The following is a 72,089-nucleotide window of genomic DNA, read 5'->3' on the forward strand; positions in this document are numbered from 1 at the left end:
TTACTCAGAAAATATATCATTGGAAAGATATTTCAATCTAGTTTCTGATGAAATAAATTTCATACGAATCAAGGTTTCCAACAAGGAGTTACCATAGATTTAGTAACCCAATATCAAAAAACAAATCTCAATTTTACAGAATTCACAGGGTCGGTTTCAACAGAAAACTAGGCAGGCAAACTTACTCTGAACTCCTAAAATAAGCTATCAAAAGAAAGGTTTATGAGTCTATATTCTGATCAAATAAGTTTTGTCTAAATCAGATATCAATACATGAAGTTATAACCATAACAAGGTAGAAAGGTCAGAATCTCAAAAGTTACACAGATTCGAATCGTTACGTCTAAACAGGAGATATATCAAATGCAAGGTTAGAACAATTCAAAGTTCCTCATATTCAAAGCAAATGTAGAGATAAAATTACAATAAGGAAAGATCAGGACACTTGCAATAGAAAGGATCGAAACACTTGTAATAGAAAAGATAACACTTGCAGGAGAAAAGATCGGGACATTTGCAGTAGAAAAGATCAAAATATTTGCAATAGAAAGGATCGAAACACTTGCAATAAGAAAATATAGAACAATTACAGGAGAAACGATTGGGAAACTTGCCTTTTGAAGGTTTTGATCCAAAGATTCGAAGAAGGTGTACACTCGAATCCTTTTTCTACTTTTCCTCCGTCCCCTCCTTGTTTCGTTTTGTGCACTCATTTTCTTTCTTTCTTCATAACTACACCACGTGTCGAACATCGAGGTATAGTCACCTGCTCTCTCTTACTCTCATTCCTTCTTTTTCTTTCCCAAACGCAACTGCCACAGCCACCGTCGCTGCCGCTATCACAGTCGCAGCCCCTTCCACCGCACTACCTTCCTTCCTCCCTTCTCTCGTTCCTACTTTTTCTTTCCCAAACATAGCTGCCGCAGACGCAGCCGCCACCACCGCAGTCGTAATCAAGGCCATAACCCCCTTTTTTTTTCCCTTTCCTTTCTTTCTCTTTCCCAAAAGCAGCTACTGCAGCCACCACCGCTGCCGCAGCCAACGTCGCAGTCGCAGCCGCGGTCGCAGCCACGGCCGCAGCCACCATAGCCGCAGCCTCTTCTTCCTCCCCTGCTCTGTTTCCTCTCCTTCCATCCAGCTGCAGTTGCCACCGCCGTTTTGAATCTCGTATTTTGATGATGAAACTACTTGATATATGTTTATGATTTGATCTGCATTTTGAGTGACGCAGGATGCTTCGATCAGGATAAGATAATTAAAGCAGGAAAATCATGTTGTGCCGGAGGAACATGTCAGAAGATTGGACGTCGGGCCGGTGGATCGGTCGACGTATCGACAGAAGGCTTCGGGCCGTGAACTCGGGCATCGGGCCAAGAAGAGCAGGTATTGTGCCAAGGATATCGGAGTTGCGGAGTCAACTGGCCGATTGGGCAATAGGCTGCAGGAAAGGACGATGCGCCGAAGAATCGGACGAAGCGTCGAGGGACCAATGACATGCCGGACCAATGACATCTCGATCAAAGTTTTCTTTTACATATGCAGGATTAACTATGATGGAAGTAAGACATGCAGTAGGAGTTGCGCCGGAATCAAGATAACGATCACGTTGGGAGTTTGAGAGTTCGACGGAAGTTCAGACGGTCGTCGGAGGTTCTGCGAGAACAAATCCGAGAAGTCCATTAGCTTACCAAAGAAGCTCGTCGGAACTTGCCAAGTGGATCGTCGCAAGTCCAGGAGTTTGCCGGAAGTCCGCAGGAGCATCACCAAGGGTTCATCGGATGATCGACGGAAGTTCGTCGGAAACTCGCCGGAAGAAGCGATTGATGCACCGGAGCAAGCTGCAGAAATTATCTTAGGATTTATCGTAGTTAGCACAATGATTAAGTTGGAAATGGGAGGTGATTCCATTAGTTAATCTTGGGGCAATTGGGCCCCTGAAAAACCCAAATTGGGCCGAATGGATCAACCCATTTGGACCCTGATTGCTGTGGGAAGTGCAACCGCCCAAGCGAGGAGGTAGCACCGTCTAGGCTAAGTCTCCGAGCGAGACTGGGCGGTGCAACCACCCCAGCCAGGAGGTAGCACCGCCTGGGCTCAGTCTCCGAGCGAGACTGGGCGGTGCAACCGCCCCTGACAAGAGGTGGCACCGCCTGAGCTCAGTCTTCGAGCTCTGCCAGGCGGTGCAATCGCCCCTGACAGGAGGTGGCACCGCCCAGAGGCTCAGTCTTCGAGCTCTGCCAAGCGGTGCAACTGCTCCAGTCAGGAGGTGCAACCGCCTGATCCCGGAATTCCGGGAATTGACAACTTTGAGCTCCAAATTTGAACTGGGTTGGGGCCTATAAATACCCCACCCATTCAGCACTGAAAGAGCACAGACATACACCGAAATCTTGATCTTTTTCTGTGATTCTTAGAGCTCAAAATTGTTGTAAAGGCCAAAAGTTCTTCTCCCTCTTTTCTTCCAAGTTCTGAGTTGTAACGAGAGGAGAGAAAATTATGTAAGGGTTGTCTCCTAAGCCCGTCAAAATGAGTGAAACTGTAAAAGGGTGGTTGGCCTTCGCCTATTGAAGGAAGGCCTCTAGTTGACGTCGGTGACCTCGTCGGTGTCGGAAGCCAAAAGTGGAGTAGGTCAAGATTGACCGAACCACTCTAAATCTCGGTTTGCATTTACTTTGAGCATATTATCTTTACTGCAAACCTCCTCTGAAGCTTACTGCCTTCTGCGCTTTTATGATCGGGTTTCAATCCTTTCACTTTCCGAATCAGCATTTAGACGTAAATCTGCTTTTTCGTACGATCATCATATTTCAATTTGCGTTTACGTTTTGATCTTTACCATAACTGCAAACTGCCTTTATACTCTTGCTTAAACTGCATCTTGCCTAATCAAGTGATTTACGAATCAGCATTTAGACGTAAATCAGTTTCTTCGTACGAACGTTGGATTTCAGTTTGCGCTTATATTCTAGTTTTCATCATAGCTGCAAACTGCCTGCATAGATTGACTTTAATCTTGCTTAGAATCGACTTTCACACAGAAATTGTTTTTATCGTTCGAACACAGTTTCGTTTTAATCGCAGAAAGTTTTCCTTTGCACTAATTCACCCCCCCCCTCTTAGTGCTCTCGATCCTAACAATTGGTATCAGAGCCCGGTATTTCTCATTTCGGATTTACACCCGAGAGAAATGGCTCTTCATGGCTTTCAAGAGGGTTTATCGGTTTTTCGTCCACCGTTGTTTAACGGATTGGACTACACTTATTGGAAAACTCGAATGAAACCTTGCTTAATGTTGCAATGAAAATATTAAAGTTTTGATACTATTATTTGACGATTTTATGCATGAGATTTTAAAGTTATACATGATGATTTTTGTGATTGATGGTTTTATGATGAAATTCATTTTACGATCCTAAACGTTGATGCATGTTTTCATTTGACATAAATGAAAAGGCATGCTAACATGAAATCGATCACTTAAGATGAAACACTTAAAAAAGGGGAGAAATATATGAATTGATTTGATGCTATAAACACTATGCTATGATTATCCCATGCTTGCATCATCAAGAGATATATGAATTGATATGATTGCTATATTTGCAATGCTTATATGAATTGATGCTATGATTGCCAAATTTGCATTATGCCATGTTTGCATCATGCATTAAGATATCAAGAATTTGTATCGTAATTTTACGTATTGATATCTTACCATGTGATGAAATGCTACAATTGATGAACACTTGAAATGTAATCCTCTATCTTATTGATTTTTCAATAAATCTATGCTTGTCATATATGAATTTATTGAATGTAATTTTGAGGATGATTTCAGATTTGACAAATGCTTGATTCGTATTTATGACATAAGATACACTTTAAATATGAATCATGCTTCAATCATTTTCTATCTCTAGAGTTCTCGATTTTGATGAAATATAAGTGATAAATTCATTTATGATATCTTGTAAATCACTTGAATTATGAATGAGTTTTTTATGATGTGTTAAAAGAATCACTTAAAAAGAAAATGCTTTTCCCATCTTATCGAGATTAATGATTTCATGATATTGTGTGAATCTCGAAATTGATTTTGATGAAATATTAATAACGTTATTCATGTTATGAATCTTAAAAATGATAATATGCTTCATGTGATAATATGAATACATGAAACACTTATGATATGATTTTTATATAATTCCGTGTATTCATAAAATATTTATCTCATCATCCAATAACTCTTCTTGATATTCCTTATGAGATGAAATGAAATAATGCATGAAATACAAATAAGGAGTTAATGATCATGCATAATAGGATGTAATGAATTCTGACATTTAGATACCATCGTTTGAATATCTATTATCATGTTGCCAAAATGATATATCATGAATACTTGAATATCATGTTTGATATTCTCATGATGATGATTGATTTTTCGGTATCATGCATAAAAAAAAAAGGAAATGTAATGTTAATGAATTTGTGCATTGAAACTATAATGATGCATAAATAAGAATGATTACTTACCTTTGTCATGATTTAGAAATTGATGTAAAGGGTTTTTCCCTTCTTTTTGACAATGACAAAGGGGGAGATAGATTGCTAGCACAATTCAAGAAAAAGGCAAAAAATTACAAAAGAGAAGAAATTGCTATCTTGAACATCACCGATAATTGCTAGCTTGAAATGTCAAGAAAATGCAAAAACTTGTTTATTTTCTTGCACATCTAAAGAGAATATGCAAATGTAACACTTGCCAAATTGTTTGCTTGCCTCATGTAAAACATTATCTCTTGCTAGTTTGGCATTTTGCTAGCTTGCACTTTCAAAGAAAGCAAAAATGACACTTCTCAAAAGAGAAGAAAGAGCTTGTTATCTTGAACATCACAAGCTTGCCAAACAAAAATTACAAAAGTGCTATCTTGCCTATCTCAAGAAGCAAAACTTGCATATCATAAAAATTTGCTAGCTTGCAACTTGCATATTTCAAGAAGCAAGAGTTGCCTTCTTGAACATCTCTAAATTGCTAGCTTGCAAGTTCTAAAATATTGTAACATTGCTAGCTTGCATGTTCTAAAAGTGCTATCTTGTATGCTGTAAAACTTGCATATCTAAAACTTGATAGCTTGAATATTCTAAGCATGATGTAACATTTGCTAAATTTTCTGGCTTCAAAACTGCATGATGATAAAACTTGATATTATGTTTTTCATGCAATGAGTTGAACCAAAATCACAAACACTTGATTGTGGTACTTCTCCATTTTGTTGATGACAAAGGGGGAGAAGTATGTTGATGACATGACATGTTATGCATAAGTTTATGGATAAGTTCATGATGACGTGTTGCAAGTATTCATGATGAATATTGCAATGACTTGAATTCAAGATTCTATCAATATGGCATATTGATAGGGGGAGTTTGTTTAAACTCCGGGAGTTAAGGTTAACTCCGTCATCAAGTAGTTGTCATCATCAAAAAGGGGGAGATTATTGAATCTCGTATTTTGATGATGAAACTACTTGATATATGTTTATGATTTGATCTGTGTTTTGAGTGACGCAGGATGCTTCGATCAGGATGAGACAATTAAAGCAGGAAAATCATGTTGTGCCGGAGGAAAATGTCAGAAGATTGGACGTCGGGCCGGTGGATCGGTCGACGTATCGACAGAAGGCTTCGGGCCATGGACTCGGGCATCGGGCCAAGAAGAGCAGGTATTGTGCCAAGGATATCGGAGTTGCGGAGTCAACTGGTCGATTGGGCAATAGGCTGCAAGAAAGGACGATGCGCCGAAGAATCGGACGAAGCGTCGAGGGACCAATGACATGCCGGACAACTTGGTTAATTGCTTAAGATTAATTGTCTCGATCAAAGTTTTGATTTACATATGCAGGATTAACTACGATGGAAGTAAGACATGCAGTAGGAGTTGTGCCGGAATCAAGATAACGATCACGTTGGGAGTTCGAGAGTTCGACGGAAGTTCGGACGGTCGTCGGAGGTTCTGCGAGAACAAATTCGAGAAGTCCATTAGCTTGCCAAAGAAGCTCGTCGGAACTCGCCAAGTGGATCGTCACAAGTCCAGGAGTTTGCCGGAAGTCCGCAGGAGCATCACCGAGGGTTCATCGGATGATCGATGGAAGTTCGCCGGAAACTCGTCGGAAGAAGCGATTGACGCACCGGAGCAAGCTGCAGAAATTGTCTTAGGATTTATCGTAGTTAGCACAATGATTAAGTTGGAAATAGGAGGTGATCCCATTAGCTTAATCTTGGGGCAATTGGGCCCCTGAAAAACCCAAATTGGGCCGAATGGATCAACCCATTCGAACCCTGATTACTGTGGGAGGTGCAACCGCCCAAGCCAGGAGGTAGCACCGCCTAGGCTAAGTCTCCGAGCGAGACTAGGCGGTGCAACCGCCCCTGACAAGAGGTGGCACCGCTTGAGCTCAGTCTTCGAGCTCTGCCAGGCGGTGCAACCGCCTCAGTCAGGAGGTGCAACCGCCTGAGCTCAGTCTTCGAGCTCTGGCAGGAGGTGCAACCGCCCCTGACAGGAGGTGGCACCGCCTAGAGGCTCAGTCTTCGAGCTTTGCTAGGCGGTGCAACTGCTCCAGTCAGGAGGTGCAACCGCCTGATCCCGGAATTCTGGGAATTGACAGCTTTGAGCTTCAAATTTGAACTGGGTTGGGGCCTATAAATACCCCACCCATTCAGCACTGAAAGAGCACAGACATACACCGAAATCTTGATCTTTTTTCTGTGATTCTTAGAGCTCAAAATTGTTGTAAAGGCCAAAAGTTCTTCTCCCTCTTTTCTTCCAAGTTCTGAGTTGTAAAGAGAGGAGAGAAAATTCTGTAAGGGTTGTCTCCTAAGCCCGTCAAAAGGAGTGAAATTGTAAAAGGATGGTTGGCCTTCGCCTATTGAAGGAAGGCCTCTAGTTGACGTCGGTGACCTCGTCGGTGGAGGAAGCCAAAAGTGGAGTAGGTCAAGATTGACCGAACCACTCTAAATCTCGGTTTGCATTTACTTTGAGCATATTATCTTTACTGCAAACCTCCTCTGAAGCTTACTGCCTTCTACGCTTTTACGATCGGGTTTCAATCCTTTCACTTTCCGAATCAGCGTTTAGACGTAAATCTGCTTTTTCGTACGATCATCATATTTCAGTTTGCGTTTACATTTTGATCTTTACCATAACTGCAAACTGCCTTTATACTCTTGCTTAAATTGCATCTTGCCTAATCAAGTGATTTACGAATCAGCATTTAGACGTAAATCAGTTTCTTCGTACGAACGTCGGATTTCAGTTTGCGCTTATATTCTGGTTTTCATCATAGCTGCAAACTGCCTGCATAGATTGACTTTAATCTTGCTTAGAATCGACTTTCACACAAAAATTGTTTTTATCATTCGAACGCAGTTTCGTTTTAATCGCAGAAAGTTTTCCGCTGCACTAATTCACCCCCCCCCCCCTCTTAGTGCTCTCGGTCCTAACACACCGCAGCTGCCTCCCCTTCTCCTCTTCCTCTCTTCTTCCCTTTTCCTTTCTCTTCTTCTTCCTTTCCTTCTTTTCTTTCCCAGCTGCACTGCTGCAGTCGCAGCCTCAGCCATGGTCGTAGCCTCTTCTTCCTCCCCTGCTCATCTTCCTCTCCTTCTTCTCTTCCAGCTGCAGCTGCCATCGCCGCAGCTGCAGCCCCTTCTTCCCCTTCTCTTCTTCCTCTCCTTCCTTTCTTCTTCTTCTCTTCTTCCTCTCCTTCACTTCCAGCCGCAGCTGCCACTGCCACCGCCGCAGCCGCAGCTCCTCCTTTCCCTTCTCTTCTTCTCCTCTTCTTCTTCCCTCCTCCTCCCTGGCGTCACACACACCCTCTCCTTTGTTTCCTCTGCATGAAACAGAGGTATCACAACCTCTTCTTCTTCTCTTCCTCTTCTTCTTCTTCTTCTCTTCGAATGCCCCACACCTCTCCTCTGTTTCCACCTGCAGGAAACAGAGATGCTGCAGTCCTAGCTGCTACCACCTCTCGCTCCTCTCCCACTTCCCTCTCTTTTTCTTCTTCTTCTATTCTTCTCTTCTCCCTCTTCTTCCTCCTCTCTTCTTTTCCCTCTTCTTCTTCTTTTCTTCTTCTCCTCTTCTTCCTTTCTCCTCCCCAACGCCCCACAGCTCCTCGCTGCAGCCCTTGCCGCAACCACCTCCTCTTTTCTTCTTCTTCTTCTTTTGCTTCTCTTCTTCCTCTTCTTCCTCTCTTCTTTTCCCTCTTCTTCTTCTTTTCTTCTCCCTCTACTTCTCTTCTTCTTCTCCCCACGCCCCACAGCTCCTTTCTCTGTTTCGGGAACAGAGAACGTGGGAGGCGGTGGGATAAAACTGAAATTTTTTGTTTTCTTTATTTTTTCTTTTTGCAACTTAACAGTTTAGTCCTTGAGATTTTTATATTTACATATAGGTCCTCCGATTTATAAATAAATCTTTATTAATAATTTTTAAAAGTGAGGGATATTACACTAACAAATTTGATAATTGGGCCCGAGCTTGGACTGGTTTGATCCAAGTTTGGAGCCCAGCCAGTGAGCTAGAATAGTCCAGGCAGTGGCACCACTGGACTGGATGGTGGCACCGCCAGTACACTGCCGGACTGGGCGGTGGCACAGCCCAGAACCCAAGATGTCCAATAGTGGCATCGCTAGTACACTGCTAGACTGGGCGATGGCACCGCCCAGAACCCAAGAGGTCTGGCGGTGGCACCGCTAATACACTGTCAATGTTAGAACTGATAGGTGGTGGCACCGCCACTGACAGGCGGTGGCATCGCCAACACCTGGAAACCCAAAAGCAATTCAAATTTGGAGCCTAAATTTGAATCCTCTTGGGACCTATAAATACCCCTCAAATCTCAGCAAAGATAACACCTTTTTGAGAAGTTAGAGATTGAGAAAAAGCTTTAGCAAAGTCTTGTTTTCAATAGCTTAAGTGTTCATCTCTCTCTTTCTCTTTGAAAAATCTATAAGAGTGTGAACCACTTGTAAAAAAGTTGTAAGAGGGGTATTTGGTCCTTCCCCTTCAAAGTGATTTGCTAGTGGAAGTTGGGAGCCTCATTGAAGAAGGCTTCGTAAGTGGATATAATGTTAGGATCAAGAGCACTAAGAGAGGGGGGGGGGGGGGTGAATTAGTGCAGTGGAAAACTTTCAACGATTAAAACTGCGTTCGTTCGATAAGAACGATTTCGGTAGAAAAGCCGATTCGTAAATCACTTTAACTTGTGATCAAGCAAGATACAGTTAAAGCGAATCTATAAAGGCAGTTTGCAGTTATGATGGAAATCAGAATGTAAACACAAACTGAAATATGATGTTCGTACGATAAAACTGATTTACATCTAAACACTGATTCGGAAAATACTGAACTTTGAAACACGATCGTAAAAGCGCAGAAGGCAGTAAGCTATTGAGGAGGTTTGCAGTAAAGATAATATACTCAAAGTAAATGCAAACCAGAGAGCACCGCGATTTTAGAGTGGTTCGGTCAATCTTGACCTACATCCACTTCTGGCTTCCTCCACCGACGAGGTCACCGACATCCACTAGAGGCCTTCCTTCAATAGGCGAAGGCCAACCACCCTTTTACAGTTTCACTCCTTTTGACGGGCTTAGGAGACAACCCTTACAGAAATTTCTCTCCTCTCTTGAAAGATCAGAACTTGGAAGAAAAGAGGGAGGAGAACTTCTAACTCATACAACACTTTTGAGATCTAAAAATCACAGAGTAAGATCAGGATTTCGGTGGTTTTTGGTACTCTGTCATTGCTGAAAGGGTGGGGTATTTATAGGCCCCAACCTAGTTTGAATTTCGAGCTCAAAACTATCAATTCCCGGAATTCCGGGGTCTGGCGGTTGCACCGCCTGATAGAGCTAGAAGATTGAGCCTATAGGCGGTGCCACCTCCTGTCAGGGGCGGTTGCACCTCCTGCCAGAGCTCGGAGACCGAGCTCAGGTGGTTCCACCGCTTGATTGGGGCGGTTGCACCGCCCAGCCAGAGCTCAAAGACTGAGCCCTGGGTGGTGCCACCGCCGACCCAAGCGGTGCCACCTCTGGCCAAGAAATCTTGGTTCGAATGGGTTGATCCATTCGGCCCAATTTGGGTCTGTCAAGGGCCCAATTGCCCCAAGATTAAGTTAATGGGATCACCTCCCATTTCTAACTTAATTATCGTGCTAACTACGAATTTCTTAAGACATTTACTATAGCTTTCTTCCGGTGCGTCAATCGCTTCTTCTGGCGAGCTTCCGGCGAACATCCAACGAACCTCCGGCAATGCTCCAACGGACTTCCGGCAAACTCCTGGACTTGCGACGATCCACTTGGCGAGTTCCGACAAGCTTCTTTTGGCAAGCTCCTGGACTTCTCGGATTTATTCCCGTAGAACCTCCGACGACAGTCTGGACTTCCGTCGAGCTCTTGAACTCCCAACGTGATCATAGTCTTGACTCCGGCACAATTTCTGTTGCATGTCTTACTTTCATCGTAGTTAATCCTACACACTTATCTCAACATATTGTCACAGACTTAGCTGGTTTTGCCTAAGTCGTGCGGCACCCTTGCGTGTCCGTCCGCAAAGGTCAGCCTCCCATTGTCCCTTAGGACCAACAAAAGATAGAACGGGTTAGAGAGAACGCCTCAATCGAGATCCACAAGCAAACATCTCCGAAAAACACTTCATAAACAATGCAAATTACAAACAGACTTTACAAGCTCTGAATAGTGGCACAACAAAGGGTAAAATGATCCATTACAGACCGAAAATCTCTCGCACGTGTCCACATGACACAACCTTTATTTACAAGCCTAAAGAGGCCACCAACCCAACTAAAATGGGACTATTAAGCCTTCGGCCGCCCCTCTACATGCTTTACAAGGCATGAACATGCCAAAAGACACGGACATACATGAGCATTATATCAAACACCTTGTTTAAAAGTTTGTCCGAGACATTCTCCCCCACTTATTCCTTCGACGTCCTCGTTGAAGCCTTTGTCGACACTGCAACTCCTCGCCTTTGCTGAGTCTTCAATTTTCTGCTCCAGCTACAATGCGCCTCTTGGCTCCTAGCTGCTCTCCGCTGCTGTTTTTGAGTAGTCGAACCTTCGATCCGCCATGTTGCTTCAACTCACCAATGACTAACTCTGGTGTGGGGTTGGCTGAGTTGTGTTGATCCTTGTTGATTCCTACGGATCCCCCAGATGAAGGAAAAGACCATCCTTACTGCGCTAGTCTCTCAAATTCCTCATGCTGCTTGAACTGGGTGGATGCTTGTTGGAGCTTTAATGAGCATCGTCTCGCAAACTTCTGAAGTTTTGGGTCCTTCCTCCACAAAATTTGCTCATTGACTCTTCTTTCACTTAGTTGTCACATCCAAGTAGGTTCGCATCACTTCCTCTTTCGATTGGCATTTCGTTGGGAAATGAAGCGGACAATCTACTCTCAGTAGCACTGATCACCGTTGGTAAGGATTTGACAACTATTGTCTTCCATTATCTTCGAAGGGTCTTTGAACTTGTGCAGAGCTCCTCTGCTGGATAGATAAGAGAATTGGGGTACTCGGTTTCGCCCATTCTCTTAAGGGTTGATAAGGCAAAGGTTACTTGACTTCGCCTGCCTCCTCGAGGTTGTACTCCATGTATCGAGCTGGTTACTAGCCTTCGCCTGCTCTTTGCTCACACTTCTGAAGCACTTGAAGTGTTTGCACTCCTTGCGTTGAGTTAGCTACTGTGATTCACCTTCTCAATGCCATTGAACTTCTGGAATGCAGGAAGTTTTCACCCCAACTTGGAGTAGTTCTCTCATAGGTTTGGTCGCTTCTGGGATTGTACCGTCTTCTCCATCAACCCTGCCGCCTACTCCCCTGAGTAGCGAAGGTACAGCACCGCGTACTGCCTGCTTCGTTCCTTGGTTATGCACTCTTGCATGACCCGAAGTCCTTCACTTTTGGCTATCTTGATGAGAAGCACATTGACACCGGTCTTACGAAGTTCCTCGGCCTCTGCCCTTCAGCCTTGTCTCGGTACTTGGAGATTGCCTCTGCATGCTCCACCTCCTCGGCCCCTTTCACGACCAAGCGCTCTCCCTCCATGAGAGCAAGGGATCAATGACTTTCACGGAAGTCCCGCCTCTGCGATACCATGGCGTTGCCATGCCTATGGCACTACTATCCGTCGCCTCGCATCTACATCCCTTTTCTTCACAATCAGTAGATATGCCTCCGTAACACTCCTCTGAGTCCACCTCCATTATAACTGATTGCTTGATTTTGGGTAGCTAAGTCCCTCTGGACTCGTCATTGCTTCCTCGCCCCTTTCGACCCCCTACTTCAACACCTCTGTGTTCTCCAAGCAGTATGTTTGGTCGATGGAAAGACAGACTGCAACTCCCATGCATGGCCTCTGCCATCACGTTGTAGGGTTTGCACCGATTCTGTTCTCCTTAGCTTCCTTAGTAGCAACGTTCGTTTACTCGGCCTTGTCCTCTGACTTGCCGGGCTCCCTTAAGCGAATATGAGCTCTGGAGCAGTCCAACTCTCCAGCTGCTTTGATCATACCTCTGCATGATCAAGTTCCTCCCATGGAACTTACTGGTACTTGCATTCGAACTTTTCCCTTGGTGGAACATAGCCCCCATATGCTGATGACCAAGGTTTTCATCCAATGCAAAATTCGATGCATGCACGGAAGACCCACCTCTGCGGTACCATGGCCTTCACTCCTTGAATCCATAGCCCTTCTTGCCATCGTATTGTTCACCGAAGTGGAGCTTCCAATAGCTCCCGATCATACCTCCGTATGATCTAGTCCCTCACAGGACTATGTCGTGTGTATCGCATTGCCACGAACTGTTCCACCACGATCCGCTGCACCATGTCGCCTCCTGGTGATATCTCCATTGCATTCTGATCCTTGTGGAATAAACTCGAATTATGAACCCTCCATGTGTGGCCTCTGCCAATACATCGCAGGGTCTCCACCTTCGATTTTGTTCGCTTCTTTGGCAATCGAACTTCATCCACCCACTCTTGGGTCACACATAGATGAAGCACCGCTCTAGGACAGTCCGTCGCCTAGTAGCTCCCGAAGTCCACCGACTTCACTGTAATTTGTGCACCATTGTCTGGATCCTGGGCCTCTGCCCCTACCAGCACAATCTCTACTACGCACCACTTCCTTCATGGCAACTTGAATGGCAACACTGTGGCATATTCTTCAAGAGTACCCACTTTTGCGTCCTCTTGCCCCATGCTAAGGCCTTCTGAACCCAACTTCGCCTCCGCAAATTGAGTCGCCTTAGTTCCTCCATCAAATGCTCCTCCGAGATAAGGTGCATGTGCCCAGAAGCTCCCTTCATCTTTGGCACCATGCAAGATGAGTCCGCTTCGTTAGAATGAAGGACCCATGGAACAACATGATCCTACTCTTGCCTCTGCAAGAGTTCATGTCCTTGACCTCTGTCTAAGGAAAGCACTATGCCTCTGCTCCATGTTCCAACTTCTATGCTGGCTCCCTTCACGCGGCTTGAGTACTTCGCCAAGTTACACCCAAGTTGCTCCGCTCCTCGTTTTTGCATTGAGTCGATGGTGGTCCTCGCGCCCACCATTCCACGGGTCAGCCCTACCTTGAGTCCGATCTCCACATCGACTCCAAGTGTGCCTTCATTTATGTTGCTTTGGGTCGCTCCCCCACTTGATCTCGCAATGCATCCACCAATGCATTCTCTCAAGCGAGATCATACGACGACTCCTCACTGCTTGCTCAGTCCATCGAGCTTCGTGGAGTTGTTGTTTGTTGAGGTACTTCTCCTCGACATGTGTGGTCCGTCGCACATGATTCTCCCTCTAGAGAGTCGGGACTTATCCCTCCTGGATAACTGTCCCATTGGAGCAACATCTCTCTTCGTTTCAGAGACCACCATCCCCTTGGACTACTCCGATTTGCTGAACAAACTGTGCATTGATCTGCCTCCTACAAACGCACTTGCTAGATTACGACTCCACGTCAATACAGTCCCCCGCTGCACCACTCAAGGCCTAGCAACATGCTGAACTCATTGCACACTTCAGTCTCCTACGGACGTATCCTTCACATGCCGAAGAGAAAGTTTCAATGCTCCATGGCGCCGAGTTTCGGTCGCCTTGGGATGGCCACAAACATTCCATCATCTGCATACAAGCCCATGCATGAGTACCAAATTCTTCGAGTTAGCAATTCCCCTCACCTTTGTGAGCTTTGCATAACTCTTTTGGTCGTTGAGCAACTCATTCCACCTTGGATGGTCTCATCCTTTTCCAAGCGCCTCGCTTGTCTTGAGCACCATCAAGTATAGTTATCAACGTTGAGCCGTAGCTCAAACTCAGCCATCCCAACCTTTGTGCGCTCCAAATTCTTCCAAGCTTGCCTGTTCTCGTGGTGACTCTTGCGCAAAGGGTTGGCCATTCCTCTGAATGCCAATGTTAGATGTCCGCTCCTCCGAGCGACTCCTTTTTCCTACATCTCCATGCCCGTTTTCCCCCAAACGGTCGCGCGTGTGCTGACTGCCCTCAACGCAGCCCCGCTAGGTCCCCCACGTTTGCATGCTAAGTGTTTCTATGAGTGCTTGTCCCACTCTGATACCATCTGTCACGGACTTAGCTGGTTTTGCCTAAGTCGTGCGGCACCCTTGCGTGTCCGTCCGCAAAGGTCAGCCTCCTCGAAGCCTCCCATTGTCCCTTAGGACCAACAAAAGAGAGAACGGGTTAGAGAGAACGCCTCAATCAGGATCCACAAGCAAACATCTCTAAAAAACACTTCATAGACAATGCAAATTACAAACAGACTTTATAAGCTCTGAATAGTGGCACAACAAAGGGTAAAATGGTCCATTATAGATCGAAAATCTCTCGCACGTATCCACATGACACAACCTTTATTTACAAGCCTAAAGAGGCCACCAACCCAACTAAAATGGGACTATTAAGCCTTCGGCCGCCCCTCTACATGCTGTACAAGGCATGAACATGCCAAAAGACACGGACATACATGAGCATTACATCAAACACCTTGTTTAAAAGTTTGTTCGTGACAATATGGATTAGATAACAAATGACAATTGACGTCATCATCAAAATCCGAGATTCAACAATCTTCCCCTTTTTGATGATGACAATCAATTGATAACGAAGTTAACCTTAACTCCCCCTATCTATGTGCCATAATTGAGATAAGTCATTCTTGAATTCAAAGCCTTTGAATTCAAGAGACATATTGATAAGTTAAAATCATTTAACCTTATCAATACTCTCATCATGATTCTCATCATGATGTATCTCTCTGAAAATGATGTCAAAGCTTGACGTTCATTTTCAAATTTCAAAAGTGAATGATGGTAATGATAGCAATTCATCATATGGTAAGATATCAACATGTAAAATTTTGAAGTAAGATTTTGATATCTTAACATGATGCACACATTTCAAGTGTCTTAGCAATCATAGCATTTCATCACATGGTAAGATATCAACACGTAAAATTACGATGCAAGTTCTTGATATCTTAACATGATGCAAATATGGCAATCATAGCAAACATGGCATAATGCAAATATAGCAATCATAGTTATCATCAATTCATATATTTTCGATGATGCAGTCATAGCATAATCATAGCATCAATACTCATATATCTGCTTCTTTCAACATAATATGGCATTTATAGTATCAATTCATATATTTCTCCCCCTTTGTCATCAACAAAAAGGAGAACGATATAAACAACTTTTAAATATATGTGCGATGCCATAAGTAGGTTCATGTCATTTATAGGATATAAACATCTCAAAAAAAACATAACATAGAGATTATTTACATAGAGTGAAAACTTCTTCCTTTTTATTTGTTATTATCTTTTTTGCATGAAGGAGGAAAGCCATTTGTGTAGTTCAAATTGATAGGATATTAAGGCATGATTTACAAAGATCAGGATATTTATGTGAATCAAATCCTTGCACAAAAAAATATCTTCCTTTTATAAGAAGGAATCATCAAATTTATTTCTCAAATGGAATATTTTTCACATGATAAGTCTAAAAGACATGCATTTGCTAGATGATGTGAATCAAAGTCCGAAAGAGAATAATGTATTCATGAAATCCGATTGGAACTGAAAATTTAATTTAACACTTTCATGCAATCGGACAAGACTATACAATCATGAAGACATGCTCATTGTTATGAAAATTTTTGTATTAATTTTCAACATGTTATTTTAGGCATGTAATGGTAATTAAGTGATTTGATCATTCAATCAATAAAGTCCAAATAATTTTAACAAGTTTATGCATTCGGACACATCAACATCATGGCAATACATCAACATCATGGTAATATTATGTCACATTAACATCATGGAAATGACACATCAATTTTATTGCTATATTACTTTCACATTTATCATGGAAACCAAGACACAAGGTTTTCAAAGTTGGCATTATAGAAACATTTAATTTCAACATGAAATCCGACAATGAGTAACGTGATTGAGCAACGTAACCCTGCATATTCTCACCAATTAATACATCAAGTAACTATATCAAAGATTAGTAGTCATCAAGGCATTGTGATCAAGGTGAGTAATATAAAGAGTTTACAATAACGTAATTGTTACAACAAGAGGTTATTGTGTCCACATATACAAGCTTATTCAGGAGGTGGAAAATTAAAGTGCCTAAATAAAGAGTCAAATTGTCGATAAATTTGCTGCAGTTCAGATAGGATTTAATCTTGTTGGTGTTCAAGCCGATCTTGTCTTTGTTCAAATCGGTCCATCCAAATCCCAATGTCTTCGATAGATGATGCATGAGCTTGCTCAAATGGATGTGTTTCCTCAAAGGGATAGATCGGAGGAGATTGAGTGCCCCTAAAGACTGGTGTTTCGGGTTCTGGTTCTGGTTGAGGGGGATTGCTCAAATGGATGTGTTCTAGGCATTCTAACCCAATTATCGTTTCTATAAACAATATCTCAATCGATGAAGTAGATTTTTGTTTATTATGCTAAACCTATCTACTTTCATCACTTCTTCGTCGGGTGGGATTGGAATATCATAGGCTTTAAGTATTCTAGTGATTATACCACCATATGGAAGCATCATGTCTCTCTTAGATAGTTCTATCATGTTTTGTTGGATAAGGTATCCAAAACAGATGTTATGTCCTTTCATGATCCAATACATGATTCCTAATTCCATTTGATTTACTTCATCATGATGGTATTGTTTAGGGAGAATGATGCTAGTTAGGATATGATGAAGTACTTTAGTGTTTAGTGATAGTAGATGTTCACATCTTTTAGGAACTATCACTAAGTTGGGATTACCAAAAATTGTTCCTAAGGCTTCAACATATGTTGTCCCAACTGTTTCATTATCCCACGATCCTCTAAAATAAAGTCCTATATTTTTTATAGGAATGCCTATCATGTCGCAAATGAATTTATCCGTAATGGAGATGTGTTGTCCTAAGAGATAGGTGGACATTCTTTCTTCTTCATCTACCTGTAGATTGTTGTAAAACAGTCTAACAAGTTTTGGATAGATGGGTTTACTAATTTGTAAAATAGGGAGTAGATCTAGGTTTGCAAACCATTGGATTGTCTCTAAGTCTCTTAGTTCATCTAAATCTACATGTTTTTCCTTATTGACACTTCTAAATTCGAAAGAGGAAAATTTTTCAGCATGATATTTTAAATCGAAAAGGGTAAGATCAAAGTCTTCCACTAATCTCCTCTTCCCTTTGTCCCTTGAGGATCTTCTAGAGCCCATAACTACTGTTATTTAAGAGGATAGTAATGAGCAAGAGTAAATGAATCAAAAACAGAATTTAGAGGCTTCTTAGAGAATACCTTAAGTGAGATCTTCAAGAGAAGGAGAGATTATTGATCTTTTGCTTCGAAATGAGGAGTATTTGGGATGCTAAGAGGGGAGAAATGGAGGTGGAGAAGCTTTGGAAGAGTAAAGAGGGGAAGGGAGTGAGTTGGGGTCGGTTCCACCGCCGGCCCTAGCTCGGTTTAAAAGGGGCAAGATTGTGGGCGGTTGCACCGCTGGCTGGGGCGGTGCAACCGCTTGCAACCCGTGACAGCCGGCGGTGCTACCGCCAGCTGGGGCGGTGCCACCGCCTACAGGCAGGGAGCACTCGTTTTGACTGTTGTGTGGTCTGTTTTGAATGTTTTTGACTTGAGATGAATTTTTATTTATGGAGCAGTCAACTTTACTTACGTAATTACATAAGAATTTTCATTTTAAGATGAGAAATTTTACACGATCAAGATAGATCTAGTGACGCACATACTCTACTTCAAATGTCGTATTCATGTTTATGACAGTTTATCCAAGTTGGTAAGCTTTGCAAGTCCATGACAAACTTTGCTTACAAGACGTAAGTTCATGATATAGTTGGATTTGAAAGTAACAACCAAGTCAATTTGATGGGTTCGGAAATCCAGAGGATATGTGAAGGTAGAATCATCGGTTTCCAATTCTGAGGGATCAAATAGGATTGTATTGCTCTTGTAATTTTAATTTTCTAATCCTCTTTTTGTTATTTAGGCTAGGGAGCATCGCGTGTTCTTTTTGGATCTCGGGTTATGAATATCGAGAATCCAAAGAGCAGGATATTATTTCTTGCTCCCAGCTTCGGATGGTTTACGTTTCTACAAGACAGGATAATTTTTAGGTACCCATTTACTTTTGGGTGCCTCAAAAACTGATCTACATTGTTTGTCATGTAGCATAGAGTTTATCATGGTTCCTTTAGGAACCCAAATTAATTTGTTCGGACTAATTTTCTTGAATGGATAATAATGCGTTTTGTGTCCATGTTTGCAACAAAAGTTGCATTTGCTTTGGTGTCAAACATGTAGGATGGGGCTTTTATGAAGGTGGTTGGATTTTGGTGAGGATTTCTCACAAATCCGATTCCACTTCTTTTGGGAACGTGACCCTTGTTTGTAAGGATCATGTTCAAAGACTTGCTACCAACCTCGAATTTCTTCAAGTTGTCCTTAAGTAGCAAGTTTTCCTTTTGGATAGTTTCTAGATCATGGCATTTTATACAAGAACCTAAACTATCATGATATTCAGTTTTTAACTTATTGAAATTACAAGTAAGACTATCATGCTCCTTTTTTAGCAATTTATATTTTCTACTAATAATCTTGCATTCATTAAATAAGTCATGGAAGGCATTTAATAACTCATCAAATGATAAATCTGCATCAATTAAATTTGTTACCTTCTCTCCGATGGCCATTAAGGCGTAATGAGCAACTTGCTCGGTGTTGGACTCCTCTTCTTCGAACGCGCTCGAGTCATCCCATGTTGCTTTGAGCGCCTTCTTCTTTGATGTTCTCTTCTTGGTTTGGGGACAATCACTTTTGTAGTGTCCCGGTTTTTTGCACTCGTAGCAAATAACTTGGTCCTTTTTGGGTTCAAGTTTATTTTTTGTGTCATTTTTAAACTTGTCTCTTAATGAATTTTTTGAATTTCCTTGTTAGAAGTGCCAAGTCATCGTCACAGTCCTCATCACTTGAGTTTTCTCTCAAGTGGTCATCTAAAGTTCTAAGTGTCATATCCTTCATGTTCTTTGGAAGGATATCTTCTTGCTCTTCATGAGCCTTGCATGTCATTTCATAGGTCATTAATGACCCGATTAGTTCTTCAAGAGGGAAGTTGCTTAAATCTTTAGCCTCTTGAATAGTAGTGACTTTAGGGTCCCAACTCTTAGGAAGGGATCTTAGAATCTTATTTACGAGCTCAAAATCCGAAAAACTTTTGCCGAGTCCTTTTAAACCATTGACGACATCCGTGAAACGGGTGTACATGTCGCCAATAGTCTCGCTCGGTTTCATTCGGAAAAGTTCAAAAGAGTGTATCAAAAGATTGATTTTTGACTCTTTCACTCTACTTGTTTCTTCATGAGTCACTTCGAGTGTATGTCAAATATCAAACGCGGTTTCACAAACCGAAACACGATTAAACTCATTTTTATCAAGCGCACAAAATAAGGCATTCATAGCCTTTGCATTGACAGAGAAAGTCTTCTTCTCCAATTCATTCCAATCGATCATTGGAAGAGAAGACTTCCAAAATCCATTTTCGACAAGATTCCAAAGTTCAAAATCCATTGAAATAAGGAAGATCCTCATTCGGGTCTTCCAATAGGTATAGTCTGTCCCATTGAACATGGGTGGACGTGTAATAGAATGGCCCTCTTGGTTTCCGGCATATACCATCTCTCTTGGGTTTTAATCTGTTTGAGAGTTAACCCCACTCTGATACCAATTGTTAGGATCAAGAGCACTAAGAAGGGGGGGGTGGTGAATTAGTGCAGCAGAAAACTTTCAACGATTAAAACTGTGTTCGTTCGATAAGAGCGATTTCGGTAGAAAAGCCGATTCGTAAATCACGTTAACTTGTGATCAAGCAAGATGCAGTTAAAGTGAATCTATAAAGGCAGTTTGCAGTTATGATGGAAATCAGAATGTAAGCGCAAACTGAAATATGATGTTCGTACGATAAAACTGATTTACGTCTAAACACCGATTCGGAAAATACTGAACTTTGAAACACGATCGTAAAAGCGCAGAAGGCAGTAAGCTATTGAGGAGGTTTGCAGTAAAGATAATATGCTCAAAGTAAATGCAAACCAGAGAGTACCGCGATTTTAGAGTGGTTCGGTCAATCTTGACCTACATCCACTTCTGGCTTCCTCCACCGACGAGATCACCAACGTCCACTAGAGGCCTTCCTTCAATAGGCGAAGGCCAACCACCCTTTTACAGTTTCACTCCTTTTGATGGGCTTAGGAGACAATTCTTACAGAAATTTCTCTCCTCTCTTGAAAGATCAGAACTTGGAAGAAAAGAGGGAGGAGAACTTCTAAATTATACAACACTTTTGAGCTCTAAAAATCACAGAGTAAGATCAGGATTTCGGTGGTTTTGGGTATTCTGTCATTGCTGGAAGGGTGGGGTATTTATAGGCCCCAACCCAGTTTGAATTCTGAGCTCAAAATTGTCAATTCCCATAATTCCGGGGTCTGGCGGTTGCACCGCCTGACTGGGGCGGTTGCACCGCCTGGTAGAGCTCGAAGACTGAGCCTCTGGGCGGTGCCACCTCTTGTCAGGGGCGGTTGCACCTCCTGCCAGAGCTCGGAGACCGAGCTCAGGCGGTTGCACCTTTGTCAGAGGTGGTTGCACCGCCCAGCCAGAGCTCAGAGACTGAGCTCTGGGCGGTGCCACCGCTAACCCAGGCAGTGCCACCTCTGGCCAAGAAATCTAGGTCCGAATGGGTTAATCCATTCGGCCCAATTTGGGTCCGTCAAGGGCCCAATTGCCCCAAGATTAAGTTAATGAGATCACCTCCCATTTCTAACTTAATCATCGTGCTAACTATGAATTTCTTATGACATTTACTACAGCTTGCTTCCGGTGCGTCAATCGCTTCTTCCGGCGAGCTTCCGGCGAACTTCCAGCGAACATCCGACGAACCTTCGGCGATGCTCTGACGGACTTCCGGCAAACTCCTGGACTTGCGACGATCCACTTGGCGAGTTCTGACGAGCTTCTTTTGGCAAGCTCCTGGACTTCTCGGATTTGTTCCCGCAGAACCTCCGACGACCGTCCGGACTTCCGTCGAGCTCTCGAACTCCCAACGTGATCATAGTCTTGACTCCGGTGTAACTCCTGCTGCATGTCTTACTTTCATCGTAGTTAATCCTACACACTTATCTCAACATCTGGATTAGATAATAAATGACAATTGACGTCATCATTAAAATCTGAGATTCAACATGTAGGTCATTTGACCGAACCACTTTACATTGTGGTGTTCCTTGAATGTGTAAGTGTTTAATTTTCTAAACCACTTATCTTCTTAGCAGCAAACTGTTCGGTTTTCTTCTCCCTACTCTTGACTTCCTTTACTCAAGCTATTTTAGCTAAGTCATCCTTTATCGAATCGAAATCTCTACACATTTACGAAATCGATTTCAAACTTACGAGTTTTAATCTGCTGCACTAATTCACCCCCCCCCCCCCCCCCCCCCTCTTAGTGCCGCTCCGATCCTAACATGACAAAGGTAAGGTAACAAAGATGAAAAATCAAGTCATGAATATCAAAATAATTTTTCATCATGAATATTTCATCATTGCATGCATCAAAATAATATCATGAGTGTTTCATGCATTCATATCATCACATGAAGAATAACAAGAAAAATTGGTGATGAGATATACAAATCATGAAGACAAACTGTGAATATTAAGAGATATGTTATGATTCTTTTTAGATAACTCAAATAGTGAAAAGAAAGAATCATAGTAAACAATCTTGATTTATAAAAAAAATTTTCAAGTTATAAATCATGAGAAATCAAGATCATGATTTCGATAAAATCCATTAAATTTAAATCATTTTCATAATCCATGAGATTCACAAAAGCATAATATACATGGATTCATTAATGAAAAATCAAAATCAATTTCATGGTTCAAAAATTCATAACATAGGAATTGAGAAATTTTTTAGAAATGTATTCCCCTTTTATTTCATACAAGCATGCCTTTGCTAAATAAAAACATTCATCATCGTTTCAAAACCAAAATAAATAAATAAATAAATTTCATCATGACAAGGATCAACAAGCCATAAATCATAAAAATCATCATGCATAATTTTGAAATATAAGCATGATATCAAATCTCTTAACATTTTCATTAAGACAGTAAGTATGGCTTCATTGAACATAATTTTGAATAATTCTGAAAGATATCTAATCTTCTTTAGTTTAAATTTATATGATTGACTTTATATTAGCATGGCCAAATATTTGTTCTTATATCAAAACCATGCATTATGTTTAAAATTGAAAACCCAGGACAAGATTCATCACAAAAATCATCAAGCCTTCCATACAAAAGCTATCATGTATAACTTCAAAATCTCATGCATAGAATAAAATCATCAATCATGATATCAAAACTTTTAATGTTTTCATCATTATACATCATTAAATCATTAAGTATGATTTCATTAAACATGAAGCATCTTCAATCAAAATCGAAAAATAATACGAAAACCAACATGATACACATTAATGCTTCTTAAAATTATTCATAGGATTTATCTTAAGCATTAGATTTAAGTCTAACATTTTGTTCCTTTATCATGCAATTTTCATGATCATTTTTAAAAACAAATTACTAGAAGGATAAGCATGATTCCTAATTTTTTACATTTTCATTACATTTTTAAACATGCAATTTTCAAGCAAAATAATTATTCTAAACAAAAAAAATGCATCATGAAAAGCATTATGTAATTTTAAAATAAATTAAAGGAGTTTCGATTACCTCATCGTTGAAAGTCGTTAAGGCGTTGTTTACCACCTCGCCTTTGTTGATTTTCTCCTCGTCTTCAGAGGAGCTCGATTCATTCCAAAATGTGTTCTTCTTCTTGCATTCAAAGCAAGTAGTTACGTTCTTTTTGTTCTTTAATTTTTGTTTCATAAACTTTTTAAATTTTATTTGTAGTTCAAGTTCACCATCACTTGAGCTTATGCTCAAGTGGTCTTCAATTGTTCTATGTCCCAAATCCTTCCTATTTTTTGGAAGATGGTTCTCAAGTTCTTTACACGTAATGCACGTCATTTCATAGGTCATCAAGGATGCGATAAGTTTTTCAAGAGGGAAATGGTTCAAATCTTTTGATTTTTGTAAAGCCGTAACTTTTGAATTCTAAGTTTTAGAAAGTGATCCTAAGATCTTGTTAACGAGTTCAAAATGCAAAAAAATTTTACCAAGAGCTTTTAAACTATTGACGACATTTGTAAAATGAGTGTAAATGTCTCCAATAGTCTTGCTTGGTTTCATTTAAAACAGCTCAAAATCATACATTAAAAAATTAATCTTTGAATCTTTAACTTTGCTAGTGCCTTTGTATGTGATTTTAAGAGTGTGCCATATGTCGAAAGCCATTTCGCACATAGAAACACGATTACACTCATTTCTATCTAAGGCGCAAAATAAGGCATTCATAGCCGTTGCATTTAAAGAAAACGTCTTCTTCTCCAAATCATTCCAATGGTTCATTGGAAGAGAAGATATTTGAAAACCGGATTCGACTATGTGCCATAAATCGAGATTCAATGAAAGCAAGAAAACTCTCATTCGGGTTTTCTAATAAGTGTAGTTCATCCCATTGAAAAAGGGAGGACGAATAAGAGAGTGACCCTCTTGAAAGCCGAAAAGAGCCATTTCTATTTGGGTGTTAAAGCAAATTAAAAAACCGTGGCTCTGATACCAATTGTTAGGATGAGTCGGCACTAAGAGGGGGGGTGAATTAGTGCAGAGGTAAAATCATGTCTTCAAAAAAACTTTCGATTCGATAAAACTGTTTACGTTGAAAACCGATCTCGGAAATATCTTAACTTGAAACACGTTCATAAATGAATTGAAGGCAATAAACAATTAAAGAGATTTGCAGTAAGGTAAATTGCTAAACAGAAATGCAAATCAGAGAACACGCCAATTTGGTGAGTTCTAATGAGTTTCTTTGGCAAGCTCCGAGACTTCTCGGCTGGTTCCGTCAGAACTTTCGACGAACGTCCGGACTTCTGACGAACTCTCGAACTCCCAACGAAATCACGTCCTTGACTTCGGGACTTTATTTTGCTTCATGCCTTGCTATCATAGTTAATCCTACACATGTAAAATATACTTCGATCTAGATAATTAATACTAAGCATTAATCAAGTTGTCTGGCATGTCATTGGTCCGTCGACGCTTTGTCCGATTCTGCGGCGCATCGTCCTCTCTTGCGGCCTATTGTCCAATCGGCCAGTTGACTCTACAACTCCGATATCCTTGGTGCAATATCCGCTCTTCTTGGCCCGATGCCTGAATCCACGGTTCGAAGCCTTTTGTCGATACATCGACTGATCCACCGGTCCGACATCCAATCTTCTGACATGTTTTTCTCCGGCACAATATGATTCCTCCTACTTTAATTGTCTCATCTTGATCGAAGTATCCTGTATCACTCAAAACGCAGATTAAAATATAAACACTTATCGATTGGTTTCATCATCAAAATCTGAGATTCAACATCAAACAATGGAGCACTAATATAGGACATCCTTGATGTCTCAAGTTTAAGGACCAGATATACCACTATGACTACAGAATCGTTGTTTGACAATAAGGTATCATCAACCATTTAGTATTCCGTAAGCATATCAATCAGTGAACTCATTCCCCAATAAGCACTTGTATTATATCTCTAATGTCCCCACACGAGCAAGTATGAGACCAGCTACATCCATCATATGGATGGGTATACAATACACTAGTCTGTCTGGTTATCTCGATGTCCCTTTCGAGTAACCTATGACCGGTATTATTTATGATATGTGTTTAAAAGCGAATCGGTCTCATTATCATGATCTCATCACGATCTAATTCTCATTGCTCAGATCCAATGACATATACATATATATGTATATATACATATATATATATATATACATATATATATGTATATATATAGATATATATATACATATATATGTATATATATATCTATATATATACATATATATATGTATATATATATCTATATATATACATATATATATGTATATATATATCTATATATATACATATACATATATATACATATGTATATATATACATAATATATATATATACATATATATATATATGTATATATATATGTATATATACATATGTATATATATGTATATATATATGTATATATACATATGTATATATATGTATATATATACATATGTATATATATGTATATATATACATGTATATACATGTATATACATATATATGTATATATATGTATATATATATATATGTACATATATATGTACATATATATATATATATATATATGTACATATATATGTACATATATATATATATACATATATATACATATATATGTATATACATGTATATATATATGTATATACATGTATGTATATATGTATATACATGTATATATATGTATATACATGTATATATATATGTATATACATGTATGTATATATGTATATACATGTATGTATATATATATACATGTATATACATATATATACATGTATATACATATATATATACATGTATATACATGTATATACATATGTATATATACATGTATATATATACATATGTATATATACATGTATATATATACATGTATATACATATGTATATATATATATACATATGTATATATATACATATATATATATATGTATATACATGTATATATATACATGTATATACATGTATATATATACATGTATATACATATATATATATATGTATATATATATGTATATATATAAATATATATATACATATATATATATACAATAAGTAATATAAAGTGATAAATACCAAAATATAATAAGCAAAAAGACTGTGTGTCAAGTCACACGTGTCATCACTCACGTGATTGGCTTGTATGGCACATATAACTAGCAGATTCTCCCGGAGAACTCTTTCTCTCTCAATCCAAATGACCTTCGCCAAGGATTTGTCTAAGCAAGAATACACGAGATATTCCTCTTATGATACTAAGAGCGGATGATCCTCTATCGACACTCAATAGCCCTTATAAAGTTGGTTGTCACTCCCAATAATCGGTTGTACTAGATTTGGAATTTCCAAATAAGTCTGGTATCAAAGAGTGGAGTACTCATACAGAACATCCTTGGTGTCTCAAATCTAAGAACCAGATACACTATTGGAACTACGGAATCATTGTCTAACAATAAGGCATCATCAACCATCCATTATTCCGTGAGCGGATCAATCAGTAAACTCATTCTCTAATGAGCACCTACACTGTATCCTTAGTATCCCTACACGAGCAGCTATGAGACTAGTTGCCTCCATCATATGGATGAGTATGGAGCACACCAGTCTGTCTAGTTATCTCGATGTCCCTTTCGAGTAACCTATGACTAGGATTATTTAGGGTTTATGTTTAAAGGTAAATCAGTCTCATTATCGTGATCTCATCACGATCCGATTCCCATTGCACAAATCCATGGATATCACAACATATATATATATATATATATATATATATATATATATATATATATAATATAATATAAAGTGATAAAATACTAAAATATAATAAGCAAAAGGAATGTGTGTCATGTCACACGTGTCATCACTCACGTGATTGGCTTGTAGGGCACCTATAACTAGCACTAGGCCACTGCGCCGCAGTCCCCAAATGATACAAGGGAATCCAATCCTTTGGACTTATCTATCCTCAATTACAATGTATCTATTGTCCATCATTCATCTAATATGTTAGAGACCGTATACCGGGTATGGTGCTGTCAAGCCCATACAATTTCTATATGAGTCTCACTCTAATCGGATTCTCCCAGAGAACTCTTTTTCTCTCAATCCAAATGACCCTAGCTAGGGATTTGTCTGAGCAAGAACATATGAGACATTCCTCTCATAACACCGAGTGTGGATGATCCTCTATCGATACTCAATAACCCTTATAAAGTTGGTTACGACTCCCGATGACCGATTGTGCTGGATTTGAAACCTCCAGACCTATAAGTCTAGTATCAAAGAGTGGAGTACTAATACAAGACATCTTTGGTATCTCAAGTCTAAGGACCAGATATACCACCGAGACGACGGAATCATTGTTTAACAATAAGGCATCATCAACTATCCAATATTCCGTGAGCGGATCAATCAGTGAACTCATTCTCTAATAAGTACCTACACTGTATTCCTAGTGTCCCCACACGAGCAATTATGAGACCAGCTGCATCCATTATATGGACGGGTATACAACACACTAATCTATCTAGGTATCTCAATGTCCCTCTTGAGTAACCTATGACCGAGATTATTTAGGATCTGTGTTTAAAGGTGAATCGATCTCATTATCATGATATCATCACGATCATATTCCCATTGCACATATCCATAGACATCATAATAAATTCATGTAACAGGCAATATAAAGTGATAAAATATCAAATAATAATAATAATAAACAAAAAGACTGCGTGTCAAGTCACATATGTTATCACTCACGTGATTGGCTTGCAGGGCACCTATAACTAGCAATAATTACAAAAATAAAACATATAGGTCCATTTATCATAACATTATCGATTTTATCAATAAAAACATAAAAATAAAAGGTAAAAAGATAATTTTAATGTTCTAGTTGATGATGATGGATGATGGTACCATTGGAGGCCACAGATGACTATTGTAAAGGTGAGGACAATGATAAAAGGTGAGGGTCGCTTTGCATCGCGTCAATACCGACACAATTGTCGGATGACAAAAGGATCACATATATAGATGCGGAGCAACGAAAGGGTCGCTCGGCAACTGCGTCGACATTGAATTAGATAAAAAGCGGCCCTTACCTCTTGTTGTCGCTCTCCTCATCTATAATAGCTACCCGCGGCTCCTAGCGACATCGTCGTCCGCCATCATCGACATCGCACATGTTTTATGCGGCTCTAAACCATGTTGAGGAGGTGGAAGATGAGGGAGTTCAAACTTATTATAGAAGCTATTGATGTAGTGAGATGATATGTTTTCTCACATTTACATCTTAGATATTAGTTAGATGATAATAAACTAAATCCACTTGAGAGTTCGAAAACTTATCTTATATATTTTTATTTTAAAAATATTTTATCTTATTTTTGAAGCTATTATAAATTTCTTTGTCCACTATATATTTTCCTTGAGATACGGAGAGTTGCTTTTCTTGTGAGAGTATATGTAACCTGTTTTCTACTCATGCAATTGGTGTGTAAGGTTTGTTGGTTGTAGTTTTTGACAAACAGTTTCTCATGAAATCAGCACTCTATTGAACGATGCTTTGGGTTGGTTTTGGAACCGTTTACATTTCTCTTCTATCACCATCACATTGGTGAAGACGTGTTCATGAAAACTTCAACGTCATGATGGCTACTCAACAACAACCAAAACGATCTCATTGCATAAGAACTCCAACTCGTCACGTCTCTGACACATCACATCATAAGTATGTTGTGACGACCATTCACATCATCTCTACTGCATCATAATATACTAATGATGTAATCGAATCGAATTAATTTATTTATATTTATTCATTTTATTACTCACATTAATAAATGCTTATGGCAAGATTCGACTCGATGTTGATCAATTAGTCGAACTGGCTTATTTTTAGATTGAGAGTTTAAAATTTTACTGTATAATTTTTGTTTTGTAAAATACTAATTTGGTGATTATATATTTTAGATTGAGATGTTCAAAATAATTTTTGATGTATAACATAAATAGATATCGATGATGATATATTCGATTCACTTATATTAATATTTTTTATAAAATATAAATTGATCTAATTGAAAAAGATTTTTATTATGGATTAAGTGTCATTTTTTTTATTCTGAAAAAAAAAAAAAAAAAGGAACTGACCGTGGTGGGATAGGACAGCCGATGCCATCTCACCACGTAGGCTTAGGTGATGGTAAGCCCCACTTTTGACGGAGTATTTAGAGCTTACCGGGTCGGATCGTGTTCTCTAGCTCTTACCGGGTCGGATCGCGTCTCTGTTCATGCACCGTCCTCTCTCCGCAGGCCACTAAGTAACGGGTCGGATCTCTACGCTTAAACCCTCGATTGACTCGTTGGACCTCGACGCGGCGTCGCCCCCATTTGTATGCGGGCGGAATGTCACGGTGCCCCTATTCGTCGAACGTCTCTTTCTGCCTGTCGATCGCTGCTCCGTGTTAGTTTCTCCTCCTGGAATTTACTAGATTTTCCATTTTTTTGGTGTGTGTTTACTTATGATGTGGTTTAGTTTGATGAAAGGATTATTTGCAGACCCTTTTTCGAAATTCGTCCTTCGGAATCATCTGTTCTGCGATTATAAGTCCTGTGAGATGGAAAAGAAGGGAACTCGATCTACTTGTGTTGTTGGCGTCGTATGCTAGTTGCAGGCGATGGATTTGGCTTGTGAGAACACTTGGGTCTGGATCCCTCTTCCACAGGTCAGGAACTTGAATTCTTAGCATTAATTGACTTAAACTTGATATGCCACAGTTGTGGAATTGGAGTGATTCCTGGGAGCCGGTGGTGAGGGTCTTGATCGTTTCTCTGTTGACTTTGGCTGGCCTTTTATTTAAACAACGAGTCGATCTTGTCTTTGTAAAGATCATGACACAGATCTCTTTAGGTGCTTTGATTTAGGACAAGGGATTTCTCATATGTAGTGAGCTCAATCAGCAGAAAGATATCTTGTCAAATTCTAGGAGTCCTTCAATCGTTGGCTAAGTTTCATGTTGTCCAACAAAGGAAATTTTGATAGGATGTGGTTGAGCTCAAAGACTCTGCCTACGGTCAACAAATTGCTTGGCACATGGACGTTTTGTCTATTGGTGTTGGTGGAGGAAATGTTTCGAAATACTTCAATTGGTAACGCACCAGATATTGGCCAATTTGGCATGTTTTTGTTCAGTTTCTCGTCGAGGAGAATTCTTGTCAATACAAGTCCGGGGATAAAGGATACGACTAGATTAAAGACCCCCTTTAACCTCCATTTTGATTGATTGGATATCTCTCATAAGGAAGCAAAGGCAAAAAAATTAACCATCATTTGCGCTAATTTTGGTAGATAGTGCTGTGTCCTTGTCCTTTCCTTGACCTACACAGACCTTAATAGCAAGAAATGATCCATGTAGCCAACCTTTTTGTTGTTGTACGTGTTCACTTAGCTCACTGGGAGAGTTGCTTAGCTTAATCAATTTTTTTTTCTTTTTATTGAAAAGGCCACAGTAAATATGCTCACCCGAATTTTCATTAAAATAGGAGAAAGTATACAGAGAATTCATGGAGAAAAGGAACATAAAAGAACATATATGAAACCAGAAATATAGAAGCAACAAGGACACCGACTCCTTCAAAAGAAGAATTAAGATATCACCAGTCATGATAATGGCAACTCTCTTTTTTTTTCTCCTTCTTGCTGTGTGAAATAAGGTTAAAGGCCACATACTAAGATAGTTTTCAATTCTTTTAGTTTTTATTGTTTGTTATTTCTTTTGAACAGAATAATCTGAACAAATACTATTTTTTGCTTCTTTTTGGCTCTTGGTCAGAAATTCCAGTCCCCCATGATTTTGAAGTTGATACTGGGTTTTTGTTGGTATTTGCTGCATCTGATGGTCAATCTCAGGCATATGGGGTCGTCTGTTAATGATTTACTGTTTTGCTACATCATTTCAATGGGACTGCTACTGAAACATCAAAATCTCCAGCTGGATAAGCTTAACTCCCTTGCTGTTGTGGTTGATAGTGAAGAAGCAAAAAATACAACAAAGATAAAACAACTTTTGTGCTGGTTATCATCTATAGGTATCAAGTACGTCATCCTTTATGACATGCAAGGTAAGCATGCTTACATGAAATCATACTTGAAATGGCACAGTGTACCTCACCTACTTCTGCTGTTAATCATAATGTTTACTTGCAAAATTACATAGCATGGCCACGGGCATGACATTAATCTGTTATTAGATTGACTTTTAAGGTGTGCTGAAGCAGACTATTGGAACTGATTTGGAGAGCTTGACAAATACAAGCATGACAACATGTTCTGTAAGTTGCAAATTCTCGGTTTTTCATGCTTAGGATTTCTTCTTGTGTTAAATAACTGTTCATCATTGGATATACATTCGTGACAATGTCCGAGTCCTGGCTCAACATGTAGGTCGTTGATGCAAAGATGGCGACTTCACTTTTTCATTTTGACAAAATGGCAATTGAGATTATTTCTTTATCTGATGGTAAAGAAGGGGTTGCTAAAGCAGCTAGCTTCCTATATTCTGAGCACATGAAAGATGATTCTGAAATCTGCTATAGGTCAGAACCAGACTTCACAGAATCAGATGTAGCTAATGCTTTAAAAGCAACAGGTATGTGGTTCCACATGGTAGATTCAGATTATATTTGCATTTTGTATTTCGTTCTTCATCTTTTGCGTGTCATGAGTTAAAAATTATCTTTCTTCTCAGGTTCTGCCGGAGCTGAACCTGATCTTCTTCTTGTATATGGGCCTGCTAGATGCCATTTAGGATTTCCTGCATGGAGATTACGATATACAGAGATTGTGTAAGTTCCTTTCTCATGTAACCAAAAGTTGATATTGGGGCAGTAAAATTTGTTTGTTAGTATTCCTATAATCAAATTAATTTGATACCTTTTATGCTAGATCAGCAACATGGCTAAAATTTGGAACTTGATACTGTGATTGTAGAGTCACTATAATACACAAACTACTCAATCTCTTGGTTCCTTGTCAAGATTTATTTCTGGTTTATGTTGTACTAATATTTTTTGAGGCTTATGAAGTTTAGACTCGTGTTCTTTATGCTCATTCTGGGTTTTATTCAGTATTGATTTGTGACCCTAAATTGAATATTTTACTAACTGCTGTTGCCTTATTATAGTGAAAGTATCACAACATTAGTTTGTTTACTATTTTTTCTAGGCATATGGGGCGACTGAGATCCATGAAGTTTGCTGCTATCGTAAAGACGATGCATGACTTCTCAAAGAAGCATCAGAACTACGGCAAATAGTACAAAGTTATATGTTTACCAGGTAATCAATATAGAATACTATCTCTGCTAGTCAAATGTTATATTAATACTTGAATGTTTTGATTCTTCGTTACACTCTTATAAGCCAATCAAAGTCTTTATCCATTTTTGATGTGGGACCAAGTCGGAGAGTTATATAATTTTTCCCACTTAAAAGCTTGACATCTTCATCAAGGTCTAGCATAACCCAAAATTAAATCCTAGTATGGTGCATGTAAGACTATCCATTGATAGTTTCATGTCGTGACGTGCCCAATGACCTCATCCTCCGATCGTCCTTTCTTGCTTAAGCCTTTCACCAAATTCGAATACTATATTGATTCTGATACCCATTGTCGCGGTCTGATCTGATGGGATAACTTACCTATTAACTCTATTAGCATTGTTGTACTTGAATTACTTTCTCAAAATAATTATGCACAAGTTAATAGTACACTCATTAGGATCATATAAGTCAATCTAAGATTTATTTCACTTTTTAATGAGGGAGTAAATAGAGGTGTTACATTTCGATTCTTTGAATTTGTGACAAGTATAAATAGAAATGAACTGACAAAGTATTATCGGAAAAATTCTATCATGTTTGCTCATCAAGTCGTCTATGAAAAGTTACAATTCATTCAATTTTTACTTGTTATTATAATATTACGATCAAAATCATTGTGTATAAAAAAAGGATTCAAGATAAAATTGAATTTCTATGAATAAGATAAAAAAAAAGATAGGAACAGTATAGAGTTTCCCTTTTTAGCATACCTAATTTTATTTGAATATCATTTCATGTTAAAAAAAAGTTTTTGTATTCCTTTTTTACAAGTAGAATATATAAAACATGATATGAGTAGTATAAAAAAACTGCATGCCAGTACAACTGTTTATGGAACCGCATCTTTACTGGAATTTAGGCATGTTTGTTGCATGTTCATATTTTATAAGCATAAACATCTCAATTTATTCAAATTATTCTCGTGAAAGACATATTACAGATCTAAGGTGAAAAAATGTTATTATTATTAGGTGCTCTTTGTTATCTAACCAATTTATTCTTTATGCTCTTAGGTGATAAGGTAGATACCTGTTATAACCAAACATAAAGAAGCTATGGAGATCAAATTGCACTGCCGTGGCGGGGAGCTTCTCCAAAAGCTTGACAGATAATGAGCGGTTATAGCACACCTAATCTTTCCCTGCACTTGTTGTTGAACAAATGTAGATAACTATTGCTTCTAATATCTTCCTTTATAATCTAGTCTCTCTCTTAAGTTTCTTATATATATATACATATATATATATATATACATATAAATACATATACATATATATATATATATATATAAATACATATACATATATATATATATATATACATATAAATACATACATATATATATATACATATAAATACATACATATATATATATATATATACACATATAAATACATACATATATATATATATACACATATATATATATACACATATATATATATACATATATATATATATATGGGTTGAAATATATTTTGTCATTTGAACATGCCTCGAAAACCATTTTCTTTTAAGATATCAACTAGCTTACAAATTGACTCTAGATAGAAAGATCCTTGGCCCGAATTCCATTTTCACCATTTTTTTGCAAAAAAAAAAAAAAAAGTAAAGCCATGCTATTTGCCTCATCTCCAATATTCTTCCCTAAGTTCCAGTTCACAGAAATATACTAATGCAATGCAGCTTATTTATCATCCCACACAGCATATCTCACATGCAATGCAAGTGTAAACTATAGTAAATCCAATAGAAGGAAATGCTTGTTCTCTCCGACAGCAGGAAAAGTACTGCTCCTCAATAAAACAGTGAAGCAATTGTATTTGTCTCAGCACCAAGTTAATGTAGGTTTGACATTGGCAGCATGACATTTGCTGTGTATCAAAACCATTATGCATGCATTACAAAGAAATGCTATTTATTTAGTACATACAGTGGTCCATCCCACACTGTTGTCAATGGAAGTTTACCCTTGGAACCTCACGGAGGTTCTGAATCCCAACGCAGAAACAGCAAGACACAACCAAAACCCTAAACCCTGCCTACGGGAAGAGGACACACATAATCCAAGCACAGTTCTTTGCTCAGCTGAACTCACTGCAGCAGCTGATCAAGTCACAGAGAGAGAGAGAGAGAGAGAGAGAGAGAGAGAGAGAGAGAGAGAGAGGATACCTCCTTCCTAGCTTCCAAGAAAGGAGTTAATGCCTGTGGAGGACTTCCAACACTTTCCTCCATGCATGCAGGTGTTGCAGCATCCCTGTAAGTGACCACTCATGGGCTCCAATCTGGGGAACACCATGTCTCTGCCTCAGCTCGCCACCTCTTGTTGTTTCTTCTGCAAGATACATGCTCGTGAAGTTATACCCGGTGATGCATCCATGTTAGGAAAATATTTATTGATGGTGAAGATTTAAAGATAGATAAAGGAATGGTCTTAGGTGATCTATATTGAGTTTATTCCACAACTTACTAATTTATCCTACAATCTTATGTTAGTTTACACAACTTAATATGTTTGGCTTAGATTCCTCTAATTTAAGATATATATATATATATATATATATATATATATATATATATATATATATATATATATATGAAGGTTGATGGATGAAATTTTGAGTAAAAAGCTAAAAGTTCAAAATATTTATGAAATTAGTCGCTGTCCAGTTTTAGGTTATTTGTAACTTGATTTACCCACCCTATAAAGAGATTAGAAAATAGATTATTTTCCTACAAAATCCTCATATTTCAGATATATTATAATCGGTAATCTCATTTTATTTTTTTTCAGACAGTATCCCTAATTTCAAAAATACCCAAACTATTCCTTAGAAATTTTTTTTACCTATTACAGTATTTTGGCCACCATCATCATAGCAAAAATACTGTAAACGAGCCAAATGAAATCAAAATATACTGAGAGTCATTTGTTACATCATACTATAATTCAAACAGATATTTAAAATATTTAAGGAACAATATCACCCAAATATAAAAACTAATTTATTATAATATTTTGATCATCATAATAAAAACACTATAAAATATACTAAAAAATACTGTAAATGATCCAAATAGACTCGTAACCTTAACCGAACTAATCATAAGCTTAAAAATATAATATCATAATAGTATGTGAGCAATGAAAACTAAAGAGACGATATCACTTACAGTATTTTTTTAATATTTATAATATTTTTAGTAACTTAATAAAAATATTATAAATATTATAAAAATATTATAAACGAGCTAAATGGAAACATTATAATAATCCTTTTAAATTAGTAAAAATAAAAATAAAAGATATTTTAAATATTTTTTTAAAAATTAGAGGTATTGTTTGAGAAAAAAACAAAAGAGGTGTGGATTGAGAAATCTCAAACCTGTATTTTTTTTTTTTTTTCCTAAAGGGAAAGTAAATGTGAATTTTATTTTTTTAGATTTCTTAAACACTTATGTTTGAACGTTGAAATCAACAAACACAAAAAATACAAGAAACGTTCTGAATATTGTCATTCATTGAAATTAGGAACATGTGAACTGTATTCTTTTCAGTTTTTATCTTCATGTTGTTGTGATGGGATTGTGATAACATTTTATGCATCAGCTTTTACTGATCTCTCTCGTTTAAAAGGTGACTGCAGAAGCACAGAGCTGCTGCTGTCTCTTTTGTTCTTATGCTTAACCAACTGCTGCTCACTTTTCTTCACCTTTCTTTGCTCTCGATGCTTTTTTTACAACCGCATGGGTTTCCCTTTGCTCGTCGGTTCCTATTCCCCTCGTTTATTGGATCCTCAGTTTCCATGTCATTCTCTTCTCACCCGAGTAGTGATGTCAATGGGGTGAGACAAAGATGGAGAGTGCTTCCGCATCACTCTCCTCGTCTTCATCTCATTTTATCTTCACACATTTTTCATTTAGGCAATTGGGGGATAAGTAATCAATCGTATTCTCTTAATTAATTTATTTTTTGTTTAAAAATAAAATTATTATCAAATTTAATTAATAATATTAATTTTATAAAAATAATAATAATAATAATAATAATAATAATTTATAAATTTATTTATTTTTTGTCACATAGATAGCGATGGAGAGAGTATTATTGTTGAATATTGATATTATCTCAATCTAATTTGATTTGAATCAAGTAGAAACGTTTTGACCCAACATTTAGGGAAACACTACTCAATTCTCGCCCAATATTCATTATCTTAATACCCGTATAATTGACATCTGTATGCCCAAGCAATATTTATATCAATAAAAGAATCAAAATATATAGGATTACCTCTATATTTAAAAAGATTATTAAAAAATAAACTTCGAACCTCCCACCAATATATATATATATATATATATATATATATATATATATATATATATATATATATATATATATATAAACAAAATAATGACAGCATCTCAAGACATAACATATACATTTATATGGCCATAGCAAACTTAGTGACTCAAAATGCATTTGTAGATATCCTTTAATAAATCGTACACTAAGAAGCAAAATTGCAGGATCCTCATCAAATCATCATGACCTACACGCATGTAGGTCTTCTGTCGACCCATCGCAGTAACTGAGATGGAGCAGCAGAGGCAGAAACAGCTGCTCGATCTCTGATGTAGCAGGAAGGCGTTCAGATCACTGTACAAGAAACAAAGCTTTGGGAGTCCCCAGCGACAGTACTTATCGCCTTGTTTGCGTCTTCCGAGACCGAGGGAAGGAGAAGTCTTCGCTGCCGTTCCCCCATTTTTGCGCATCTCCAAGCTCTTGGATCTTCCTGGTTGGCCGCTTGTTCTCGTCCCCGGAGATGCCTTCTCATTCTCCCTCCGAACACCGCGTTCCCTCATCCATATATGCTGTGGTGCAACCTCAGCAACCAACAATGGCCATGGACGCAAGTTCAGTATATGAGCAGCAGCAGCAGGAAGGAAGGGTGGAGGAGGTGTTTGCGGTGATCAATGACAACGGGGACCTGTTGGCGGAGGTGCTGGGGAGGCTGGACGGCCGGTCGCTGGCGGCGGCGGGTTGCGTGTGCAGGGTGTGGGCGGCCGTGAGCAGGCGGGAGAGCGTGTGGGAGGCGGTGTGCGGGCGGCACGTGGAGGGCGGGGCGGCGGCGGGGGCAGGGGCGCGACCCGTTGTGGCAGCCCTCGGCGGGTACCGCCGCCTCTACCGGCTCTGCCTCGGCCCCGCTGCCGACTGGCTCGGCGCCGCCGCCCGCCTCTCCCTCTCCCTCTCCCTCTCCCTCTTCTCCATCGACTGCTACGAGCGGCGCCTCGGCCGGGAGCGCGGCCACCCCAGGCCGGCCTCGCTGCTCTTCCTCGACCACAACAATCCCGTGGACGTGTCGTGATCCCCACCGTCGAGTTCCTCGTCGTGCTCGTACCATCTAATGCTAATAATATATTAGAGAACAAAATAGATAATAAAGGATATATGTTATATCTTTTCTTGTCTTCTGCATTCTCTTTGTTTTCACCGCTATCCATGGTGTACTGATTCCATTGGCTCGTTCTGCTTGTCTTTGTTTCATCTTATTGATCTCTAACATGTGACACTGTTTGCTACGTGAAAATTTTGTGATGTGATCGCCATCAATTTTGGAAGGTTTAAACCATTTGATGCTCTTGCAACGGCAAAAGGGACCCCGAGTTGCTGACATTTTCGAGACACATTAGTAATAGATATAGCGTTCTAAACCAATCGATTACATTTTAATTAGTTTTTTTTCCTCGGCTTTAATTTTATATTAGTATAACCGAGAAACATTATGACATAAGATCATTATATTATTAACTCTCTTCCTTTTTTCTTTTTTTTTATATACATTATGACCAAAATTATCTCTTTGATGAAATTTGTAAAACTCTTCAAGTTTATATGAAAGATTTTTTTTTTTAATTTGAATATGAAATGAGCTAAAGAGTTTAGAGGTTTTTTCTCCGTAAATATAAACTTTAACAAGTGTCGTTGATTCATTCTATTGTTCTTTTGGTATCAAACTCCTCTTGATATGATTGTGTTGCATGAGAAAGAAACATGGGAGAAATTGACAGCTGCATAGGAATGTTGTCTGCTGCTTCAGACAAGAACAAAGCAGAGAAGTAGAAGAACCCATCCAATAATTTCCTCTTTCAACTCCTGAATGCAATCAGTTTCATCATTCTTCTACCAATTTTGTCACCAATCTATCTCTACAAGTCATAATGTAATAATAATAACAACGACAAAATCATAAGATCTTTTGCTGTTATTAAGCTCTATAAAGTGTCTAACACAAAATAATAGAAAAGCCAGCTTTCACTGATAATTACAGCATAGTTTTTATCAGATCAATCACAAAGAAATTTCAATAAATAATTAATTGAATGTTATAGCAGGTAACAACAACTTGTTAAAACAGCAATAATCTTTTGACCAGCTCTTCAACAGTGTAATTGCATCCTCAGATATTACAGCCATCATTTCCAATATACTCCTCAGACCAAGATGTCATTTGTATGCAAAATGTTGATAAGATATGAATTTAATCCATGGTTACAGTCTCATGGATAATGTGATATCAAGTCGATCTGGACTGCCTTGTTAACTTTTGCGACTAAAAGTACTGCCCCACTCTGCTGTCGGCATACATGATGTTCATTGGAGACTAAAAGTACTGCCCCACTCTGCCATCGGCGTACATGATGTTCATTGGAGATCAGAAGTGAACGAATAAGCTTACACATGCAAAAGAACAATGCGGATAAACAGATACAAATACAGCATATGTTAATCTGTTACCAAATGACTAAGATTGCAAGAAGAAGAGATGATAAGAAAATGATCCAAGTTCAACAAAAGCCTCCATTAAATTAACATTGATCGTATAATATATCACAAAAGTCATGGTAGTCCTAGTAGTATACAATGCAAATTCATTCCTTTGGACATAACTACAGCCTGCTATCTAGAACTCTCAGTAGACCAAAAATGCTAAATATCCGATGCTGATCTCAAATTCACAGCCAAAACAGTGTGAACAAATAGAATATAATTGCTTCATATTTTTACAATAAGAATACAACATCAGTGGGAAGAGATCAAGCTTTACCTCTAGTTTGAGTGGTACCTTATGTTTGACATGAATCTGCTATAATGTGCTGGTACCTGAGTGCCCCTGGATACAAGTTACAATCAGTAAACCTGCTCAAGCATACAATATTCATCCAATCTTAATGACAAGATATTTGAATTTGGAGGATTTAAAAAAACAGAAATTTGAGACTAAATTCATTCAGCTGGGCACATATCAAACAATTAAAGATATTCAGATATAAGTTCATAAATGGTATGTATGACATAGCTTTAAAGAAAAAAGGATAGGATAGAGGGACAGAAGTCTCAAAAGTGAAATAACAATTTACTCTATGGCTTAAAAATGAACACAGGGCAACAATTTACCTTGTTGCTCTTGTGTTTATTGGCTCAGAGGCTCTTGAATACAGTAAAGAAGAAGCTGGATTGCTGATTGCTTATTGATATGTACTGAGTTCCTGATCATCATGGTTTAACCAATTCTATTTAACTTCTTGCAATCTCAGTGTCTCCAATGAAACAAGTCAGTAGATAAGGATATGTTCTGGTTTATATACTGCAACCAATACACTTGGTCTGTGGAAAAGTATCTCTTAGGGAATCATGTACTTTGATCAAAGGCATTTGATAGGTCTACCAACAAGAAATCTGACTCGGTGCCTGATGTGCTACTGTGTTTGTAGTCATACATGACATTATTTTCCGAGGAAACAAGAACGATCTCACACAGAAACAAGGGGCCGTCGCACATTTATGGGGCCTAATGCCCCTTGACCCCTGCAAAGGTTCTAGAGAATGGTTCTTACGAATCTAAACCACTATTAGATTAGGTAAGGAAAAGCAGCTGCCAATTCTTAGCCACAAAAATCAAAGCTCAAGGAGCCATGTACTAATCAATGCATTTAAGAAAGTTGAGAAATACTGCTAAGAGAAAAGGTAAAAAAACATGTGATAAGGCTTACCAAACCAGGAAGCCCACAAATTTGAAGCTTCTTCCTGCTTTCTCATGTTGGCCACTATTTGCTGTCACTCCTCAACACCTTGGCAATCACTAGATAAGTGCAAGAAGAATAACTTAGCAATCACAAAGCATCATCTCTTATGACACTCCATCAACCACATCAAACTCAAAGAAACGTGCCACAGCAGAATAGAGTTGCTGTTCTTCGAAGGGCTTCAACACATAATCATCCATACCACACCGCAAACACTCTTCATGAGTTGCCTGAATTATGTCAGCAGTCATAGCCAGTATAGGTACATGCCAATGAGCTATATTGCCGTACATCTCCAATGATGCATCTCCAGAGTTAATCAACTCTTTGGCTCTATCTTCCATGAGACGGATCTGTCTCGTGGCTTCGAAGCTGCAGAAGGTTGTATAACCAGTAAGAAATATATCTAGAAACCTAAACCAAAATATATGTAACCATATTAGTCAACTCTTAAGTAAAGATTTTGGATATCCGAGCATGGAGAACCATAATGATTTCTTTATTACCACATACAAACTATAAGTTCATTTCAAAATGCATATATGGTTAAGTGATTTGAAAGTAATAAGAAAAGGAGCAACAACTAGTAGTTAATTGATTGAATAGGGAAGTACCAATATACAAACTAGCAAGCAAGAAGTACTTCCATAGCAAGTAACATAAAATATAGATTAAAAAAAATGGCCGAAAGGAGAAAAGAAGAAAACATAAAATAGATAAACTACAATAATTTTGAGTTTTGGAGAAAAAAGAGATTGCAAAAGCTCTCATGACATGAATGGACATGAGTTTAGACCTCATGCAGCATAGCAAAATCAAATAACCAAACCAAAAAATATATCCATCTTTTATAACAGTTCAAAAAAAAAAGGAGAAATACCCATCCATCTCTGGCATCTGAACATCCATAAAGCATGCATCAAAATTGTGTGGAGGCTGGAGCATTCTAATAGCCTCCTTCCCACTGTGTGCACAAGTAACTGTAGCACCAAATTTCTTTAAAGCACAAGCAGCCACTTTTCGGTTGACTGCATTGTCATCAACAACTAGGACATTTTTTCCAATAAGAAGTTTATGAAGTGCCATTGGTTGCCCTTTCAATTGCTGCCTCTTACTCCCTACACCTAGTGCTTTCCGAATACAAGCAGCAATCATACTCAGACGCAATGGTTTCAGTATGCTATCAACATATCCTGCAGACTTCAGGTCATGAACCTCGGTGGGGCTTAGGAAAGTAGCTACCAGAAACATCTTTGGTAGACTTTCTTGATGCACAACTGCACCATTTTTCCTGCGCTCTAAAAGAAGGCGAGGAAAAGAAATCCCTGAACCCCCACCCCATGCATCTTTATCAACAAGTACCATATCCAAACGCTCTTTCCCACTGCAAAAGAAATATTACAAGCATTACCAATAATGCATAAAATTATAATTGTCACCTTATTAATCTACAAAATCTCAAGCTAAAACTGAGTTATCATCAAACTTTTACTATGTGGTCAATGGAACAAATCACATTGTGCCTTATTTTACTTGAAAAATAAAGATAGATTCCTCTATGGTACTTAGAAACTCTGAACCCAGTAATCAAGCTCTGTTTGGAAGTTCTAAGAGACAAAATGAGATAATGCAGATAAAATTTTATCCACTGTATAAAACTTATTTGTGGCTTACTCATCAATGGAAAATAACAGATGATAGATTTTTTTTAATTTATATTTTATTGCGAGGAAAATTGTTTTTACTTTACTTTCAATAGGTATTAAACTTGTATGATTGAAATAATATTTTGGGTTGATTTACTTGTTATAACAAAGCTGAATTTTGCAGCAACACAGCCTCTCAAGTTGGTTCTGAACCCACCATTAGCAATAAGAAGATCCATCAGGAAACATGCATGGAACACTGAACAAGTATAGGAAATTTTGATGAGTTGCGACAGTATACAGCTGCTGAATACTGAATATACAGGAGGATTCAAGCATTTTTGTGTTTTAAGGATTTATGGCAATAATGTTACTTTAGCTGAACTTATGTACCTTCAAGCCTAAAGGTGCTTCCTTGGTATATTTAATAGTAAAAGCAAAATACCTGTTACTGCACACATCCAATATGGTATTAATTGCAGAGTCTTGGTCAATTGCAATATGGACATGTATTCCTAATCTTTTCAAATGATACGCAGTACTTTCAGCACGTATGCTTCTCCCATCAGTAACCAGTGCTCTCATACCTTGGAAATCTGATAAAGCTGGGTCAGAATGGTGCCTCTTTATATCATCTGAACTTTTGCATCGATCCCTGAAAACAGCAGTGAAAGAAAATGTACTGCCAATCCCAGGTTTACTAATAAAGCCTATTTCTCCCCCCATCAGTTCCACTAAGCATTTGCTAATGCTCAGTCCTAATCCAGTTCCACCGTATGTCCGCGAGGTAGAGCTGTCAGCTTGCATGAATGGTGTGAATATACGGATCTGAGCATCTTGAGGTATGCCGACACCAGTGTCTTCAACAGTCACCATCAAGCTAACTGCATCATTAGCTTCGTTTGAATATTTAACCATTGAGAAATTCTCCCAGATTTTTCTTTTGTCTACTACATGAAACCCACTCAATGTTTCACACTGTCCAACTTTGACACTCTTTGCATCTTCAACTAGATGTACTGACACATATATATGCCCCTCTCTTGTGAACTGAAAAAATATGTGAAACTCAAATTAACAATGATATATGTACTTGCATGCTTTCCAGAACATGCAACTAGTAGGAGGCAATTATTAAATATACTATGTGATACAGTAAATGCAATTGACAACACAAGTTTTCATATAAAAGATTGGCTTGAAATAGACTTGGAAATCTAAATGAATTGAAGCAAAATTGAGATGGCATAAATTGCCAAGAGGTTGCTTCTGGTGCCTTTTCTATTAAAATAACATATTTTATCATTTGAAAATCAGATCTGCAGGTTGTTCTGAAGATTGCTCTCTCATGGAACTACGAAACATGAGAGTTAGTGTCTCTTCAGCGTTAAAGTATAGATTAAGAAGCAACTATGTCAAATATCAAATCATACATCTCCTCTTGGTTTCCATGTCCAGTCGTGTTAGAATTCCATCTTGCTGACATAGGCATTTTACACAGTGCCTGTTATGGTATTGTCTCCATAAATGAAGAAAATGTGGAGAAGAACTTATTATTACTTACTTTAGTACAATGGAGCAATACATAGAATAACAGTTGTGGCTCATCTGTAATGGTAGTCATAGTTAAAATGAAAATAAGACTACAACTTAACCAGAACAGCTAAATGACAAGAAAATAGTGCTCATATTGCTAAGAGATGCTAATTCACCGTATGACTACCTAAACAACAAACTCAGCGTTGACCACTTGAGCTAAGTCATATGTAAACAGATATGGAAAACATTCTTTTAAGAGAATTTGAAATTGTAAAGAAGACCAACATTATCATCAAGATATACAGTACCAATGTAAATGTCGGTGCATGAATATTTAATGATGGTAAAACATACTCTTGAATCTTGATTATCACAAACTTTCAAGAATAGGTAAGTTGCATGAATTGATATTTAACATTCTACAAATATAATTAATGAATGAACATGTAATGCTACTTATGATTAATGACATCAGGCAAGCAATTAACCTTCACTGAGTTTCCAACAAGATTTGTGATGATCTGCCTGAATCGTCCAGGATCTCCAATTAGAATATCTGGAACTTGTTGAGATACACAGACTGCCATCTACTCACCAGGAAGTAAAATGGACACCAGAAAAAGATTCAGAAGTGATAATATGGTGAAAAAGAATTTGAAAAGATTATAAACTTGTTGCTTCAGTTTTCACCTCTATGCCTTTGGCTTGTGGTTTATCAGAAAATAGAAATAGAACATTGTCCAAAATATCACGAAGATCAAAAGGAACAGCCTCTAGCTCAAGCCTGCCAGATTCTATCTTAGCCTGATCAAGGACCTCATTTATCAGAGCTATTAGAGCTTTTCCACTTGATTGGGCAGTCATAGCAAAATCCTCTTGGGTTGCATCAAGATCTGTGTCCATCAGCATCCGTAACATACCTGATATGGCAGAAAAAATCTTCATTACTTTATTTTCTATAGAATCTTTCACGAATGAGGAAAACCAACTGTAGAAACCAATATATTATGTAAAAGATAATTTTGAAGCTCTTAGACCAACCCAAGACGCCATTCATTGGAGTCCTGATTTCATGCGAAACTGTTGCCAAAAACTGCAACCAACAAATATGACACATTAGTCAGAGAGTAGAAAACAGGGTACACATTATGATAAGAAGTGCAACTCTCAGATCTCAAGGAAAATCTGTAAGGGACAGAAAATTATAAGAAAGGCAAAAAAAGAGAGAATATCACTTGAGATTTTGCTACATCAGCAGCTTCTGCTCGGACTTTCAGCTCTCTCATTTGACGATAATCATCTTCCACCTCCTCAATGCGGTCTAGAGCTGCATGAAATATATGCCCAACAAGCAGAACAATTACTGCAACCCCTAGTGACGTTGTTATTGCTGACCAAGGTGGTGGAGGCTTGTGCTTGAATCTAGACCAAAATAACTAACTCCAAATAAGAGAATAATTTTTGAATTTTATTATTATATGTGCAAGCCTTTAGATTAGGATGGCTACCTGCAATGCATTTCATGCTTATGGGTTGGATCCCCAAAGTCAACATTACTAATATGCATCTCACTAGCACTAGCTAAATCAGGGCCATACATCCTAATAGGTGCAGAAACATTTGTTGTGTCATACAGATTTACAACAATAGTGTGCTTGCTGGCAAGCTGGTGAAGAAGCTTTTCCACCAAAGATGGGACATCAAATGATGCACCAAGGTATCTGTTCAAGAAAATAATTGCATAAAAAGAAAATAAATTTAAAAAATGGTCCCTTTCTGCTGCACTTCAAAAGCAAAAAAAAGGTAGAGCTCACCCTACAGTAGCCTCAATGCGCTCTTTTGGTGTAGCATTTGCAGGCAGATTAGTGTTATACACCGCGAACGTAAGCACCACACCAAGGTGATTGGACTTCAAAAGATTAAAAGGAGACGTTAAGACTCCCTTCCCATTAGCCCTTGCTCGCAATATATTTTCACGGTCTTCCTGGGCACAACATTAATTGAGAAGGTTAACTTCAACATTGCAATGTCATTTATGATCAATTTCTAGGTCAAAAAAGTAACCGCCATTAAATATTTAATATTGTAATAGTTTTGAGTTGCTTTTTGCACAATTTGCACTTGTCAAAAAAATGTTCATATATGTTAAAACAAGTAATACAAATTAGACTTTTTAAACAACTCACATAGATAAAGTTTTAATCTTGAAATGCATATGACAAGAACATGACCAAGAAGCCTTCTCCCAATTATAGGTATCCTTATATATAGTTTCTTCCACACAATGAATGTACTAAAGTAAAACTGTCAGATACTTCATCATGACTATGTTTTAGCCTTTTTACAACCTTGTTTTCTTTTTATATGTACATGTACTCCAACCAATCTAGACACCTCTACCTTCTAAGAATCTTAATCTCTATAAAATCATGTATATAACATGCCAATCAGCTTCAAAGTAACTCAGTCCCCTAGGGCAACGTGAACTCATACAATTCTGCAGTTCAATTTCTATCCTTCTTACACTTAGATGCTCTAACTTAAAGGTATCTCATGTTTCGATAGTGTTCGACAAATGTTCAACACTTCAGGAATTCTTGGGCTCTGCCTTCATCATTTGAGAGTGCATAGAACAAAAATCATAATTATAATTATAAATAAACATGAAAAACCACAGTATAGGGGATCACCTTATACAATCCAATGCAGTAAAATACTTCCAAGTTTAAACTCATCCATGGGCAACTTGGTGAATTGGACTAGAATGTCCTTGACATTGGTTTCCACAGAAAGAATTGGCATATAGGATTACAGATAACTGAATTAATTTAATGTCATAAAATGTAAATGAACATCAAAGATATGGTCTTGCATATTATGCAAAGTTAATTTAACATGTCTTAAATGTTTGATAGTTGATTTATTTGAATACTAATTGCTTCTTTCTATGAAAGAAAAAGCAGAAAGAAGGCTTCTTGATTGAAGCACGTAAATCTATTTTACTAAAGCTCACCAAAGAAGTTACCTTGCCGGACATCATATCAATAGAAACAATGTGAGATACAGTTTCCTGTGAGAATATAACAGGTGCATATTCATCTTGAACAGGTGAGGGATCAAGCTTCTCAGGGTTGTAGTCATCTTTAACTAGGCACTGATACTCGGTTTTCATCTTCTTTATCTTCCAACCATGCTGCTTCTCGAACTCCTCCCTCTCCCTGTGTAATACTCTCAAAGCATAGGCAACACCACTCATCAGTGGCCTTTCAAATGCTGTTCTTGCTGTGAACTCTGCAAATGTTTTCTACCACAAAGATAACAAAAAGATTAAACAATTGGGATGTTCAATTATTCTAAATTATAGGTCTCAGGGAATTTTATTCAATTTTTTAGTTATTAGCTAATGAAAAACTTATGATACTCCACATTGATATTCTAAATGTAAGAGGACATATATCTTCTGAAACATAGGTTCGTCATACTCTGCATTGTAAGAAACGGGAAGAAAAGTAGTGTAATTACCTGCACAAACCATCCTTAGTGCACGAGCCGGGGGAGGGTCAATGTACACAGCCTTGGGGCTATTTTCCATGACTCAAACCCTAGTCTCCTAAGTCACGAAGGAGCAATCTTACAGTTGTACCAAGGCTCGTCCTCATCCTTCTATCTATATCTCCTAAGAATATATTTAATAGACCTATGATATTTTCCCAAAAGCTGACAATGGAAACAGCCAGCTCTATATGCAATGCCCATTGTAACTTGAGCTTGTACTGAGTTTTCTAGAAATGGCCAGAAGTTTCAAAAGAAAATTCTCATAAAAACTTAATTGAGGCGTTCCAGTTATTGAAATTTCATAAGTTTTTACATTATTCTCAGGAAATAATTGACATGATCCCAAACTAAAACAAGCAAGAAAAGTACACGACCAGAATGCACCAGATAACTAAAAAGATGACGAGCAATTTGCTTATCTTCCAATCACAGTCAAAAACTTTAATATGAAAGATGGAATGAATCAACAAACAGGTACCTGATCAATAGCAGAAGGTTGCTTCCCATGGTGAAAAGTTGAGACCAGAATGGCTAACGCATGCACATGATTCATGCTCACATTGAATTGATCCTGGAGCATTCGAGCTCTCTCATCACACATATTTACCAGAGTCTCTTTCCTCCTTTCAGTAATATCTGCCTTCATACTCAGAAATATCCATACAGCCACTAAGAGCCCAAGCAATACTCCTAGAAATAGGAACTTCTTACTCCATTTACCTCTACCCTTTGAATTCTGTGGTTTGTAATGCTTCTGCTGCTGAAATTGTTGGCATGAGGACTTAAAGAATATGCCAAGAGCAAATCCCATAGAAAAGACCACCATTTCCACTATAACGAGATAAAGTATGTTCAACAAAGGCTCTGGAAAAAATTGGTGAGTCTCCTGCATGATTTCTACTGACACCTTCTCATGAGACATATTTTCACGGCCCTATACAAATAGTTTATGAATATTTCATTAATATAGAATTTCAAATCTCCAAAACTACAAAGTATATGGATACCAAATTAGTAAAGAATATCAAATGACAAGACTACCAAACTATAGCCAAGTGTTTAGATTAAAATGGAAGCAATAAAAACACAGTATGCTGTCACTTCCAGACCTGAACTTGCATAACAGTCAGCATGAACTCTAGAATGCCACTTATGTTCAGTACATACACATTTCTTTTTATAACATGAAACAGAATTATCCAAATTAACAGCTTCAACTACATTTTGGGACTGAAACTCTCAAAAGCAATTAGTGCCATTGCCAACAGCTGGCACATGCTTTATGCCAGGTCAGTTTTCTGTTGGCAAATCCTTCATCTTAGATTGCCAAGTGCCAGTATTATGCTAGCACGACTTAGATGAATGCCACAACTTAGTTTTGTCCAGTTTCCTCTAAGAGAATTTTCCTCTTTCATATGCTAACTGATTTATTTGAAAATGATCTGCATCTGAAGTTTTGAGTCTGCTGTCAATTCAACAATCAGTCACTTAACTGGTTAATGGCTCATTCATACCTTTCCATCAAAACTAGAAAGATCATTGCAGATCCCACAAGTTTAGTGATCAAGGGCAACAAAGCAATTTCAGTTGATTTAAATTATTGACATGGTATTCACCAAAAAGCATAAGAAAACTTAGTTGATGGTAAGTTGTCCTGATTTGATCTTTCTGTGCATCTTTGGCTAAAGAATTTCTCAAACTTGCAACCAAAAGTGGGAATCTGAATTTGAAGTAATTTTATCAATAGAACCAGCACAGATAATCATGGCAGCCAATCTAAAGCTTAATTGTTTGGATGTACAACTTTCGACCTGCAGAACACTGGTGTAATGGTACGAGATCAGGAGATGGATGATCATGAAGATTGAAGAACATGATAATTTAGTCCCCGTAGATAATTGGCATGGGTACTCTTTCTACCTTATCCAAGTTAGGTCTTCAGGTACAATTAATTGGCAAATATTAACACGCCTGTGAGTAGCAATTTGATAAGGATGCACTGTTGAAGATATCACAAAAGATGTCATGAAAGCCTCCAATTTAAGTGAAGACATTATGTTCATTATTGATTAATGGATTGCTATGGAAGGAACAAATGAGCTGGAAAGACTTGTGTATAAAGAAAATATAGAAAAAGTCTTAGTTGGTCAACAAATCTGTAAAGCATCCATGAGCAGGACCCCAGTAGGTTCAAAATCCATTGCATTTAGCAGCACAACACTCTATGTTGCAAAAAATTGTTCATGGTAGTGCAATGAAGAAAAACTCATAAAGGGTATTACTACTTAAGTGAAGAAAATTTATCTACATCAGGAAAACAAAATTCCTTCCATGGATGATATAAAAACATGAAATAATTTATACATATAAACAAATGATACTGATATTTCTTTGTCAGATATGCCAATTTTTTATTTTATAATTTAAAAAAAAAGCATGCAGAATAATCTGATCCTTCCATTGAGTGCAACACAGAAACTGAGCAGACCTTGAAGCAGATAACATCATTGTTTGTTGTGAAAGGTATAATATTTTGAGGGATGAAATCTGGCATATGTTCATTCCTAGGTGATGACTGTGCAGATCTAACAAGCATGCAGTCAGTTTGAATTGGACATTGATCATAAAATAAAGACTTATTGCTCACCCAATGTTGCTGATCTTGAGACTGATCTATCTCTGGATGCTGTTCTCTTAGGGCTTGTAAGAGGCTACTGCCAAGTCTTTCATCTGCTACAGACTTGCACATGCACTCATAGAATCTTCCCTGTAACAAGAGAAAATATCTAAGATTGGATATAAAATAGAAACCAATCTTAGCAAGGCAGCAACAATCTTTTGATGGATACCTGGGAAAGCTATTGCAATCTTTTTAACAAGGGAACCCATAGAGTCAATTTCAACTATGCTTTACGATGAGGTAGGCCATAGTTACATTACATCTTCCAATAAAATATACAAGGCAATTTTCTTACTATCACTAAAGGTGCATATCGATGAACTTGATACTTATCTTCTGCACATGTTTTTCTCTAAAAGCTTTTGTCTAAATTATAATAATCACAAGTTTTTAAATCTTTGTCATTTGGAAAGAACCAGGTAAGTAGTAAAATTCACTTCCTAGATTGTTAAGGGCATGCCTACTTAGATATTCATCCTCCTTAAGATTGTACATCTACACATGGATAGACAATGCACTTCAATTTGAAAATTGTAAATATAGTGTTCTTAGTAAACCTTAAACATGACAGCATACCACAGTGATCTTGTATCCTGTGACATGATCCTTCTTTTGATTGCCTAAGCATGCTTCAGAATAAGAAAATCACTTCCTAAAGCCAACGTGAATATGCTGACACAAACAACATAAAGTTAACAGTGAAGTTTATGGACACTGTACACTTGAGCACACATCTAGAGGTTAGAGTCCTCAAACGACAGAAATTTAGTAGATAAGTAAAAAGTTGGGAAAAGTCCAGAACAATCCCAAGGTTGTATATCTTATAAGGTGATAAAAATGGTAAGAAATAAGGGTAAGATGAAGGATTTTGAGTAGCAACCGTAAAATCTACAGGTAAATATATGCATGTTTTGAAAGATAGTTGGAGTTATTGCACTAAATAAGATTAAACTATTTATTCCTTTTAGGAATAACTGCTTTTCATGCAAGTGGCTTGCTGCTGTGCCAATCCTATTTAGTCCCAGTGGGACTTTACATTATATAACTATCCTCTTGATGGGTATAAGGATTTCTTTTGAGATCTTTTATGAGGGAGATTCCAAATTGGAACTTTACATGCTAGAGGACATATTTTCTATGGACTTATGTGTCATCACAAAGATCAATTCAAGTGCATTTCAGGATGCTTAATCTGTGAAGTGCAGAGGCTTTCTAAAGCATCTTTTGCTTCTAACATGTTTATGTAGAAAAGATTTCGTGACCTATGTTGACTAGAAGGCATTTAAATTCAAGAAATGATCTAAGTTCTCCTGACAAAGGACTCTATTTATCATCCACTTTGGAACACAATTACCACGAAAATCATTTGATTCAACAGTCCATCTCCCGACACTCAAGGACTAATATTAATTATAACTGTAGTCCATATATATAACAAGCTGTTCTTGTTACATAAAGCTTGCATGTACCACTCATAAAGTTTCAGGTGTTGGAAGCAATCTTGAGCATCGGCAGAGCAAGATAAAGTCACTTAAAATTACCTGGGTATCAAAGTGTCCCAAGCAGACTCTCTTATCCCACAAATCTAGATCAGGATAGAAGGGGAAGAGGGAGGGGAGGGTAAGTGGTACCTGATTCAACGAAGAGATTAGCAAAGCCAAGGCCTGAACCCGATCTTTGCTGAGGTTGTATTGATCAAGCAGCGTCTTCTCTCTCTCATCTCCCAAAGCCCTAACTCTCACTTTCCTTTCTAATATCCCATAGACCTCCAATCCCCATAACAAACATATGGAGCAACCAACACAACAGAGAACAAATAGAACCACCAACGGGTTGCTCCACCTTCGGCCACCCTTGCATTGCTTGCCATCAGAAAAGGAAACCCTGCGCCGTGACATCCTAACAAGAACTCACGCACAAACAAGCTCGAGATCCGCAGGAAGGATCCAAACAATCTCCAATCCAAGATCACAACTTTTCCAGAGGAACAGCTGCAAGATGGATTTTTGAGAGGAGTGGAGTCAATCTTTCTCTAATCCACCAGAATATATCATCAAGTAGAGGAGGATTGATCTTTCCCCCTCTTATTCTAAGTCAGCTGCCCACTGCTTCCCTCTATGTTCTACTCTTTGCTGTCTTTAGGACCAAGGATAGATCTTGAAGCAACACCCAGTTGCTTGACTGGAATATATAATCAAGACCGGCAGTTTTCGCCGTCCTGCCCTTCTTCAGCTACCCACTATTGCCAACTCACTTTCCGGGTCTTCGCTGCCTCCAAACCAAGAACGCATCAAGATCACACCTTTTGGAGAAGCCACTCACGGGAAAGCCCAGAATCCACAGGGGAGGGGCATGAGAAGGATGGCTCCCCTGCTTTCCTTTCTTTTACACCAGCTCTGCTTTCTTCTTCTTTGTTTCTTTCCTTTCTTTGCTTCTTTCCTTCCCTACAGCCCCTAGTAGACATCAAGGTTATACCTTTTAAAACCCCCACTACAGAAAAGTCCAAGAATATGACAAATCACAGAGACACCCAGTAGCAAGGCCATTGATCAGGCCGCACAAGTTGAGGTAAAAGGGCGAAAAAGGAAGAGGCAAAACAAACCATTTATATTTTCAACAGAAGAACTAAAAAGAGGTTCTCTGTCTCTCTCTCTCTATTTTCAACAGAAGAACTAAAAAGAGGCTCTCTCTCTCTCTCTCTCTCTCTCTCTCTCTCTCTCTCTCTCTCTCCTCAAATTAGATAAAAGGTTAGTAATGAAACATCATTTAATGGGTGTGGGATGTATGATTATCCCATCATCTGGTGGGGGCTGGCAAGTAAATAAATGCAGCTAACACAAGCATAAAATCAAACGAAAGAAGAATAAAGGAAGATACATGCAAAAGTTGTTTATTAAAAAGATAATAAGCCTATATTCCCACTCTTTTGAGGCAAAAGTGAAATACCTTCTTCCTCTTTAAGGTGACATATACACGATCAAAACATGAAAATTTGATTTTTATATTTGCTATACTTAAAGAAATAGGATTAATTTTTATAAAAAACTTTATTATTTTTAAATATCATATAAAATGTTGATATTTTAAAAAAATTCTAAATTTTTTTTTTTTAACATGATCGTTCTATACCTCATCGGTTGCTCCCTTGACCTTGTCTCCACTCAACCCAACTCATCGACCATTGTTTTTATTATCGTCCTCATCCAAACTACAACTTATGATGACGATACTTACTTAGAGTTTGTGGAGAGCAATCAAGCATCGTACGAAGATTACAAGTAAAAAGGATAACCTTATGCTTAGCGAATAAGGACAATCAACTGACCGTAAAGTAAATAAGGAACTACGAATTATTATGAGTCTTTGTACGAGAGCTAGAATGATAACAGGCGGACCAAGGCCATAGTGAAGTTTGGAGATAAAATAATCTTTTTTATAGAATCTGGGGTTTTGCTTCAGATTTTTCAAATATTTTTTTTTTTCAAAACTTCACCCAAAGTATTGCACAAAGTGGTAAATGCAGTATATTTAAGCATCATAAGAGATAGAGGCAATGTTCCACTTGCATTGTTTTCTCATCATCCTCTTTTTTTCTCTTTGAAGTCTCCTTTTCCTCTGTGAGCATTATTAAAGGTAAAGATGTCAGTTACTTAGAAATAATATAAAATTAGAAAGAAGTGGTAAAGGAAACCGATGGAGAGAGAGAGAGAGAGATAGAGAGGAGGGTAGGGACACACAACAATGTTCCTCCTGTATTGCCCTTTTTTTTTTCTCCTTCAAGTGTCTTTTGCTCTGTGGGCATGAAAGGTAAAGATGCCAGTTACTCATCACCATATACAATTTTGAAGGGGGGTGGTAAATGGCAAGAAAGATGGTGATGGAGAGGCAGGAGGGTAGGGACACACAACAGTGTGCATCTCCTCTCTGCCCTTTTCAGATGACAGCATAAAAGTGGACATAAATGCATTAAATTGTCAGTTGAGTGACTGTTTCCCTCACATACAGCTCATAAATTGAACGACAAAGAAAGATGGATGACTGTTCTATAACTCTCTCTTTCCCAAAGAAAGATGTATCCATTGTTTGTGGTCCAACACCACAACTGGTCTCTACCTCCAGATTTGGCACAAAAAAATGAAAAAAAGAAATAGCCTGCTGGACTTAAAAAGATGGATTAAAGTAATGCAGCTGCAATAGCCACCACCTACTGGTTTAGTTGCAGGCAAGGAGAACACATAGGTTTGCCTAAATATGAAAGCTACAAGTAACACCAGACACTTTAGATGTTCAGGGTTTGAAATGGTAATCATAAGAGACCATAGTTAGGTTGACAGACCATTCATGGACTAGCAAAAGAAAATCTACTTGTCTTTTATACCAAATTTAAACCAGTTGGAAAGCAAGAATAAAGATGCATTCTTTAGTGTGTATTCTCAATAGTAATCACCAATTCCTGAAGAAATAAGCAAAAACATATCTCAATTTTCCTTTTATTTGTGAAAAATAGACATCATTTTATAGTTTACATTTCTATGCACTAGAATCTTGCAACAGTTTGAAGAAGTTCAAGCACCATTTTGCTGTCATATTAGATTATACAACACAAAGTATCAAATACTTTTGGTACTGTCTTTCAAAAAAAAAAAAAAGTCATTAAATATATTTGGTTGGCTATATTATTGTTACCCAAGAATGTTATACTTGATCTATTAATTTATTGAGCCCCAGTCGTTGAATTAAAATATTTATATCCAAATTATGAGGTAATTTAAAATTTTAATGACTTTTGATGTGGAACAATATTGGGGTGCTATAATCTCTCTCACCTAAAAGACAATGTCAAAATCTAACATATGTCAAAATTCAACATAGTCCAAATTAAATTCTAACATAATTCTTCTATCTTATAAGATAACTAATCCATAAAATAACGATAGTTAATGATAATATATCCATTAACTCTTTATAAGATAATCTAAATTTTTAAACCATTTTTAGTATGAGACTAAATCAAAATAGATGATTGTGAACCACCATTTCATTCCTATTTAATTATTTATAATTATTCATATGATTATTCGACTCGTTATAAACAGGTGAAAGATTAAGAGAAAAATATCATAAAACCCCTTACATGATTGTGCGTGTTTCGGTAAGATGCTGATAGCTTTACTCCCCAAAACATAGAAGACAAGTGAATGGAAGGTTGCTAGATTTAGCCCATTTGTCCTGTTTCATGCTTCCTTTTCCTGCACAAGGAAACCACAAAGCTTGCAAACACTCTTCGGTTCTCACACACTCCTAAGTCTGAAATGTATGCCCTTCATGCCCTCTAGGTAATTATACAATGTTAAAAGTAGTAGTACTAAATTACAAGTGCAACTTGTTTTATGGCACTTGCAGGGCAAGTTGGATCCCTGTTCATCGATTAATAGCAGTGCAGTCTGAGCAGAAACGATGCATATGCAGTGGCAATACTAGTAATTATAGAAGGTAGAAAGGAAGAAAGTAGAATTGGAAAACTTTGATTCATTGTTGAATTTATGATATGATCTTAAGATGTTAGATTATAGAAATATTTACATAATATGATCTAACTTTCGAATGCAAGGATTTACTGACTTGAAGGGAATTACAGATGAACCTTAGAGAGTGACATTATCCATATTATGGACATTCTCAGTGGAAGCAATACTCCATCTTAAGTATTGATAGTATGATCTTGGGATTAAGTCTCCCTTTTATCATTTACCATTTGCCAAAAACAATAGAATAATATATAATTTTGAAACTAATTCTAAAGTATTGATGGACATCCCTAACGGAAGTGCTACTACAACTTCGAAAATTTTGACAAGTATACATAAAATCTATGTTGTTTTATAGAATTCAAAATATCATATGTATTCCACGAAGGAAATGGTATAGCTAATCGTCGATTGACTTTACACATTAGAGCTAATAAATTTCTTTGTATATAGATGATGAATTATCGATAGAAATATTTGTGTTTATTTACATAGATGATAAATTATCTTTTAATTTCGATATAAACAATTTTTTTTTATCTGCATTGCATCATTAAACCTTAATCTGATGTTTGGAAAAGAAAAAAAAAGCTTTAGAAAGGGATATTGGAAAAAAAAAAAAAAAACCTTAGAAAGAAAACCTGAATCTCCATTACATATTTCTTTCAAACTCTCCATTAGTAAGTCCTTTTGGCTTCTTTCCATAGCACAGTCTGGAGCTTTCAAGATTCCAGTCATGGTTTGCTGCTGATCTACAAGTACCAAAGAAACAAAGAATGACTGATAGGATTAGGACAGGTAAAAACCTACTCCTACTATTACCACTACTACCCATGAGTAGGTGCTATCCAAAACCCTACAACCAGTATAGCAAACTTTTAATCATTCCAGCCACCACCATAATGCCTAATCCAGTGTCTTAACTGCAGGTGCAGGTGAGCAGGAGTCACCAGCTACTGTTAACACCTTTTGGCCTCCTTCGGGCACCAACATTTTACGATTGATTTTGACCTTGTTTTCCTTGAGCAGAACCCTAAAAGGAAAACACCTGCAGAGATGGAAAAGAAACTATGAGATCATAGGTGTACCAACCAAAAGAGAGAGCAGAAACTTACACCATATATAGCATGAGAGAGACCTGCTAAATGCTGTCTGGATAAAAAGAAAGGAATCAAGCACAAGTTTTATAGCGTGGTGAAGGGACAAAGAAGAAGAGGAAGGCATGTATACAGTGAGGCTTTTGATGAGAAGGTTAAAAATGGTGTTGCTGGCTATTCGAGAAGCCATATATATCAAAACTTACCATTGAAACTGATGCGGAATAATTGGGAATGAGTTATCAAGATTTTGAGTAGAAAGAACATCCTCCATAGTTTCTTCATAATCATATTGGATGTAATTTAGATCTTCCTAAACATTCCGTGGAATCATGTATTTAGAGAAGACAACAAAAGTGCTCCTTGGCCAATTTCTTGAATTAGATTGGATATGGAATGAGAATTAGCACCCCGAATTGTTTTCAATTTCATAGTTTGTAATAGGATTTTCAAGTAATGCAATTATTTTTTTTCTCTTCTGACAAAACAAAAATCAAGCCCTCCATCAATTGGTTACATGTGGAGATTAGACTTTTTGAGGTGATAAAGCAGATGAGTTTGAGAGCATGGTGGAGTGGGTAAGAAATCAGTGAAACCAACTTGTGTTTCTAAATCATTATAATAGAAACACAATAAAAACTGATGCGGAAACAAAATAGCGTACCTCCGGCCATCGTTGCCAAGAATTTCTACAGAGGTTTTTTCTTGAACTTTGGTACTTCTCGACTCATAACTCTTGCTTTAGATGGTGTAGGAAAGCATTTCGCTTCAAAGAGATGATCGAGCCCAGGGACCAAAATTCTCATATATATATAGATGTTATCCCATCAAGAACATTTATTATCACCAAATCATAACGTTCAAGAATTAATTCAAATTTGTAATGTTTGGACCATAATTAAGAACTTTAATGATATTAAATATTTAATTTAATAATAACGGTTTCATGCATAAAGAATAAAAAACTGAAATCATTTAAATCATAATAAATGAAGAAATTCATGATAATGAATTATGAATCATAATGAGAACAGTTATATTATTATTAAATTAAATATTTAATAATAACGGTTACATTCTCCCATTGGGTCCATACGTTTATCTTAATAATTTGAATTAATTTTTCTTGAACAACTTTCTTAAGAAATAAATACATGAATCATAGTGATAAGTCCTCTAAGAGTGAGTATTATCATCCATGTATCACGATGTATTTAGTTTCTTAATCTTAATATGGTAATATTACTTAATGAATAAACCTTATGTTTATTCTTGGTCTAGTAACAATATATTTTCTCAAAATAATGTGCACATGAATGAGAAAATTACATAATATATAAGAGTTTCAATATCATTACAAAGTGGAACCAAGTCTCATTTTCTCTACATGATCCTTGAATTTCAGAGGTGGCATGCCTTTAGTCAAAGGATCAGCAATCATCAATTCAGTACTAATATGCTCAATGACCACTTTCTTTTCCGTTACACGTTCTCTTATGGCTAGATACTTAATGTCGATATGTTTACTTCAACTTCCACTTTTATTGTTTTTAGCCATAAAGACAACAGCTGAATTGTCACAGAAAATTCTTAATGGCTTAGAAATAGAATCCATGATTCTAAGCCCAGAAATGAAACTCTTAATCCATACACCATGTGAAGTAGCCTCAAAACAGGAGACAAACTTAGCTTTCATGGTAGAAGTAGCAATCAAGGTCTGCTTAGCGCTTCTCCAAGAAATAGCTCCACCGGCCATCATAAAAATATATCCTGATGTTGATTTACGAGAATCAACACAACCGGCGAAGTCTGAATATGGGTAACCAATCACATCCAGATTGTCTGTATGTCTATACATAAGCATGTAATCTTTAGTTCCTTGTAGATACCTCATCACTTTCTTTGCAGCTCTCCAGTGGTCTATACCTGGATTACTCTGATATCGACCTAGCATCCCCACAATAAATGCAATATCAGGTCTTGTACAGACCTGAGTATACATAAGGCTTCCTACGATAGAAGCATATGAGATGTTTTTCATTGATTCCCTTTCAAAGTTGTTCTTTGGGCATTGGTTGAAATTGAACCTATCACCTTTTATAATGGGAGCAACACTTGGTGAACAATCCTTCATCCGAAATCTTTCTAAAAGTTTATCAATATAGGTTTCTTGTGATAGACCTAAAATGCCCCGAGGTCTATGTCTATGGATCTTAATGCCAATAACATAAGATGCATCACCCATATCCTTCGTATCAAAATTTTTAGAAAGGAATTGTTTCACCTCATGCAGCAAACCCTTTTCGTTGGTTGCAAGCAAAATATCATCTACGTATAAAACAAGGAAACATATTTTACTCCCACTAACCTTTTGGTATATGCATTGATCCATGGGATTTTCAACAAATCCGAATGAAGAAATCACTTCATGAAATTTAAAATACCATTGGCGGGAGGCTTATTTTAAGCCGTATATAGACGTCCCAAGTTTGCAAACCAAGTGTTCACCAACACTAGAGGAGAAACCTTCAGGTTGTTTCATATAAACCTCTTCCTCTAGATCTCCATTTAGAAATGCCGTTTTCACATTCATTTGTTGCAATTCAAGGTCAAAATGAGCAACTAATGCCAAAATTATATATAGAGAATCTTTCTTAGATACAGGAGAAAACGTCTCCATATAATCGATTCCCTCTTTTTGAGTAAATCCCTTTGCAACAAGTCTTGCCTTGTATCTCTCAATGTTGCCTAACAAATCTTTCTTTGTTTTAAAGACCCATTTGCAACCAATAGCCTTTACTTCATTAGGCAACTCTACAAGATCCCAAACTCCATTGCTCATCATGGAATTCATCTCTTCTTTCATGGCATCATGCCACAAATTTGACTCTTTACAACTCATGGCTTGTGAAAATGTTTCAGGATCATTTTTTGCTCCAATATTATAATCAGATTCTTGTAGATATACAACATAATCACTAGGAATTGCTGATCTTTTATTTCTAGTAGATCTTCTTAATGTTGCACCAATGGTTCCTTGAGGAACTTGTGGTTCAACTAGTTGTTCAGGAGCTTATTGTAATTCCTGAACTGCTTGTTCTATTAGAATACTATCAACAACTTATGAAATTTCAATGATTGGTTGTTCAGCACTAGTTTATACTTGAGGAGTGTTGTGAACTATAACCAATCTATCATTTGATGTGGAAGGTTGAGATTCTATATGATCATGTGCGAAAACTATGTTCTTGATATGATCGCTCCCACTAATCACATCATCCTCAAAAAATTTAGCGTTTCTTGATTCCACAATCCTAGTTGTGTGAGATGGACAATAAAATCTGTAACCTTTGGACTTTTCGACATATCCAATGAAATACCCACTAACAGTCCTCGGGTCAAGTTTCTTCTCTTGTGGATTATATACCTTGACTTCAGACGGACATCCCCAAATGCGCATATGTCGCAAACTCGGTTTCCAACCTTTCCATAATTCAAATGGTGTCTTTTGGACAGCCTTAGTTGGAACTCGGTTTAATATATACACAGTCGTCTTTAGTACTTCAGTCCACAAGAACTTAGGAAGACTGGAGTTGCTAAGCATACTCCGCACCATGTCTAATAAGATTCGGTTTCTTCTTTCTGCAACACCATTCTGGTCTGGAGAACCAGGCATAGTGTATTGGGCAATAATCCCATGTTCTTGAAGAAACTTAGCAAAAGGACCAGGTGCTTATCCATTTTCAGTATATCTACCATAATATTCTCCACCCCTATCTGATCTCACAATTTTAATTTGCTTACCACATTGGTTCTCAACTTCAGCCTTAAAGACTTTGAAGACATCAAATGCTTCATTTTTGTTATGAAGCAAATATATATACATATATCGTGAGTAATCATCTATAAAAGAGATGAAGTATTTCTGACCATGTATGTCCATGTCTGGACAACATATATCAGTATGAATTATCTCTAATAAGTCTGAACTCCTATTAGCACCCTTTTTGGACTTATTGGTCTACTTTCCCTTAATACAGTCCACACAAGTCTTAAAATTAGTAAAATCAAGAGTACTAAGTACCCCATCTTTAACTAATCTCTTAATTCTCTCTATGGAGATATGTCCTAATCTCCGATGCCATAATATAGAGGAGTCCTCATTAATATTACACCTCTTAATGCCAGCGTGAACATACATTGAACTTTGAGTATTATCATTTTGTAATAAAATACGGTAAAGACCATCAGACAAAATACAATTCCCAACATAATCAGATTTATGTAATAAACAAAATGATGTGTCTTTAAAATTAAAGGAATACCCAAATGGTACGAGTCTGGAAATAGAAATTAAGTTTCGTGAGAAACTTGGTACATAAAAGGTTCTTTCCAATTTTAAAACAAAACCACTACTTAAAGTTAAAATGCATGTTCCAATTGCTTCCACATGTGAGCCCATCTTATTTCCTGATAAGATGCTTTGCTCACTTCCCACTGGCTTCCTTAGGTTTTGCATACCCTACAAAGAGTTTGCAATATGGATTGTTGATCCAGAGTCAATCCACCAAGTGTTAATATTAACATTGACCATATTAGATTCATAACATACATATAAAGTTGGTTTACCTTTCTTTTCAAGCCATTGTTGGAATTTCGTGCATTCCTTCTTCACGTGTCCCTTTCTTTTACAAAAGAAACACCTTACTTCTTTCTTAATATCAGCTTGGAGTGGTATTTTACCTTTTCCCTGCTGATGAGCTTTCTGATTGGCTTGATGTTTGTCAGTTTTGTTTTTCCCTTGAGTGGTTACTATTAATGCATTCTCACTCAATTCCATCACTAGCCTCTCTTCTTCTTGAACACACATGGTCATTAATTCATTGATTGACCATTTGTCCTTATGTGTATTGTATGAAATTTTAAAAGGGCTATATTGAGGTGGAAGAGTGTTCAGAATATAGTGCACTAAGAAGGATTCTGACATATTAACCTCAAGTTTCTTAAGTTGAGCCGCAATATCTCGTATTTGCATTATGTGCTCACGCACACCCTTTATGTTGGTGAGTCTAAGGGATAAAAATTTCATAATAAGGGCACTTGCTAGTGCCTTATCCGAAGTGACGAATTGTTCATCAATAGCTTTTAGCAAGTCTCGGACATTTTCATGCTGGTCAATAGAACCACGTATGCCAGCATTCATCTTAGTTTTGATAAACATCACGCTGAGCCGATTGGATCGCTCCCATCGCTCATATAACGTGATATCAGTTGGAGTGCTGGTATTAGTGACTATAGGTGGTTCGTCTTTCCTGATAGCATAATCGATATCCATCCACCCTAAATGGAGGAGAACCCTCTCCTTCCATATCTTATAGTTATCACCATTAAGTTCAGGAATATCACATCGAATATCAAAGAAATTAACAGTTTGAGAAACTGCATAAAATCAAACATGCTTATGTCAAAATTTGAAGCTTAATAGACTAAATTACATGTTTTACCAATGTGAAACATGCAAAAAAATATGAATCTCATGACATAAAAATTGCATGTGGGCTAAATTCTTAATTCAAATAGATTCATATGGTCTTTATGATAAAACTATCAAATTATATTCCAATTCATAATCCCTGTGGGTAAATTATGAAAATAATCTGATATTTTATCCTGATTAATTATATTAAATATAATAAAAGATCTTATGGGATAACAATTATTATATGAAATATAATCAGTCACAATATGATGTCTAATTATTTATATGATCCTTATTTTAACTTTATATATAATTTTAATTAATTAAGGATGTTGTGGCTAATTCTTAATTAATTAAGATTATATGGATCACTAGACATTTTAAACATAAAAAATTTGCTCATAAGCATAATTTAATATAACTAAGTATGCATACGAGCATTTTACCAACTAAAATGTTGAAAATGATATTTCCTCATGATTTTCAATAAAATATATCAAGAAGAAACCAAAATCAAATCATTTTCATGGCATAAAAAATAAAAACTCTTTCTTATCAAGGCAAAGGTCAAAAGGCTCTTGATACCAAATGTAAGAAATCATTGAAACCAACTTGTGTTTCTAAATCATTATAATAGAAACACAATAGAAACTGATGCGGAAACAAAATAGCGTACCTCCAGCCATCGTCGCCAAGAATTTCTACAGAGGTTTCTTCTTGAACTTTGGTACTTCTTGGCTCAGAACTCTCGCTTTAGATGGTGTAGGAAAGTCTTTCGCTTCAAAGAGATGATTGAGCCCAGGGACCAAAATTCTTATATATATAGATGTTCTCCCATCAAGAACATTTATTATCACCAAATCATAACGTTCAAGAATTAATTCAAATTTGTAACGTTTGGACCATAATTAAGAACTTTAATGATATTAAATATTCAATTTAATAATAACGGTTTCATGCATAAAGAATAAAAAACTAAAATCATTTAAATCATAATAAATGAAGAAATTCATGATAATAAACATAATGAGAACAGTTATATTATTATTAAATTAAAATATTTAATAATAACGGTTACAGAGTGGTCCTTTGGTTCCCCTTGGATTGGATTTGCACATTCTATTTGTTTTGCCCATTGGATGGTTGCTGGTGTCACTAGACAATTATTTCGTTTCTTCTTCCCTTCGACGAACACGGGACAAAGGTTTCATGATGGCCAAAGCTTCAGGATCAGAGCACTAACTGCTGTGTTGCATGCATGCCTTTCCTTGTCAATCTTGGGATCTCATCTTTTTTATGCATGGGACCTCCATTACCTGATGGACAGCTTTCATGTAATGCAGTGACTGTGTAGCACGGAGTAGTGGTTAAACCCATATATTTCATAGTTTATCATGGTATCTTGCCCAAAGCAAGTCCTCTTCTCCTCACACAATCTTGTCAGCGGAGACGCTCGACGTCGATGCTGCCACTTTGCGTTGGTGCCTCGACACTAGTACTTCTTCTGTCATCGATGCTGTTGCTCCATCCTCGCCATCATCCTCGCTAGCAACAGCAAACCACCTCCCTGCAATTGTTGTTGATCCGATCTCCGGATCTAATTCCACCGAGACTTTGTCATCCACCACCGAATCACTATTGGTAGAATTTCCTATCGCAACCTTTGCTCACGTCGCAGCAGTAGTTGTTGTCGCTACGCCCACTACATCGACACTTCTTCCGTGGGCAACACTTCTAAAAAATAATTGCACGATTTATAATTGAAACTGAATACCATACCATCGCCACCGTCGCTGAACTCAATTGGGTTACAAATCTGCTCAAGAAACTCAACGTCAACTCCACAGTTACTCTTACAATCGACATGATAGCAAATATGATTTCCTCAAGTCAGTTGAGAAAATCTCTGAGTAGTTAAGGAAATCCTCCCTACTGATAAATAGTTATCAAAAGCTCACGATCTAAATGAACTATGTTGTAATTATGTTTCATATATTTCATAGTTTATCAAAACGTACGAGAGAGAGATTTGCCTTGGTTCACGCATTCCACCCCAACAGTTAAAAACATTTAATTAGTTTATAGGAATTTGATGGATTTATTATTATGGGCCCAAGTATTTGAATATTTGGTTCACCCTAAATAAATAATAAATGAATAGGTTAATCTTCTCATTAGATCATATTATGATAAATTATTAAAACTGATACAGTAGTGGATAAGATGCGAGGCTCAAGTAGAAGAAATTTATGATGCTAAAGATACCGCCATTAGACTAAGCTTGATAGGATTTAATTTTGGACTAAATTGGTCTCTAACGACTTGAAACCCTTAAATGGGATGTGTCTAAATTAATATAGTTCATAAAATTTGATGAGTAAATTACCATTAATTTGGACAAAAGAATTTTAGGCTTAATAAATTAATAAATCATAAATTGGACATAACATATTGTAGATTTTGTATCGATTTCAATTATATACTATCTATTTTTAGACCTAATTAGACATCCAATTCAAACTTTTATTTTCCTACCCGCATCTGTATTCTTATTCAATTTAAACGGATACGGGTATGCGTCTAGCAAACCCGACCCGTGATTTCTACCTGCCATATATAAGACGCACGGTTTGAGAGGCAACGGCGGCCGACTCGTTCGCCCCGTTTAGGGTTCCATCACGATGGCATCGTTCGCGCTGCAGATTCCCGCGGCCATCAAGTCGAGCTCCTCCGCTTTCTCCGGACGGCTCCCATCCACCAACAACATCGGGTTCTTGGATCGCTTGAGCTCCATTTTCATCCCTTGCAGTTTGATTACAGTCTTTTCTCAGGGAATGATTTGGTTGCAGGTCGTCTACGGTATCTCTGTCGGTTAGGAAAAATGGGGTTTGCAAGTGCGTGGATGCTCCTCCTGCGGAGCAGTAGACCGGTAATTCTATATACTCCCTTCATTCCGAAGTATTATGCTGGTAAGTTTTGGTTTGTCGTCGCGGGCATACATTTTTAACTCGGCATATCAAGATTGCTGCCCTGATAGCCAGTATCTCGGCTATTCTGTTTTTGTTTCAAGTTAATCGATAGAGTTCTTGCTGCAGCAAGTGCCCGTTTACTTTTCTGTACTTCTGTAATGTTTTAGGAGCTAATTTTCTGCTCCATTCTTCAGATTCGTAAGTTTAGTTTTTCAATAAAATTATCGTTTCTTAGCGTTTTCGGGTAGGATGGGTGGAACCATTTTGAAGAATTTAGGGAGAACATTCCGTAGCTCAAGCAAGTTCAGAACTGGGAGATCATAAATACATAGAACAAAGTTCGGAACTTTGGCCTAGGTCAGGGGCATGTTAGGCCTTCTAAATATAATCTCGTGGCAGGATGGAAGGCTATATATTTCAGTTTGACAAAGCTGAACTTAGATAACTTGGATATCCAGCATATCCCAATGTTGTTAAAAGGGGTACTTATGTATCTGAAGTAGTCCTCGGTATTGTTGGCTACATGTTGATCTTGGGTTTGGAACAAGAGATTGAACAAATGAAAGGCCCAATCACTATGAGCACAGAACTAAATGTGCAATTTCATGCCCTTTCTTTTCTGCCACATATGTGTAGCTACTTGTTCTGTTAGGTCACTTTATCTGCATTTGTTGCTTCTTATATTTTACATAACATAACCAAATCCTTGGTTTTGGAATGCTTTGTTTCAAAAAGGACTATATATTTGATGAGGTGAACTTGCAGAAAATGTTCTTTTGTGTTTTGCTTGATTCTGATTTAATGCAGGTGGTTTTGTTGGTGGATAACTTTTTCTTTGCATACAGGCTAATCAGTTTATTTCATTACTTGTTGTTACTGTTCTTTGCACTTGTGTTTATCAGAGAAATGTATTTTTTCATGTTTTTAATTATCTCATTATGCGTAGTTGGATCAGCCTATCCGCTCATCATTTATCTGTGTTCATATCGATGACTTCAGGAGAGGTCAACAAGTCTAAAAATGCCCTTATTCTAATAATGTGATAAAATCAGTTGCCTAGATAACATGCATCATGATGATTATTCTACATTGTTCAGCACACTGAAACATATGGTTAAACTTCAAGCAGGTTATCTGTTCCCAGAGGTTAGTAGTCTTCTTTATTATGGTTTATTTTAATGATGATGTTGACTATGATATGTTAAAATGCTCTTGTAGGAAAATGCTTGGGGTCCTTGTGCAGTGGTCATGCTGCTGTAATTCATTTCACAAACTGGCATGGTAAAAGGTTTAATCTATGGTTTATGACCTCTGATGAATCATGTTGGGGGATAAGGAACCTTCCTATCCACCTAGCCACCCTGCTTAACTTATTTCCATTTTTCCACCTATGACACCACATCCTCATTTCTTATGTATCGCTGCCCATCCAGTGTTTCTTGCACCCATTTTTTGAAGTGGTAATCAGAGTGCTTGATCCCTAAATTTTATTTTTGTATTATATGGAACTGGATATTCTTTAAAGGCTTAATACCAAGGAGTGTACCAGTATATATGGCAATAAATTTATGCCTGTTACAACGGTGAATACCTCATGTCTGTTGCTTGACTATGCCACCCAACGATTAGTTGAAATCTGGTTAGTTACTAGTTCTGAATTGTGCTTGGACATGTTAGCATGCTGGCAAATCATGCTTTTCGATAGCATTTGAGCATACTATGCTATAATCCTAGAGCAGATACTTGTATATACTGTGCACTTTTAAAATGTTAGCCTTGTATTCACTTTTTCTCTTCATAGTTATGACTTATGATGCAAGAGATTTAAAATTGCTACCTAACATATTTTTTAACATATTGTGTCGAGTTTCCAGGTTTTATTTGTTTGACTGAATATTATTTTCTGTTGCATTACGTTGGAACACTTATGTTTTTCTCAAATTGCTTGAAGCTAGATCGCCAGAAGAAGAGCAGCACACATTTCAAAGTACCCTGATGCACAAGTCATAAGCCTTGGCATTGGTGACACCACAGAACCCATTCCAGAAGTTATAACTTCTGCCATGGCTATGGTAAAACTTGTCTCTTGTATTGGAATAAACGTGATCTTTTATAGGTTATTTATATTCTTTATGTTATGCCAATGTCTGCATAAACTTGAATTTTATAACCTTATTATATGTAGAAATACTGTTACTATGTTTATTGTAAATGAAATGCATTGCTGCACAATGATCTTTAATTGAAATACATCAAATCTAGTCTCATTAAAAAACTATATGATAAGATCCTAAAGTCTTATCGTAGGCTCTGATACCAAATGATAAGACCCTAAAGTTTTATCATGGAAGAAAGGGGAGAAATGAGGATGATAATGATCGCTTCGAGGGGATCGGCCTCCTTGATCGCTTCGAGGGGATCGGCCCTCCTTGATCACTTCGAGGGGATCGGCCTCCTAGGGTTTGTCCAAAGACAAAATAATATTTTTCATAGATTACCGAAAAGAAGTAGTTACATCCCTATTTATAGAGTTCCACCTAGGGTCCATCAGGACTTGAACTCTAATAATAAATAAATATTAAATAAACCTTTACTTGACTCTAACCGAACCAAACCGACTCAATAAACAACTGGACTAAACAGACTCAATAAACATTATTCAAAAGCTCAGAAAAAGGTTCCTAACAGTTCCTCCCTCTTCAAATCAGCCTTGTCCTCAAGGCTGAGCAGCATCAATCTCGGGGAGCTTCTCTTTCAGCACTTTAGCCATAGACTATCTGCAACGCATCACAACCTTTTGATCAAGTAAGTATGGTATCCACTTTTTGAGAGTGTAAGCAACAGGTCGATCTTTCAGTGTAGTAATCGTTGCATGAAACTTCTGGCCCTGTATAATCAATTTTATCTTTGAACCTTTGCCATCACAAGTGAAAATCCGTCCATCAATGATCTTTACTTCGAATCTGTCATAGTCTTCAATGTGATGGGCCAATCGGTCAACAGTCTCACTATCCATAGAATTGTTAGTGCTACCAGTATCAATCAAAACTATAATAGGCTGATGCTCTAGAGTTCCGGCAACTTCCATAGTTTGCGGGTTAGAGTAGTCGGCTAATATATGCATTGTATGTACGGTAGGTTCAACGTCTTCATTATAATTTATACCTTCATGATCGGAGTCCAACTCTTTTGCTTTCGGTTCCTCTCCAATTGGCTCAATCATCATATGCTGTCCTTGTTTACATTGGTGCTCCATACTCCACTTTTCATCATAGTACAAACCCTTTGCTGAATTTTTCTTGAGTTCTTCTTGGGTTAGTCCTCGGGTGTCAAGGCTTTGGTTGGGAATAGATATGGTGGGTGGCATATTGATCATCTGGTGGTTATCACTTCTGTTTCCATGATTTTCCATGTTGATTTTTTTTTCATGTAGATGTGCGAATGAGATCGCAGCTATCATAGTGCGAGGTTGACGAGCCTTAACTTCACACCGGATCTCTGGAATAAGACCTTCAATAAATGTATCCAGAAGTTGTCGTTCCGACCAATCTCTAGCTTGATTTGATAATCTTTCAAACCTACTCTGATATTCCAACACTATAGAAGTCTGACAAATTTTTGAGAGCTGTCCATCCACCTACATGTATGAGTAGATTGTGTCACAATCTTGGGGCCCTTTTCTTGTATTTTCAGATCTATGCAGTGTAGAACTTGATCCCCCATTTTGTTGAAATTTGCTAAGGTTCTCTAGTAGGCTCTTTTTGAAATCATTAAGTGTTTCTTGCAGTCGGTTCTCAATTCTGATTTCCAATGCTTCAATTTGTGCTTTCACCGAGTTATCAGTGGTCATTGCGTAAGACTGCAAATCTGTAATCTCAACTCCTGTTTTTGGTGTTGGTCAAGGGCATCAACACTGTCGATGCGAAGTTGCGAGGAGGTGGACGCCAAGGGCAGTGCTGCAGTCACTGCGTTGGAGGAAGAGTGCTGCCCTGTTTCTATCGCTGCGTGGGGTGAGAGCACCGGGGTTGGAAGGCGACTGCGTTGATGTGGCTGCAGCTGGGGGCAGCGTCGCCAAGAGCCTGTCGCTGCGATGGTTGCGACGGTGCGGATGGAAGGCAGCGTTGCTCTGTCTCTACCGTACTATGGAAGGAGGCGTTGGTGACGTCGAGGGATCACGTTCGGTTGAGGACACAACGGTGCCATTGAAGCGGCCGAGGTTGAGAAGATTGTATGATTTTCTTAAGTTCGTGAGACACTTGCCAATCAATTTTGTATATGATTGTTATTTTCATATTTATCTACTTTTAACCAAAATTTGTCGAACAAAGTACTTCTTGAATGTAGTTTTCTGCTTGCTGAGAAATTTTATAATAATCAAAGCTATGGTGAGAGTGATGACATTGTGTAAATAAAGTTGTATTTTCACTAAGGTTCATGTTTAACAGCAACAAACAGATGAAAAGGAGTTGTATCATATCTAAAGTCTGTCATATGGCTTGTGTCCGAGGTCAACAACAAATACAACAACAAGATGCAAGGTTAGATGAGGTCAAATGGCAAATCATTGAATATTATCACAAGATGGCATGAGGATGAGTCTATTATTTCCAGAGAATCAGTTTGTTAATTAACTTGACAGCTCCTGAAGTTTTAACTAAAACTTCACTTTCTTGGTTACAAATTTTTTTTTCAGTGGTTTCTGTCAGTATTTTTATAGAGATTTTACTAAAAGGTTAACAATATTAGACTTTTAATTTAGTGTAGGTCATATTTGTTTGAATTATTCATGGATCTTTGCTTATTCTGCATGTATAAAAATTGAACTTATTATATTATTTATGCAGAGAGCACATTCTCTCTCAACTGTTGAGGGATATAGTGGTTATGGAGCTGAACAAGGGGACAAGGTAACTAATTATAGTGGTTATGGAGCTGAACAAGGGGACAAGGTAACTAATTATATTTCACACCATTCTCTCTCTCTTTTTTTGTTTTTTAACCACCTTTTTCTGTAACAATTTGTGAATTCTTTGAAGTTGAATGTAATATGTATTGTTTTGATAATTCGTTTACTTGTTGGACTTTTTCTGCAGAAACTAAGGGGTGCTATAGCCTCAACATATTACAAAGACCTTGCTATTGATGAAACTGATATATTTGTCTCAGATGGTGCAAAATGTGATATATCTCGGCTTCAGGTTGTTTTTCGTTTCATGTTTTCACTTTGTTTTTGTTCTATTTCCTATATTGAAATTGATGATGACTAATCTCTATGAGTCTACAAGTTGAGGAACTTTTTGTGGTTCAGAGGGAAGGGGGTGGTTTGTATGGATAAACTGGTTTTATACGCCTTATCTTTCTTATACATTCTACGGGTCCTTTTTGGATCTGAAGTGAAGATGGCAGTTCAAGATCCATCGTACCCTGTAAGACTACACTGCACACCCTTAATTTATGCTTTTCTCTCTTTTTAATTATAGAAGGCTACTTTTGAAATTTGTACATGGTTAATGCTATTATAGTATGTGGTTTTGATTCTTATTTGGAGTAGGAGCATCAACATTAGGCATTTGTATTCAGTGGATAGGTTGATGTCAATGCAACGTGTATATTTCTATGTTTATGGTCATCTATTAGGGAGTTAAATCTTCAAACTTCAAGGTATATGTAAAATATGTCTACTTAAGGACCACTGTTATTACAGGCATATGTAGATTCAAGTGTTATTGTGGGACAAACTAGCTTATTTCAGAAGGATATTGAGAAATATGGAAACATTGAATACATGAGATGTGTACCTGAGAATGGATTTTTCCCAGATTTGTCAACCATTTCACATGTTGATATTATATTTTTTTGTTCACCAAACAATCCCACGGGTTCAGCAACAACAAGAGACCAGCTGATCCATCTGGTTCAGTTTGCACAGGACAATGGCTCAATTGTTGTTTTTGATTCTGCTTATTCCCTGTATATTTCAGACGACAGTCCACGTTCTATTTATGAGATTCCTGGAGCAAAAGAGGTGAGTTCAGTGCTGGAACAATCTTCTTTTTGCAAACTGACTTATGATTATAGTAAAAAAAATGCAATATTATGCTTAAGTAAATGCATCTATACACATGATTATGGTTAGGATAGATTTATATACTGGATGATATACAGACTTTTACCATCTGACATCATTGAATTAAATAATAAAAATTAAAATGAATGGCTGATGTTAGTGTCGAGCTTTATGTTTCGGTATTTATGTATTGGTTTGACCAGTGTATAAGTCCTTGCTTATTGCCATCTTGAATTTATTATCTGTATCAAATGAAATATTGTTCACATGATTACATACTTATACCAAGGTCCAAGCTGTACTTACCACCTGTGAAAACCATGAAGAACCCTTTGTTTTTCCTTGCATTCAGTGAGGATATTGGATTGATACATTTTTATTTCTGATGCATACGTACAAATGCCAAATCCTAGGAATAAATGTTGGAATTTGCTTTTTAATGTAATGGGAGCATCCTAGGGTTCAGACTGCATTAATGTCTAGAATTGTATTTCCAACCATTCAACTTGAAATGCTGCCAACTGCTGCTGTCTATCTAGGTGTCATTTTGTATATATGTAATTCTATGTTTCATCCAAAGGTTTCATTATTCGAAGGATATTGTAGAGGGTGGTCTTCGGTACAA

General features: G+C 37.5%; 4 protein-coding genes across 26 annotated transcripts in view; 3 read left to right on the forward strand and 1 right to left on the reverse strand.

The window, feature by feature from the left end:
* The first annotated feature begins 29,790 nt into the window (after nt 1–29,790).
* LOC135597228 (uncharacterized) lies at nt 29,791–34,029 on the forward strand. Of its 3 annotated transcripts, none has more exons than XM_065089899.1 (8): nt 29,791–29,895; nt 29,991–30,157; nt 31,265–31,553; nt 31,696–31,763; nt 31,876–32,080; nt 32,180–32,276; nt 32,656–32,768; nt 33,827–34,029. In XM_065089899.1, the coding sequence occupies exons 2-7, from the start codon at nt 30,110–30,112 to the stop codon at nt 32,744–32,746; spliced, it is 798 nt and encodes a 265-aa protein (XP_064945971.1). In that variant the 5' UTR covers nt 29,791–29,895; nt 29,991–30,109; the 3' UTR covers nt 32,747–32,768; nt 33,827–34,029. The 3 variants fall into 3 exon arrangements, with proteins under 3 accessions (XP_064945971.1, XP_064945970.1, XP_064945973.1); XM_065089898.1 differs by having other exon boundaries at nt 29,797–29,895; nt 31,342–31,553; XM_065089901.1 differs by lacking the exon at nt 29,791–29,895 and having other exon boundaries at nt 29,973–30,157.
* Nucleotides 34,030–37,320: 3,291 nt separating this feature from the next.
* On the forward strand, nt 37,321–38,327 carry LOC108951913 (F-box protein SNE-like). Its single transcript, XM_018821426.2, has one exon. It carries the CDS (start codon nt 37,643–37,645, stop codon nt 38,183–38,185), a length of 543 nt encoding a protein of 180 aa, XP_018676971.2. The 5' UTR covers nt 37,321–37,642; the 3' UTR covers nt 38,186–38,327.
* Nucleotides 38,328–39,171: 844 nt separating this feature from the next.
* On the reverse strand, nt 39,172–52,844 carry LOC103973463 (probable histidine kinase 5). 5 transcript variants are annotated; one of them, XM_009388038.3, is made up of 15 exons: nt 51,956–52,831; nt 50,292–50,411; nt 48,123–48,578; nt 47,115–47,393; nt 45,904–46,073; nt 45,598–45,810; nt 45,325–45,511; nt 45,131–45,182; nt 44,780–45,009; nt 44,578–44,676; nt 42,996–43,600; nt 41,785–42,288; nt 40,872–41,276; nt 39,926–39,991; nt 39,172–39,500 (listed from the first exon to the last, which is right to left on the reverse strand). In XM_009388038.3, exons 1-13 carry the CDS (start codon nt 52,220–52,222, stop codon nt 41,009–41,011), a joined length of 3,450 nt encoding a protein of 1,149 aa, XP_009386313.2. In that variant the 5' UTR covers nt 52,223–52,831; the 3' UTR covers nt 39,172–39,500; nt 39,926–39,991; nt 40,872–41,008. The 5 variants fall into 5 exon arrangements, with proteins under 5 accessions (XP_009386313.2, XP_064945975.1, XP_009386312.2 ...); XM_065089903.1 differs by having other exon boundaries at nt 39,926–40,017; XM_009388037.3 differs by having other exon boundaries at nt 39,172–39,991.
* A 12,231-nt stretch (nt 52,845–65,075) lies between these two features.
* Nucleotides 65,076–72,089, forward strand: part of LOC103973464 (probable LL-diaminopimelate aminotransferase, chloroplastic) — an 8,195-nt gene continuing 1,181 nt past the window's right edge. Inside the window, exons 1-8 of one of the 17 annotated variants that reach the window (XM_065089912.1) lie at nt 65,076–65,198; nt 65,278–66,678; nt 67,349–67,469; nt 69,301–69,625; nt 70,242–70,346; nt 70,491–70,595; nt 70,706–70,823; nt 71,102–71,422. In XM_065089912.1, coding sequence (XP_064945984.1) covers nt 70,540–70,595; nt 70,706–70,823; nt 71,102–71,422 — 495 coding nt within the window. In that variant the 5' untranslated portion in view covers nt 65,076–65,198; nt 65,278–66,678; nt 67,349–67,469; ... (1 more) ...; nt 70,242–70,346; nt 70,491–70,539. Of the gene's footprint in view, nt 65,199–65,277; nt 67,470–69,300; nt 69,641–70,241; nt 70,347–70,490; nt 70,596–70,705; nt 70,824–71,101; nt 71,423–72,089 lie in introns of all 17 variants that reach the window. The other 16 variants (XM_065089911.1, XM_065089914.1, XM_065089913.1 and 13 more) reach the window with 16 other exon arrangements.

This window comes from Musa acuminata, chromosome BXJ1-11 (genome assembly GCF_036884655.1).
Source record: "Musa acuminata AAA Group cultivar baxijiao chromosome BXJ1-11, Cavendish_Baxijiao_AAA, whole genome shotgun sequence".
NCBI lineage: Eukaryota > Viridiplantae > Streptophyta > Magnoliopsida > Zingiberales > Musaceae > Musa > Musa acuminata.

Coding starts and splice junctions, on each gene's coding strand:
- LOC108951913 (XM_018821426.2), top strand. CDS start 37,643: ATGCCTTCTCATTCTCCCTCCGAACACCGCGTTCCCTCATCCATATAT.
- LOC135597228 (XM_065089898.1), top strand. CDS start 29,827: ATGCGGGCGGAATGTCACGGTGCCCCTATTCGTCGAACGTCTCTTTCT. Junction 31,554..31,695: donor CATCCTTTATGACATGCAAG/GTAAGCATGCTT, acceptor TTGACTTTTAAG/GTGTGCTGAAGCAGACTATT. Junction 32,277..32,655: donor TTACGATATACAGAGATTGT/GTAAGTTCCTTT, acceptor TATTTTTTCTAG/GCATATGGGGCGACTGAGAT.
- LOC103973463 (XM_009388038.3), bottom strand. CDS start 52,222: ATGTCACGGCGCAGGGTTTCCTTTTCTGATGGCAAGCAATGCAAGGGT. Junction 45,811..45,903: donor CGCATTGAGGCTACTGTAGG/GTGAGCTCTACC, acceptor TTTCTTGAACAG/ATACCTTGGTGCATCATTTG. Junction 45,183..45,324: donor CTGATGTAGCAAAATCTCAA/GTGATATTCTCT, acceptor TGTTGGTTGCAG/TTTTTGGCAACAGTTTCGCA.